The sequence below is a fragment of the Nicotiana tabacum genome, chromosome 4, assembly GCF_000715075.1.
Source record: "Nicotiana tabacum cultivar K326 chromosome 4, ASM71507v2, whole genome shotgun sequence".
NCBI lineage: Eukaryota > Viridiplantae > Streptophyta > Magnoliopsida > Solanales > Solanaceae > Nicotiana > Nicotiana tabacum.
The window spans coordinates 139,445,124-139,517,212 of NC_134083.1; the positions used below are offsets into that span (position 1 = coordinate 139,445,124).

General features: G+C 40.6%; 2 protein-coding genes across 3 annotated transcripts; one reads left to right on the plus strand and one right to left on the minus strand.

Moving 5' to 3' along the window:
* Positions 1–18,161: 18,161 nt before the first annotated feature.
* LOC107822227 (uncharacterized) lies at positions 18,162–22,554 on the plus strand. Of its 2 annotated transcripts, none has more exons than XM_075252531.1 (4): positions 18,162–18,296; positions 19,103–19,141; positions 21,417–21,893; positions 22,061–22,554. In XM_075252531.1, the coding sequence occupies exons 2-4, from the start codon at positions 19,134–19,136 to the stop codon at positions 22,413–22,415; spliced, it is 840 nt and encodes a 279-aa protein (XP_075108632.1). In that variant the 5' UTR covers positions 18,162–18,296; positions 19,103–19,133; the 3' UTR covers positions 22,416–22,554. The 2 variants fall into 2 exon arrangements, with proteins under 2 accessions (XP_075108632.1, XP_016504235.2); XM_016648749.2 differs by having other exon boundaries at positions 18,164–18,296; positions 19,075–19,141.
* A 954-nt stretch (positions 22,555–23,508) lies between these two features.
* Positions 23,509–24,688, minus strand: LOC107822228 (SKP1-like protein 11). The gene has a single exon (XM_016648750.2). The coding sequence runs from the start codon at positions 24,166–24,168 to the stop codon at positions 23,671–23,673; it is 498 nt and encodes a 165-aa protein (XP_016504236.1). The 5' UTR covers positions 24,169–24,688; the 3' UTR covers positions 23,509–23,670.
* Positions 24,689–72,089: the final 47,401 nt, after the last annotated feature.

Genomic DNA, 72,089 nt, shown 5'->3' on the forward strand with positions numbered 1-72,089 from the left:
TGTTCAAGTCTTTGTAATCTACGCACATTCTTAATTTATTTCCCTTTTTAGGCACTACCACTACGTTAGCTAACCAATCTGGGTACTTAACTTCCCGAATTGAACCTATTTTAAGGAGTTTGAATACCTCGTCTTTGATGAATGCATGCTTGACTTCGAACTGAGGCCTCCTTTTCTGTTTAACCGGGTAGAACTTCGGATCCAAGCTCAGCTTGTGAGTAGTTATTTCGGGCAGGATCCCTGTTATATCAAGATGGGACCAAGCGAAACAATCTATGTTAGCAATAAGGAATTCAATGAGTTTTTTCCTGATCTCGGGAGGTAACCCCGTGCCCAGGTATACCTTCCGATCGGGTAAGTGTTTGATCAATATGACTTGCTCCAGCTCCTCGACCATTGACTTGGTGGCATCGGAATCATCAGGGGTGATGAACGACCTGGGAATTCCATAATCATCATCTTCACCTGCTTTTTGCTTCTCCGGTTCGATCGAGGCCGATGTCTGTGATTGCTATTTAGTTTCTTCCTTCCCAATAGACTTCAGGTTCTTAGATGTCGAAAGGACGTATATCGGGATCACCTCATCGACCACGAACATTTCTTTTGCGGCCGGCTATTCTCCATAAACTGTTTTGATCCCTCCCCGTGTGGGGAACTTCAATGCCTGGTGTAGTGTTAAGGGTATTGCCCTAATGTTGTGAATCCATGGCCTTCCGAATAGAGCGTTGTACCTCATATCCCCTTCGTTGACGTAGATCTTCATTTCCTGAATGGTTCCGGCGGTGTTCACCAGCAGGGTTATCTCCTATTTAGTAGTTTCACATGCCATGTTGAATCCGTTTAAGACCCGGACCGAGGGGACTATTTGTTCTTGTAGACCCAACTACTCTACGACCCTCGATCTGATGATATTGGCCGAGCTACCTGGATCAATCAACACACGCTTAACTTGAGATTTATTTATGAGTACAGAAATTACCAGGGCATTGTTATACGGTTGCACGATGCTTTCAGCGTCTTCATCGTTAAAAGAGATGGTCCCTTCTAGCATGTAATCTCGGGTTCGCTTTTCCCTTGTAATGGACATATTAGTGCACTTCAGCATTGGCCCCTGTGGGATGTCGACTCCACCGATAATCATGTTGATGACATGTTAAGGTTCCTCTTGCTCGGTATGCTTGTTGGAGTCCCTAATCCTGAAGTGATTTTTGGCTCGATCATTCAGAAACTCCAGAGGTGTCCGTTATTGAATAACCAGGCCACTTCTTCTCTTAGCTGTCGGCAGTCTTCGGTCGTGTGGTCGTGGGTGCCATAATACTTACAATCAAGTTGGGGTCTCTTTGGGCAGGATCAAACTGTAATGGCCGAGGCCACTTGGTATATTTGATGCGTCCGATGGCTGATACGATACCGGCAACGTCGACGCTGAAGTTATACTCCGATAACCTCGGTGCCTCCCTAGCCCCGGTTGGCCTATCGAAAACGTTTTTGCTCATGAGTCCCCTGTTATTATGACCTTGATTGCTTTTTGTTTTTCATTCCTCGCTGGGTTGCGTTCTGATCCACTGCCCCTTCTATCTTCACTATATGGTTGGTACCGATCTCTGCTTGGTCTTAGTTCACGATCGGCGTCTTTTTTAGACCTGTCATTAGTTCTGATGGGATACACGGACCCAGAGGGGGCCCCGGGCTAATCATCCTCCACTCTGATTTTTTATTGGTACATGTTATGGACATCAGCCCAAGTTATCGCCGGGGTACTCTATCAAATTCTGTTTCAGTTGTTGTGAAGCCAAAGAGCTTTGGGGATTGAGTCCTTGAGTGAATGCTTGAACATCCAAATCATCCACAACCGGGGGAAAATCCATCCTTTCCATTTGAAACCTCGACACGAACTCCCTGAGCATTTCGTTATCTCTTTGCTTGACTTTAAAGAGGTCTGATTTTCTGGTCTAGACTTTGATGGCCCCGACATGAGCTTTTACGAAGGCATCCGTAAGCATGGCAAATGAATCAATGGAATTAGGGGCAGGTTATGATATCATATCATTGCTCCTTTAGACATGGTTTCCCCGAACTTTTTCAGTAGAACCGACTCGATTTCGTCATCTTCCAAGTCATTTCCCTTGATGGCACACGTGTAGGAGGTTACGTGATCATTCAGACATGTGGTCCCATTATACTTTGGAATTTTGGGCATACGGAACTTCTTTGGGATCGGTTTTGGAGTTGCGCTCGGAGGGAAAGGTTTTTGGACGAACTTCTTGGAATCCAAGCTTTTCAATATCGGGGGTGCTCCTGGGATTTAATCAACCCTGGAGTTATAGGTCTCCACTTTTTGTTATTGGCTTCGATTTTCTTTCTCCCGATTTTACCCGTTTTGTCAGTTCCTCAAGCATTTTTATTATCTTGGGGCTGGTTCCGAGTTTAACTTCACCCGGCCTTTCTATGGCCGGTTCATTTCTGCGAGTGTTTTCCCGGGATGGTTTGGGCTCGGCTCTGCTGGGGGCGCGTATTTGGTTCTGCAACTAGGCTATCGCTGCTTGTTGAGCCTATAACAATTCGAAGATCACCCCGTAAATTAATCCCATCACCTTCGCCGTCGTGTGTACTCCGGGCCATCGATCAGGCTCCCCCGCGAATGTTGTTTTCGGGGTCAGTAGGTAAGTTTGCGTCGATAACTATATGTGAGCTAGCATCGATCGGGTCCACGACTGAAACTCCGTTGGGGTCAATAGGGGGCACCTCGTTGTTGGATACTACATTATTGTTCTCGCCCTAGTGGCCAGGCTCAACACCAACGTTCAAAGGAGCAGATTGAGAGTTCGATATTTTTAATTTGACTTGAAATTAAAATTTCAAAGAACAAGTATAAAATAGAGCGCGTTTATGAAATTTTGTATCAAATTACCACTATTATCCCTAGCCCACGGTGGGCGCCAAACTGTTTACCCTAAAAAATGGATAACAATTGAATTTATATGTGATTTAAAGGATATGTGGATTAATTCAATACGAGTGATTAATGACGTTAGATTAAGCAAATAAAAAGCGTAATAGATGACCAAACCAATGATAAGGGTGATTCCGAGCTCGGTTGATGGCTCGATGAAGAACCTGGCCTCTATTCCAAGCTTATACTTATAAAGAACTTAGGAACAAGAATAGGAACTTTGAACAACAAAGAGAATTGAAATAAATTGCCTTGATATGCGTGTTACAATGTGTCTAATGAACAATTAGTTTTCCCTTTATATAGTAGGTGAGTTTCACCCGAAGTACAATTCTAGAAAATGATAAAAATCTTTCTTTATGTTAATCACTGATTTACTGCTGATACGGGCCGAGATTTACTTTGTGACATCCGGTTGGGCACGGATGTCACGGCTCTTTGTTAGTCGTGTTCGGTTGTTTGGTAATACTCTCCGAAGTTGAGGGATTCGAACCGAACCCCGGGAGATGTGGCCCCGATGCTTTCGAGGGCGAATGTTTTGCTCGATTCCCGATGCGAGAGGTTTTTCGCCCAGACTCCGATTCCTTATGATCATGTTCTAGTCCCGTTTGTCTTACCAGGAAACCAAGATGTTCAACGGGCCCGATTTTACTCATATACAAAACTATAATATATTAATATTAGAAAGAGTCTAAAGCAGTCCCAGTTACTATTTTCAAACTACCGATAAGTCTAATTTTCAAGCTACATGAAAATTTTGTAATATTGCAATTTACAAATTTGGAATCCAATTAGCAGGAGTACATTAATGTACTTAAGGTTGATTAACCTCTTGAATGTATTTGCTTACATTTCTGCACGCTTGTTACAGGAGTAAATTTATTTCATACTTCTTTTAGTTTAGTTTGATGCTCAAATGCTACTATGCATAGTTACATTCTTGAAAATATGGTCACGGTGACTTAAAAGTTTACACTTTAGTTCAAAGTCTCTCTTTAATCATACCATAACAAAAGCTAAAATATATAAACACATGCGACAAGCCGGCAATACCTCAACTTGACTAATTTTGCTTAACATAATGAGAAGTTTATCGACATTAAAAGAACTATATATCATTAGTTACACGTTGATGCAACTTAAACTTAAGAGTTTTTTTTGTAACTAACCATATCTATATTTTTATATAGAACAGGAGAAGCAAATTAATATAATAATGTTAAGTGTCACAACAAAAATTTAACAAGTGTCAAAATTTTAGGACAAACTTAGTTAGATTAGTTAATAATTAGTTACTCTTTTTGAATTTCAATTTAAAATAGAATAAATATCTATATATATATATTTTTAGGATACTATTATAAAAAAGGAAAAATATATAAATATAAAACTTTAATGTAGAGATATATAAAATAATAAGACTAATTTATTTTTTGAGATGAGAAAGTTTTTGAATAATAATTCATATGGTCATGCTATATGGATAAGATAAAACTAAAGACAAAAACATAATTCATTGGTCATGCTATAATTATAAAGGAAGAATACTTTAAAAAAAAATTAAAACGACAGCGTAAAAATGTATATACTAATTAAATTTCTCATATAAGAAATTTTTGTTAATAAATAGAACTCATAATTTCATAATAAAAAATATAAAAATATAAAGATATTGTTAGGATATTATCATAAGATAAGTATACTATATATATAACATAAATTAATAATTATTAAAAATATTGATAGTTTTTTAAAAAATAAATAATAAAAGGCTTATCTCTTTATACTCTATGATGTGTATCCTTTGATTTTGTATAGATTGTGTTATTGTTTACCCGAAAAACAGATAGAGTTAAATTTATACGTAGTTCTAAGGATGCGTGGTATAACTTGGCACAAATCGAAAAAGTATGTAGAAAAATATCGAATATTGACTGTAAAAAAGGAATGAAATACAAACCAAACTGAGTAGAAAACGATTTATGAAAAAGCAAGATGAATCAATGTACAAGACTCGCAAAAAGATAATTTCTCCCGTATCTATATGTGAATATTAATAATCTTTTCAATAAGGGAATATGTAGATGCCTTCATGTTCAACTGCCCTTACAGAAGTGATAGCCACTCTTTTATAGTGGAGGGATCTTACTTAGGATATAATAAAAAAATAAATAGTGGGGATCCCATGATAGATTAGTTAATTTAGCTTTTTCTTAATTCCCGCCGAGATTCTCTCCCCAAGTGCGGCTACAACGACTCTTGTCTCTTAGCTCGATCTTAGTCGGACTTGATATTGGTCGATCTCCAGATTTCAAGCTCGATACTGATTCGAGCTCGATATTGACTTAGGCTCGGATCTCGAGTTCGATAATGCCACTTCATATCATAGTTCGATTTGAACTCGAGCTCGATAATGACTTTGAGCTCGGTATTGATCGGTCCCTGAATCTTGAGCTTGGTAACCTGGCTTCAGATCTTATCTCGGTATTATGAAAATGACCCTCGATCCATCATGTTCCAATCTTGACTAATTACATGAAGGGAAAAACTGATTTTGACCGTATACAGATAGTCCCCTCGTTTCTCGGGAAGAATGTGGCGAGAAACGACATGATTTTCCAATGATACGACTAGATATACACTGACGTTTGCATCGAGCTCGACCATGACGTATGTGATAACTGTCCCGTCGGTTCAGTTACCAAGGCATTAAATGTGTGTCAGACGATGGTCGGCCACTGCTGATATTGAACCGTCATTGCCAACTCTATAAATAGCTCCTCTCTTTACCATTTTTTACTTTTAGATCTCCAATCTCTAAATATTCTAAGTTCTTTTTACGCATCTTCTGAGTTCTTCATCTGCAAATCTATGATCTTCACTGCAAATTTCTTCTCAAAATACCAAAATACTACTGATCTTTGTTCACAGAAATTTTAGATGGCTAAAATGTCAAAAAATGTTCCTCAAAAAGAGAACGCCTCTTCATCGCGGCCTGCCGGCGACAAAACACCGGTGGAGCCACGACCTGAGGAGTATGTTCCCGGGGGATGTATTCTCACTTCTGATTTTAAGACCGATAAAGTCTCGTCGGTTCCCGGTCGATGTGAGCCAGTATCGAGGTATATATGCTCGATAACTGAGGGATACCTCAAGCAGGTAAGGAAAGATTGCAACTGGGAAATCAAAGAAGTGGTGATTCCTGCTCCCGAAGAAGATATCACCACCTATGCGGAAGGGTTTTTAAGTGTGTACACTTACCCTTTCACGTTGGGCCCCATCGACCCCGTTGTCGATGACTTCTGCCGCCAGTATCAAATAACCCTAGGACAAATCCACCCTTCCTTTTGGCGAATCTTTATTCTGCTATGATTTTTTGTGAACAAAGTCGAGGGGATGCCTATTACACTCGACCACATCATTAGGTTATACAGGCCCCGTCTCTACCGAGGTGGATTAATAAAACTTCAACGCCGAGCTACCAAAGTACTGTTCTCGAGCATAGATGAGGATGAGGACCGAGGTTGGATGAGCCAGTTCATTCGAGTGAAGACTTCCGACCTTATCCCGGCTGAGAAGATGCCATTTCCCGAGAAATGGAATATGAAGCGTAAGTACAATTCTACTGTTAGTTTCTATTATTTTGCTCCTTCATTTCTTTCTCACCGATATCCTTTTCCGTGATGTAGCTGTTGCTTAGATGCCCGGTGCAATTTCTAACCTTAAGAGCTGGGTACAGGACCTGGCCTCGACCTCTACATATGCCGAGCGCTCGTATCAAAGGGTCGATGGGAGGCCAAAACACATGGTAAGCTTCTTTCCCACGTCTTTGTTAACTTTGTAAAGCGTTTCTTATTTTCTTTTTATACAGGCCTTGGCAAAGATGCTATTATGAGGCCCTTATCCTGTGAGGAGGAGACTTCGATCCCGGCACCAAAACCGGCAAAGAACAAAAAGAGAAAAAAGATCTCGACCTCCGAGGATCCGGAACCTAAGAAGAAGGCGGCTCGAAATCTGAGGAAGAATATCATCCTCCTGACTAAAGACTCTGTTCGATGTCTTAGGGATGAAGATGAAGAAGAGGAAGAAGATGACTCCGGGCTAGTAGCCCGAGTGAAAATGAGCACCGAGTCCCCAAAGGCTACTGAATCGGTGAAGGCTGGAGATATTCCATCTCATGATGAGGGAGTCTCGGGAAGAGAATTGGTCAAAGTCCCCGAGTCATCGAGGATCGAGGCTACCCCCTATCATAATGAGCCAATAGTGGGTACGACTGTAGGGGCTGATCTCGAGGCCCCCCGAGATGGAGAGAACGCCCCAAGTGATTCACTTGGGGCAATAGAAATTGGAGGTTCCCTGTTGCTCTCCTCGTTTTCCGAGGATATGATTCGAGAGGCTCGGGCCTTGAAGACCCTTTCTATCGAAGGAGGCCACAGAAGGGAGGATCTTGTAAGGCCCATAGAATTTTGCAAAAAGAAAATAATGTTTCGTGGCGCCGAATTGGTTTTACATGTTGAGGATTATAGAAATTCTTCGCGGAGATCTTGCGAGCCGCGGCTCGTACTTTTTGGGTTGAACAATGCACCAGAAGATAAAGGAAAATTTTTAGCGAAAAAGTGCATTTCTGCGGTCCATTATGTGACCGTAGAATCAATCTGCGAAAATCATAATGTCCGTAGAGTGAGGCAGTTAATTGGGTCAGTTGGAAGCAATTATGCGGTCGACAATGCGATTGCATAATTGTTATGCGGTGCACTATGCGACCGCAGAACAGTTATGCGGACCGCATAGTGACCGCAGACTCAGGCAGATTTTTGGTCATTTTGGACACTAATTATGCGACCGATATGCGGTCTGCATAACCATTATGCGGTCACATATGCGACCACAGAACCTGTTTCGGAGCTTCATTTTTGGGTTTTTAAAACCCGACCCTACTTCATTAAATACACATTTTGGGCCATTTTTTAGATATAATCTGACATTTTAGAGTGAGAGAGAGTGCCCTAGAGTGAGAAGGTGTTCTTCAATAATTGTTCTTCAATTCTTGCTCAAGTTTTGGAAGATTAAAAAGGCAAGCTCACTAGGTCTTCATCCTAGAGGTAAGATTTTACACCCTAAACCCTAATTTCGAAATCTTCTGAAAATGGGTAACTAGCAATATAAATTTTGGGCATGAGAGTTGTTTATTTTACATGCGTGTGTTATAAAAGGGTGTAGGAAGATTGTTGAGCTAAAAATGGTAAAGATTGGGTTATGGGATGATGGAATCCTTCATAAAAAAGACATTGAAACCTTATGAACACCTAGTGTTTGATAAAATGCTCAAGTGAGCTAGAACCATGATCATCTTCCTAATTTTGATTCAATTTGTTATATTTCTAAAATAGATTGAAGTTGCTAAGAATTTCGAAAAGTTTTAGAGTTTAAGGAAGCTCAATTGAGGTATGTTGGCTAAACTCTTCTCTTAGAATTGAATCCCACGATATTCATGTAAATTATGTAAGTCCCGAGTGATTCATTATGAAATTGGCTATTTCGAGTAAGATTGGGTTGAAAGATATATGTTCAACAAGCATCCCAAATGCTTTATTCATGTTATGTTACCAATTGAGGATGTGTTAAAATATGGACTGTGCATTAATAGTGTTTCGACTTTAAGTCAAGTTCAAATGAAGGCTATTATGCCAAATTTTGTGAAATATCTCTATGTGCATTAGACTCTAAATTACTCACATGTGTACTACACACTTTGATTTGAATTGTGTTTGTTGTTGATGATGGGGATGATATTTGAAATTAATAAGGTGAGCATAAAATACTGAATATGGCCAACGTGCCAAGAATGATCTTATAATTATGGCCACTAGTGCCAATGAAATGAAAAGATATGAAAGTATTATGAAATGCGATGATTGATATAAAAAGGTTGATGTCTCAAATAAGACAGCCTAGCCGATCGGGTCGTGATCGGACACCATGCCGCACACATGGTGGTGATTGTGCTGAAAATTATAATTGAAATTGTGATTGTGGTCGATGTCCCTAATGGATAGCCTAGCCAATCGGATCGTGATCGGACTCCGTGTTAAAGACGGTGGTATTGATATTGAGAGTGATTCTGGTTGATGTCTCTAATGAGATAGCCTAGCCGATCGGGTCGTGATCAGACTCCGTACTGAGAATTCGGTGGTACTCATATTGTAGACAATGGTATATCGATACTAAACATCTCCCAATGTGAGATATGAAAATTAATTTGAACACTGTTTTGATCCTAAATTAAGGTTTGATGTTAATTAAGGCTTTCATTGGTATTATGATAATCTTATTTGTATTATTTGTCATTCTATTGAGAGGGTGTTTAGTTATACATACTAGTACTATTCGACAGTACTAACGTCCCTTTTGCCGGGGGCGCTTCCACAACATGAGATATTGGTCAGTGATAGCAGTGCACCTTCTTCCCAACTAACTTGGTGAGCCCCACTTCATTTCGGGGTCATGAATCTTTTGTACTTTGTGTATTCTATTTGAGGTATAGCCGGGGCCTTGTTGCCGGCATTATCATTGTACTTTTCTTTATCTATAAAGGCTCCGTAGACATAGTTTGGGTTGTGTATTGGTGTTGGGAAAGACAAACTATGCTATGTTGTGGTTGTATTACTTGTCCTTTTTAGACTTTAAAAATGGTGAAACTTAGGATAAGAAATTGGTAATTGCAGACATGACCACTTTATTGTTTAATTAAGGAAAACATATATTCTCTTTATTCATGAATGAGTTTGGGTAGAAGGAATCTAACAGGCTTGCTCGGTCGGGTTCACTAGGTTGAGCGCCGGTCGCGCTCCTCGGTTTTGGGGCGTGACAGATCTCTTATGTGATTATTTTACTGGGGTCGAAGATGCTACCGGCCTGAACGACTTGGAGGTCCCGAGGAAGGACTCGGGTGAGGCATCGAGCCTCTTCAACGAAGCGCAACAAGCTCTAAATCGGGTAAGCCTTAACTCTCCATGTTGGTATTACACTTGTGTTTGTTTTTCTCTTTGTCTAACTCCTTTTCTTCTTTCTGCGTAGGCCTCAGCGCTTCATCGGGAAGTATTTTTTCGGTCTCGAGCTGAGATGAGTCGATATGAGGCCGATCTTCGAGGGCTCACGGAGGAGAGAAATGCCCTTAAACTTCTCTGTGGGCGAAGAGAAGAGGAAATCAAGGACCTTCGAGCCGAGTTGGCCAAGGCTCACTAGGATCAGTCTGACCTAATCGAGCAGGTAATGACAATCTTAAAAACTCATGGGCTCGATTCAGGAACGATGGCTAATATTTCGATCTCACAGCTGCAGCAGATGATCGAGATGATCGGGCAACTCCGTGAGGAGATCGACATGGTAAAGGCGGAGACCTTGGGGTGGAAAGAAGGTATGGATCGCTTTGCTGCAGAAAATGAGACTGCCTTGTCCCAATTGTCATCGGCCGAAAGTCTGCTTCGAGGCATGAAAGAGAAGAGCTCTGTTCAGGAAAAGAAAATAGCGGCGGTCGAAGCTCGGTTGGCTTCCAAACTTGAAAAGGCCAAATCTGAAGCTGAAAAGGCTAAAGCCGAGGTAGACACGATCGTGACCGTCTACCGAGCCGATGCTGAAGTCACTCAAGTACAAGTGAGAGAGGCAGCCAAGACTGCTCAAACTCGAGCGTATTGGATTGCTGAACTTGCCAAGTGCCAATCTCGGAGGGAAAACCTCGAGGAGATCCACACTCGAGGTTTCGATCTAGCCGATGAGATAATAAAGCCTAAAGAGTGTGAAACCGAAGTTGCAGCGCTAGCCTCCAATGATGACGATGATGATGATGAGAGCAAAAGCGGGTCCAAGAGCGGGGAGGACCTCGATGGAGAAGAAACTGCCCCCGGAGAAAATCAGGAACCTTATGTTTTTTTATTTTTGATCTTTTGTGTAGGGTCCTAATCGGACCATGTAAATATCTTCATAAAGATCTCTTTCTTTCCCGTCTTGCTTTATTTCATTCTGTGCCTTATGAAAATTTTGTTTCATTCATGCCTTATGAAAATTTTGTTCATAAGTTCAAGGCTTTAGGTAATTTGATTGAAGTTGGACTAGTCGAGTGAGTACTTGCTCGAACTCGGAGTAGGGTGACCTTTAGAGTTTGATTGAGAATGGTTGCTCGAACTCGAGTTAGGGTAGCCCTTAAGATTTATAGTCGAGTGGGGATTTGCTCGAACTCGAAATAAGAATAGCCCTTAGGCTTAGTGGCCGAGTGAGGACTTGCTCGAACTCGAAATAATATAGCCCTTGGGCCTTATGGTCGAGTGAGTGTTGCTCAAACTTGAAGTAATGTAGCCCTTAGGCCTTATGGTCAAGTGAGTGTTGCTCGAACTTGAAGTAATGTAGCCCTTAGGCCTTATGGTCGAGTGAGTGTTGCTCGAACTCGAAGTAATGTAGCCCTTAGGCTTTATGAGTTAGTGTTTACTCGAACTCGAAATAAGGTAGCCCTTGGGCTTGATAGATAGTCCCCGAGTGAGAATGGTTGCTCGAACTCGAGTTAGGGTAGCCCTTAGGCTTTATAGTTCAGTGAGGATTTGCTCGAACTCGAAGTAATGTAGCCCTTAGGCTTATGTGGTCGAGTGAGTGTTGCTCGAACTCGAAGTAATGTAGCCCTTAGGCTTTATGAGTGAGTGTTTACTCGAACTCGAAATAAGGTAGCCCTTGGACTTGATAGATAGTCCCCGAGTGAGAATGTTTGCTCAAACTCGAGTTAGGGTAGCCCTTAGTCTTTATAGTCGAGTGAGTATTTGCTCGAACTCGAAGTAATGTAGCCCTTAGGCTTATGTGGTCGAGTGAGTGTTGTTCGAACTCGAAGTAATGTAGCCCTTAGGCTTATGTGGTCGAGTGAGTGTTGCTTGAACTCGAAGTAATGTAGCCCTTAGGCTTTATGAGTGAGTGTTTACTCGAACTCGAAATAAGGTAGCCCTTGGGCTCGTTAGATAGTCCCCGAGTGAGAATGGTTGCTCGAACTCGAGTTAGGGCTAGCCCTTAGGCTTTATAGTCGAGTGAGGATTTGCTCAAACTCGAAGTAATGTAGCCCTTAGGCTTATGTGGTCGAGTGAGTATTACTCGAACTCGAAGTAATGTAGCCTTTAGGCTTTATGAGTGAGTGGTTACTCGAACTCGAAATAAGGTAGCCCTTGGGCTCGATAGATAGTCCCCGAGTGAGAATGGTTGCTCGAACTCGGGTTACGATAGCCCTTAGGCTTTATAGTCGAGTGAGAATTTGCTCGAACTCGAAGTAATGTAGCCCTTAGGCTTTATGAGTGAGTGTTTACTCGAACTCAAAATAAGGTAGCCCTTGGGCTCGATAGATAGCCCCGAGTGAGAATGGTTGCTCGAACTCGAGTTAGGATAGCCCTTAGGCTTTATAGTCGATTGAGAATTTGCTCGAACTCGAAGTAATGTAGCCCTTAGGCTTATGTGGAGCTTGATCTCGTTGATTTTTCGGTTGGCAGTCCCCGATTTATGGGGTAATATTTCAAACTACGGTCATGGTCGGCCCTTGAGCCTGTTTGCATAATAGATTATGAAATAGAAAAATCTTTTCGAGATATGAGGTATCGGTAAAGAAGAAATTTCTCTTTACAAGTCATTATACATGTGTTAATGTTTTGTGTCAGGGCTCGAGCAAACTACACGGGCATGGTTTGTTTTGACCATTTGGCCCTTGCAATTTTTCCTATCGAAACCTTGTTGCCATGATGTAACTTTCTTGCATAGAACTTAATATATTCGAGAGTAATGCCCCCCAGTATTCGAGGTTGATTGTAAAGAGGCCTCAGATACTATTGAGTTGTTCTGAGTTAGCATGATCAATGGTTGCCTCATTAAAAATCTTGCCGAAAAACCCATTTGGGATAAAAACGGTCTAAGGGAAAAAGAGTGCAACATGTGCTTTCAGACCTAAAGGCTTCGAGTTGAATAATCCATCCATGTTTCTGGTTGAACACCTGCAAGGGTTAATTTCGAAATATAAATGAACATGGGAGGGTCGTACCTTAACAGTAATATCATTTTAGGTGCGAAACATTCAAATTGCTCGGTAGTTATTTGCCGTTTATCACGCCGAGCTTGTAGGACCCCTTTTCGACGATTTCGAGGACTTGATATGGTCCTTCCCAGTTCGGACCCAATTTTCCTTCATTCAGATTTCGGGTGTTGAGGGTGACTTTCCTTAGTACCAAGTCCCCAATTTTAAAATATCGAAGATTGGTTCTTCGATTATAGTATCTTTCGATCCGTTGTTTTTGGGCGGCCAATCGGACGAGAGCGGCCTCTCGTTTTTCGTTCAATAATTCAAGGCTCGTGTTCATGGTCTCATTATCCAACTCCTTTGTTGCATATCGAAACCTGATGTTAGGTTCTCCGACCTCAACCGGGATCAAAGCTTCGATGCCATAAACCAACGAGAATGGCGTTGCTCCAGTACTGGATTTCAATGTTTTGCGATATGCCCATAGGACCTCAGGCAGTATTTCTCTCCATTTTCCTTTGGCGTTGGTCAATCTCTTCTTAAGATTTTGGATGATGGTTTGTTGGTCGATTCGGCTTGTCCGTTTCTGCTGGGATGGTACGGTGTTGATAGGATCCTTTTGATTTTATGATCCTCGAGAAATTTAGTTACTTTGCTGGCGATGAATTATTTTTCATTATCACATGCAATCTTGGCTGGAACCCCAAATCGACATATGATGTGGTCCCAAATGAAGTCTATCACTTCTTTTTCTCTGACTTTTTCAAAAGCCTGTGCTTCAACCCATTTAGAAAAATAATCAGTCATAAACAAAATAAACTGAGCTTTACCTGGGGTCGATGGGAGGGGGGCGACGATGTCCATCCCCCATTTCATGAAAGGCCATAGATATAGGACCGAATGGAGTGGCTCCCCGGGTTGATGAATCACGGGCGTATGTATTTGGAATTTGTTGCATTTTCGAACGAACTCCTTCGCATATTTACTTATATCTGTCCAATAATACCCTGCTCTGATCGCTTTATGGACCAGGGAATCGGCACCAGAATGGTTTCCACAAGTGCCCTCGTGAATTTCCCATAGTATGTAATCGGTATCTCCTGGTCCCAAACATATTGCCAATGGTCCATCAAAAGTCCTTCTAAATAGCGTTCCGTCTTCGGATAGGGTGAATCGTGCTGCCTTTGTGCGCAAAACTCTCGATTCCTTTGGATCTGATAAAAGTTTCCCGTTCTTGAAGTACTCTATATATTTGTTTCTCTAATCCCAGGTTAGACTTGTGGAATTTATCTCGGCGTGACCTTCTTCGATCACCGATTTTATGAGTTGTACAATAGTCCCCGAGTTGAGCTCGTCATCTTTGACCGATGAACCTAAGTTCGCAAGAGCGTCGGTCTCGCTGTTTTGTTCTCGGGGTACGTGCTGCAAAATCCATTCCTTAAATTGATGTACATTCACCTGTAATTTATCCAAGTACCTCTGCATTCGATCTTCTCGGACTTTGAAGGTCCCGTTAACCTGGTTGACCACGAGGGGGGAATCACACTTTTGCGGCCAGTTGCTCTCCGTAGATCGTTTTGACTCCCTCCGATGTTGGGAATTTCAGAACCTGGTAGAGGGTCGAGGCTACGGCTCTCATATTGTGGATCCACGGCCTTCCAAAAAAAGCGTTATACCTCATATCGCCTTCAATCACGTGGAACTTTATTTCTTAGATGGTCCCGGCCACGTTTATTGGCAGGATTATCTCGCCCTTAGTAGTTTCACATGCCATATTGAATCTATTTAGAACCAGGGTTGTGGGCACGACCTGGCCCTGTAGACCGAGCTGCTCTACGACCTTTGATCTAATAATGTTGGTCAAACTACCTGGATCAATTAACACATGCTTAACTTGAGTTTTATTCATAAGTACAGATATTACCAGTGCATCGTTATGGGGTTGCATGATTCCTTCTGCGTCTTCATCACTAAAGGACAAGGTTCCTTTAGGTGTGTAATCCTGAGACCGAGATCGCTTTTCTCTTTCAATCGACATCTTAGTGCGCTTAAGCACCAGCCCATGGGGGATATCGATCCCACCGATGATCATGTAGATGATGTGTTGTGGCTCTTCTTGTTCGTTTTGTCTTATGAAATCCCTATTTTTGAAATTATTTTTGGCCCGGTCACATAAAAATTCTCGAAGGTGCCCTTTATTGAATAACCGGGCTACCTCCTCTCTCAATTGCCCGCAATCTTCCGTTCTGTGGCCATGAGTGCCATGATATTCACACATTTGATTGGGATTCCTATAGGCTGGATCGGTCTGTAGAGGTCGAGGCCATTTAGTATCTTTGATGCGTCCGATAGCCGACACAATGGCTAGTGCATCGATGTTGAAGTTATATTCTGATAACCGCGGTGCTTCCTTAGGTCCAGTATGCCTGTCGAACCCATTCTTGTTCATCAGCCCCCGATACCCTTGGCCTCAATCACTTCTTTTATTGCTTTGTACGAGGTTATGTCTTGGTTCGTTGCCCCTATAATCTCTACTATACGACCGGTATCAGTCCCTGATCGGCCTTTGTTCTCTGTTGACGTCCCCTTTAATAACGGACCCAGAACCCAACTGGTCGTCTTCGACTCTAATCTTTGATTGATACCGATTGTGAACATCGGCCCAGGTAACAGCTGGGTACTCGATTAGGTTCTACTTCAGTCGTCGTGAAGCTATCGAGCTTCGTTCGTTCAGACCTTGAGTGAAAGCTTGAACAACCCAATCGTCTGTGACTGGTGGTAGGTCCATTCGTTCCATTTGGAAACGAGATACGAATTCTCTTAGCATCTCGTTATCTTTTTGCCTTACCTTGAAAAGGTCCGACTTCCTGGTTTCAACCTTTATGGCTCTAGTGTGCGCTTTTACGAAAGAATCTGCAAGTATAGCAAAAGAATCGATAGAGTTAGATGGTAAATTATGATACCATATCATTGCTCCCTTTGACAGGGTTTTACCAAATTTTTTCAATAATACAGATTCGATCTCGTCTTCCTCTAGATCGTTCCCTTTAATGGCACATGTGTAAGAGGTGACGTGCTCGTTGGGGTAGGTCGTTCCATTATATTTAGGAATTTCGGGCATGCGAAACTTCTTGGGGATCGGTTTCGGAGCTGCGCTCGGGGGGATAGGCTTTTGTAAGAATTTTTTGGAATCCAAGCCTTTCAATATCGGTGGTGCCCCCGGGATCTGATCAACCCTGGAGTTATACGCTTCTACTTTTTTGTCATTTGCTTCAATCCTCCTTTCTCCTGACTCTATTCGTTTTGTCGGTTCCTCGAGCATCTTAATAATTTCGGGATTAGTCCCCGATTCTTACTCATTTGACCTTACTACAGCTTGCCCCGTTTTGTGGGTGACTTCTTGGGGTGGACTGGGCTCGAGCCTGGTCGGTGCCTCGGTTTGGCTCTGCAATTGGGATATTCCTACTTGTTGAGCTTGCAACATTTCGAAAATCATACGCAAGCTGATTCCGTTTTCCTCAGTGTTTTGGGTATTTCGAGCTACAGTTCGAGTTCCACCTTGAATGCTATTTTTCGAGTCGGAACATTGGTTTGTCTCGATGGCCACATGTGAATTAACTTCTATTGGCTCTTCGACCCGAGCTCCAACGAGATCGATGAGTGGCCTTCCACCCCCCGAGGGTTAAGTTATCGTTCTCATCTTGAAAGCCAGCTTCGTTGTCGATAGGTAGGGGCATTAATTTGAGAATTCATCGTTTTCAACATGAAATTAAAGATACTTCCAAGGACAAGTGCAAAATAGTGTGTTTCACAGAGATTCGTACCAAATAATCACTATTATCCTTAACCCCACGGTGGGCACCAAACTGTTTACCCGAAAAATGGATAGAGTTGAATTTATACGTAGTTCTAAGGACACGTGGTATAACTTGGCACAAATCGAAAAAGTATATAGAAAAATATCGAATATTGACTGTAAAAAAGGAATGAAATACAAGCCAAATTGAATAGAAAACGATTTATGAAAAAGCAAGATGAATCAATGTACAAGACTCACAAAAGGATAATTTCTCCTGTATCTATATGTGAATATTAATTATCTTTTCAATAAGGGAATATGTAGATACCTTCATGTTCAACTGCCCTTACAGAAGTGATAGCCACTCTTTTATAGTGAAGGGATCTTACTTAGGATATAATAAAAAATACATAGTGGGGATCCCATGATAGATTAGTTAATTTAGCTTTTCCTTAATTCCCGCCGAGATTCTCTCCCCAAGTGCGGCTACAACGACTTTTGTCTCTTAGCTCGATCTTGGTCGGACTTGATATTGGTCGATCTCCAGATTTTGAGCTCGATACTGACTCGAGCTCGATATTGACTCGGGCTCGGATCTCGAGTTCCATAACGCCACTTCATATCATAGTTCGATTTGGACTCGAGCCTGATAATGACTTTGAGCTCGGTATTGATCGGTCACTGAATCTTGAGCTTGGTAACCTGGCTTCAGATCTTATCTCGGTATTATAAAAATGACCCTCGGTCCATCATGTTCCAATCTCGACTAATTACATGAAGGGCAAAACCGGTTTTGACCGTATACAGTTATATTTCTGCACACTATATTAAATAATAAAATAACAACTAAGATTTATAAAAATAATATATGATATATTAGATCATAATTTTATAAGATTAATATTTTGTCAAATTATTGCGCGGGTTCTAACACTAGTGTAGAGTAATGATTTAAGTAGTATAACTCATAATTATGTGCGCCAAGATTACTTTAAGAAATTCTTATATATTACTATAATTTGAAAAGAAAATAATTGGCATTGCTTTGGAAAACTGTTTACATTGATATTTTAATGGGGTTAATTGTGCTTTCATTTGTTGAGTTAAAAAATAATTATTGGATAACTTTAATGTTCTAAAAGAAACAAAAATGACTTTAATAGAATATCCCTATAAGTTGTGACTATTTAAGGAATTTATTCTAATATTTTCTTTCTTTTCTGTATGTTGGAAAAGATTGACATCTGGCATGTATTTAAAATTATTTTATTCAAAAAAGAAGTTTGTCTTTATCTGTCGTCCGTTAACTTTAAACCCTGTTGTTATCACATGCGTCAAATATAACACTGACCCTTTACACAAAAAAGGACAAAAAGGAAAAAGAAAAACAAGAACTTATCCGAATGATGTGAAAGTAGAGCAACAAGTAGAACCAAAGCTTCACAAAAATCAGCTTATAATCTCAACATGGCTTCCCCAAGTTGATACTTGCTTCTTTTCTTGTTTGTCCGGTAAGTCCAATAAATAAATTTTACTCCTGTTTAATTACATAATTAATAGACAAGATGACTGTGTTTTTCTCTTAATCTTGGTGGGTATTCATCAATTAATTTGTTGAACTTGGATTTTTTGAGGTTTCTTTTATAAATGGAGCTTTATCTTTGTGTTTATGCGGTTTGACTAGCTATAGGACTTAATTTCAGTTTACTTGTAATTATATACTTACAAGATTTAAAACCCCCCATATACCATTGAATTCATCATCTTAAAGGAGAAATTCCCTTCGCAAAACTCCCTCAGAAAATTGTTTTGAGGTTTGCATGAACTTCTGTTCAAATTATGTACATTAGGTGAAGAGTTTAATATATATGTGTAATTGACTTATATATGTGCAATTGACTAATAAAATATGAGTCAGTTCAAGTATATTTTTTAGCTTAATTCATTCTCAGCAAGTTTACTTCAAAAAACTAATTCTTTGCACCTAAGACTATATTGAAGAGGAGCTTTGGAGCAACGGTAAAGTTGCCTACGTGTGACCTACAGGTCATGGGTTCGAGCTGTGGAAGTAGCCACTAATGCTTATGTTAGGTTAGACCGTCTACGTCACACCCCTTGGGTGCGGCCCTTACCCGGACCTTGTGTCAATGCGGGATGCATTGTGCACCGGGCTGCCCTTTTATTGTGTTACTCATAGGCATGTTTCTTTTTCTGCATATTTGAAGGAAAGTGTACCAAATTTTTACCAAAATAAGAATTCTGTTTGTAAGCTGATACTTGAATCTGCAGGTTGTGCCGCATGCCATATTGTCTACAGGTTCAATTTGGCTTTTCAGTGGGCAAGATCTATGTTCAAGTAAGATATTTAGAGAAAATAGAATAAACAGCTGTGTTCCTTTTTCTCTTTCTTTTCCTTGGAATCATGTTTGACAAAATGATATATGTCTCTCAGACAATCGATTCGATTCCTATTGGTTAAATGGACCGCTAGTTGTTTTCGAAGAATAGTATGTTGTTACGACATTATGGATAACGAGAAGCTGCAACTCAAGTCCACGTTTATCGAAAGAAACATAGAATGATACATTGTGGAGTCAAGATATGCTGTTGCTTTAGTGTAGTGAACAAAATATAGCTTCACAAAAATCAGACGTAATGATTGCATTGGTGTCGCCTGCTAACATTCTTGAGTAGTCCATATCAGCACTTTGGTGCATCTTGATTGTCTCTATTATGCTCATTTTTCTCCGTGGTCGAAGAACTTATGTTTGACAGTTTGACTTCGGCTTTAGACAGTAGTAGATAAGAGGGTCACATGGGGGATAATCGGTTGATTTAGTTCTGATATGAATTGACTAGAAGTCAGAATCACTAGCGAATCCGTTTGGTTTTCATTTTGGTCTCTAATACGCATGCTAAAGCATTTCTACCTGTAAAGTTTCTATGAAGATAACTTATGAATTATGATATAGTGAATGCGACTATTCTCTTTCAACAAGAGATTAACTGGTCAATCACTAATCAAATTGTGATCAATTAGGACTTTATTTTTAGGAGGGATCTTTAGATATAAAGGATCCAGTTATATGAAGTTATTGGAGACTTTTGCTTTATGTCCCCTTAGTTAGGTGTCACAGTCCTTTTCCTATGAATATTTCGATGAGTTGTTGCACTAGGCGTGATGTTTTTTCTTCTAGAAAAGCAGTGAAAAGTGGAAACTAAGGCCCCAGTGGAATTGCAATGTTCTTCTAGTGGAATGCTACTCGGGAGGACTTCTTAACTGGTGATAACTAAGCACTGTGAGCTCGAAGTTACGATCAACGAGCTGATCATTGTTTCTTAGATTGTCCACTGACTAAACAGTTCTGAGCTATGTTTAGTTTCTCATGGCTAATGCCGCCAAACTTGTCATGCTTTTCCAATTACTAGCATTGCAGTTAATTTGGAAGGATGTTTGCCAGCAAATATACTCATAGCATTTCCTTTTTGGGGAAATACACAGAAAAAGATTTCCTTTTCGAGAGGGAAACTACTTGGGCCGTATCAGGCCTTCTAATCTTTTATATTCAGCTGAGTTCAAACCTAAGTTCCCGGTTAATCATGGTATATCTGGGGATTTTGAGGAAAGGTTTTTGTTTGTTTGGGAGGGGGAGGGGGGGATTAGGGGGGTTAAGATCTGATCCGCTATGGTTGGTCCGGTCTGCCTTCTCCTCTTTAAAATACTTTGTCTAAAGTGCATTTGAAAGCTACTGAATGTTTAACATATTTCCAGTGAATAAGAGCTCTTCGAGTGAGGTAAAAAAGAAGTAACTTAGAAAGGAGTCTGACAGTTTTTACGCATCAAGAAAGTAGTAACACTGCAACATCACTTATCTAAAATGCTGGATCTTTGCATAGTTTGATTTTGGTTTTACTGTTTTAATGCATTCAGTTAACCTTATCTTCATAATTGTGATACACAACTGTGTCTATCTATAGTATGTGATGCTGGTGTATACGACATGAATTCTCTTCTCTCTCCATCACCTTTGTGGTGCTTCACTAGTATGCTATATTAGTGCCCGTTACATTCTGGAGGAACTAACAAACAGTTCGTTTTTTCACAAGGTAGTACTTCTAATGATACTTGTTATTAGGGGCTGGGAGGTTCATCAGTTGTTTCTGTGGATCTGCCAAAAGACGCTGAGTTACCAGGACCTTTTTGTGAAATAAGAGTAATTTTTGTTCATTGTCTGCATGCTTCTGATTATGAGGATTTGGTCGGTCAACATTACTTTTAATGTACTTCAATCAATCGTTAGAGAGCATAATGACTTATTTAAAACTCCAGTTGACATGTTTTTGTTGTTTTAGACTGGAGTTGAATAGTTGCCTGAGATGATCTGTATTTGAATTAATTAGCCACGTTTATTGGATCTTCAACCCAAGCGCATGAATTACTTACTGTCACTGAAGAAAAGTGTGGTTCAAAATCATGGCATCATATTGATCAAGAAAAAGAACCTTAGTCTGCATTTTGGAAATAAACCGTGCCAAATTTTTACACCTAAGTAACTAATATAATAATTTGCTAAAAAAAGAATATAATAATTTGTTTATGACTCAATTGCTCCTTGTTTTTGTACCACCAGTGATGATGAACCGTTGGCCTTCAAGAACATGCACGAATTTTCTGCGACGGATGGCTTTGTAGAGATAACTGAATCCTTGGCAGACATGATAAAGTTCATCGCAAATGAGCCCTCCATGGGTCTTTTCTACATTCAACATCATACTCAGAGTGCAGCTCCCAACCTTATCAATCTCAAGAACAATATTCAGGAAAAATCTCGTGATGTGACTTTGCACGCGGAAGATTCAGAGGATTCTATCACCATGATCAGGTCGATGAAAGATTGTGGTGCCCCAATTGCTAATGAGATGATTAAAGATCTGAGACATTCTCTAGCTGTTGTGTCGAAGAATAAGCAATTGAGAAAAGGGTTAATAAGGCAGTCCAGGTCAACTTTTCAGTTAGGGCGAACTAGTTCTTGGAGTCCTGCCACTTGGGGTCGAAGTACAGTTCCAGAATTGGATGGTGAGAGTGGTTATCTCTCAAATATTTTCAGGTCAGAGGCGGATCTAGAGTTTAAGGTTCTTATCACCAAGTCCATTACACTTTTAAACTAATGGGTTGAAAATTTAATATTTGTTGAAATTTTAATAATTTTTCACATATATATCTATACTATGTGTCAGAACCCAGTGAAATGAGCTTCATTGACTTCTCTTTCAGGTCAACGAAAGAAAAAGCTAATAGCTTCAAGTGGTCTCAATTAGAGTCCAAAGAATCTGATGTAACCTATACTGATGATGCACTATCAGCTGTAGCGGCCGGATCTTTGTTCTCAGTTTCAGAGGCGAATGATGAAGAGTTGCCATTATCAAGTCCAACTAATAATGAGCTACAAGTGATGCAGGTGAATATAAGCATGTCCAATGATCAACTGCTCTCTTCATCAGAAAAGTATGAAGAAGTTATGGCTGATAAAGAAGCACAATTGGAGGAGTGGTTGGGAGGGATTGGCAATAGTAATACTGGTCCCGGAGAAAATAAGCTTGGTCGTATCATTAGGGAGAGCTCTCACTAGGGAGAGCTTTGCTCGTATCATTATTCATTATCTTTGTACTAAAAGAATAAATGTTATAGAGAGATTTTAATAGTAAGGAAACAGAAATGAAAGACTCGAGCTTGATGGTCTCGAGATTTGATCCTGCTTATCAAGTAAATTTAAATGTGCATAAATATTACTCCCTATGCTAAATTTATGTAATGCAGTTAGGAATTCGAGAGTTAAACAAGTTTTTTTTTGACCACGATTTTCGCATATACTTATTAAATATTTTGAATTGTTAAGTATCATAACTTATAGTACTTTTTATGTCGTTTTCAAACATGTAAATTTTGTTTCAAAATATTTAGGGATTCTATGGCTGAATTCACGGTTACAATTAAGAAGTTTGATTTTCGAAATTTGAGTTACATCACATAAATTGGAACGAATTGAATGAGCAAGAGTTCCTTTTGTATTGAGGATTGTTATCTCTTGAAATTTCATCTTAGGTACAAATGAGAAATCCAACCTAGATTGCATGTTCTCTACTAAAATCAAAATGGCATCGCATCCAATTGGAGTTGCTAAACTATCTTTTTCTTAGTACTCATATTGTTGTTCAACTAAATAGAATTCGTGGCCTATAATACCCACTAAAAGAGAAGTTTTTCCTACTAGAATTATAAGTGAATAATCTTAGAAACCAGTTTGTTTCAAATTAATCTTAGTGTGTCATTTTTTATTTAATTGATATTCTTGGGGTTTCACTGCAAACTATGGAAAGAAAAATGAGAGAAAGTTTCCTTTTATGGCTTTCATTTGCTTGGATAAGAAAGTACAAGGGCGTGAATTATCGGTGTTAGGGATTGTTTTCTTCACTCAAATCCTAACCATTATTTATTTTCCACTATAAATATTCAGAAAACATATCTTTTCTACACCATAATGGGAATTTATCAATATTAATTAATAGATTTTACAAAAATATAGTAGAGTTCAAATAAATAATTACCTAATGGATGAATTAGCACCTTTTATGGGTAGAGTACTAGTCAACAATGATATTCCTGACACATCGAATAAAAAAAAGTAGAATAATGCATGAAAAATATTTAAAAGAAACAACATATGTTGAATACATAGACGACCCTTAAATTTATCAAAAACTTTTATTTAGACATTCTGACTCATGCCATAACTTATTAGCCGCAAGATCTCTGCTCAAAAGGGAAGAGGCGCAAACATAACTAGAAGCTCACGAAACGAAAAACAGTAAAGACACAAATGTAAACTAGTCAAGGGAGTGATCAAGATCCCCTTCAAAGGCCCATGGAGTCTCATTCCGAATCTCTGCCTCTTCCTCAAGGGTGAAGTCACTAGTGATATTGAAAATCTTCCGAACAACTTCAGGCGTTTTTTTCTTAATCCTGTTAGCCACCGCCTCAGCGCACAACTCAAGCAAACTGTTGATGTCAAGGAAATTTGCAGCTTCTAAGATTTTAAAGATGGTTTTGAAGCCAATGTTCACAAATTCCTTGTCGAAGTTCTCGATTTCTTCTTCATTTGAAGAAGTCGAGGAGTGCATCTTCAAGTAATCGATGATCTTGATCAGGGTTTCTGTGTCGACGTTGCTCAGCGGGACGACACTAGAGGAGCATCCATCTTCGACCATGTTCTTGATTGTTACAGACTGAATGGCAATGGATTCTTCTAACTCAAACTCATCACCATTTGACGACTTCAGAGTCAAAAACTTTTTCTCTGTGGTCGATGATGCTGCCTCTGCCATTGTTTAAATTTTGGGTTCACAGTTAAGTGCTTGTTCTACCATTCAATTATAAATGAATCAGATGGGTAGGTTCTAATAAATGATTTTAAATACCAAATCAGATTATTATATATCGAATCTAGTTATTATCTCTTGATTTTGAAGGTTATTTAATTCAACTTTAAAGAATCAAATTATTTCCTAAGTTTCATTTTATGGACAATCTAGCTTTAAATAAGATTTGTTTTTTTAAAAATACTTATCAGTAGCTTCAAATCTAGTTTTATATCATATGAATATGACTTTATAGTAGATTATTTATTTTTTTATATATTTTAATCCGAACTTTGTGATGGGTTCTAATGAGTGAAATTATATGATTTTTGACTAAAGAGGACCGTTGACTTGGATATTATCTCTTGATATTTTAATTTTAGCTATTCAACAAAGAAATTACTTCCTAAATACTAGTTCTTATGATAGTGCTTACCTGGATACCGCGTTTAAATATTGTTAGAAGACTGAATTTGCTTGTTACCCTTTATATTTATAAGCAATTTTTTAATAAGGAAAATTGACTTGTGTTGTATATTAATTATCAATGTGGAAGAAAATATTATAGCAATTATAAAGTTTGTTTCATACTGTAAACATTATAGTTTTTTCGCTTGAAGGTGTTTGATTGGACACGAAGATTAAAAAAGAAAAACAATTATTGGGATGTATGAAAGGTATCTGCCAAACACACAAGCACACAATGGCCGAGTGTGGAAGGAAAAGTCTTGTCTTCTTCAATTGATTAACAAGAATATATATACAAGTCAAGTAATAAACCTTAGTCCTAACAAATATGAAAAACTAGTCCTAAGAAATATGGAAAAGAAAAACTCTCCTAGTCCTAAACATACAATATATTTACTATCCATATATGCCCATACACACACGCTTTAATACCCCCCCTCCCCCTCCCCCCCAAGTTGGCACATTCGGATTATAAATTCTCAACTTGCACAAGAGAGTAACATATTGAGATTTTCCTAATGCCTTCGTAAAGATATCTGTTAATTGCTCATGTGAAGGAACAAAGCTAGTACAGATATTCCCATTGTCAATCTCATCACGAATAAAATGACAATCTACTTCAATGTGTTTGGTTCTTTTATGAAAGACTGGATTCTTTGCTATGTGCAATGCTGCTTGACTCGCATAATAAAGATGAACAAAGGAAGTGTAAGTCACTCCCAAACTAGATAAAATTTCCTTCAACCATTTCATCTCACAGATTGTCATTGAAATAGAATGATATTCAGCTTCTGCAGATGATCGAGAGATGACATATTGCTTCTTAGTCTTCCAAGATATGGGTGAGTCACCCAACAAGATAAACCAACCTGTGAGTGAGTGTCGAGTCAAGGGACAACCAGCCCAATCGGAGTCACATCACCCATTGAGACATAGATCATATTTACTTTTTAACAAAATACGGTGTCTTAGATTCCTTTTCAAGTAGCGAACAACCTGTAAAGTTGCATCCCAATGCTCCTCTTTTGGTTGCTGCATGAACTGAGATAAAATATGAACAATGTAGGATAGTTCCGATCGAGTGAAACATAGATAAATAAGTCGCTCTATCAAACGACGATAACGCTCAAGGTCATCAACAACCCGTCCACCGACAATACCGGCTGATGATTCTGTTCCAAGGACATTTCCACAGGTTTAGAACCTAATAACCTAACCTCTGAGATAATATCCCAGGCATATTTTCGTTGGCTCAAGAAGATGCCTTCAGAAATTTTGGATACTTCCACTCCCAAAAAATATTTCAATCTACCCAAATCCTTCATTTGAAAGCATTTGGCATGATAGGTTTTGAACTCGCGGATAGCCTCGGGCTCATTGTTAGAGATAATCAGATCATCAACATACACAAGGAGATTTACTCGAACTTCACCCTTTTTCAAAGTAAAAACAGAGTTATCAGAGTATGAATTCTTGAACCTGTAGTCCTCCAAGGCATCCGACAACTTACCAAACTAACACCTCGACGTTTTCTTTAAGCCTTTAACCCATAAAATGACTTTTGAAGTCTGCACACTTTTCATAGACTTGCAACTCGAAACCCATGAGGCAATTTCATGTACAATTCTTCCTAAAAATCCCCATGCAGGAAGGCATTATGTACATTCATTTGATGTAACTCCCAATTCTTTGCAATTGGTACAACCAAAAATGTGGGGCAGTCAGTATCTTTGCCACTGGGAAAAACATTTCATTATAGTCGATCCCCTCTACTTGATGATTCCCGGGAATAACTAGTCGGGCCTTATGTTGCTCAGTTGTTCCATTAGAGTTGTACTCTATCTTGTAAACTCACCTGCAACCGATAGCCTTTTTGTTGGAAGGCAGATTCTCTATTACCCATGTTCCATTATTCTCTAGTGCCCGTATTTCTAATCTCATTGCTTCTTTCCACTTGCCCTCTTTCTCGGCCTCAGACAAATGATCTGGTTCATGTGGTGTAGTGATTGCTACAAGAAAAGCACTTGTTGTTCAAAGAATTTATCGCAATTCACATGTTGTGTTAAAGGATAAGGCGTACCTGAGTGATGCTGTGAAGTGGATGGAGGATAAGATAGGCTCAATTTCTAGACAACATTAGTAACATAATAACAAACAGATCAGTGTGTATTTTTGGTGGTCTCAGCATCCAAACTGCTTCTTCTCTATTATTTCATCTTCCTTAGTTTCTCTCCTACCTCCTGGTGAATATTTTCCTCTATCCCGGCCTCGCGGTGATCCTCCACATCAAGATCGTCTTCACGAGCTTGGACTGAGTCACTGCCCCCTCGCTTCAGACTCCTCATTCTGTCCTAGTACCTCAACATGCATTTCTTTATTTTTATCTCTCCTAGTGTTATGTGTTGATGAAGCGAAAGGGAATTCAGTTTCATAGAAATCAACATCTCGTGAAACAATATATTCTTTCTTCTCTAAATCATACACTTTCCAAACCTTCTTTCCATAGGGATATCCCACGAAGACACACCTATAACTTCTACTTGAAAACGATCATCCTTTATCCCTAAGCTTCAAGCATAACATAGCTAGCCAAATACTCAAAGATGTCTATACTCAGACACTCGACTATATAATAATTCATAAGGTGTCTTTTCATGCAAGATTGAAGACATAGTTAGATTAATCAAGTGACAATCCATCAAAATACATCCCCCCCAAAAATAAATCAATCACCAAGTTACCTTAAAAGCTCAAGGCTCGGGCTACAGTCAAGATATGACGATGCTTTCTTTTCACTCTCCCATTCTGTTGAGGTGTTCCTGTACACAAATGCAACGATCCGGCCATGCATTTCGATTATTTAGCCCTGATACCCTATTTATTTCCTCCTCTACATTATATTGCAGTTATGTGACTTGTCGGGGTGTTTAATTTTGATTTCGGGTGAGTTTCAGAGTGAAACGGGATACTTAGTCCCTAAGTTAGAGCCTTAAGTTGATAGAGTTGAATGTGGTTTGACTATTGTGTAGACGACTCCGGAATGGAGTTTTGACGGTTCCAATAGCTCCGTATAGTAATTTTGGACTTAGGAGCGTGTCCGGATGTTGATTTGGAGGTCCGTAGGTTATTTCGGCGTAGATTGGTGAAAGTTAGAAAATCGAAGGTTTGGAAGATTGAAAAGTTTGACCGGGAGGTGACTTTATTGATATCGAGGTTGGATTTTGATTCCGGAGATTGGAATGGGTCTGTCATGTCATTTATGACTTGTGTGCAAAATCTGAAGTCAATCGGAGTTGTTTTGGTATGAATTGAAATTAGTTTTGAAATTCGAAATTTCATAAGTTTATTAGGCTTGAGTCGATGTGTGATTCATGATTCTAGTATTGTTTGATGTGATTTGACGCTTCAAGCGAGTTCGTATGATATTTTAGGACTTGTTGGTATATTTGGTTGAGGTACCGAGGGCCTCGGGTGTAATTCAGATCATGTTTGAACTTATACGATTTACTGAAGTTGTTGATGTTTGTGCTTCTGGTTTCCACTTCCACGATCGCGAGGAGAGGGACGTAATCATGGAGAGTAAGATCTGGTAGGTGGGAATTTGTTCTATGCAATAGTGTAGTTAAGGCTGCGATCGCGGGGCCTTGAGAGAGTTGTATTACTTGATCACATGGTTGCAGAAAGAAGGAAGAGCAGGCATGGGATTTCCATGCGTTGTTCATCGCGATTGCGTGAAGCTGAGGCTGTCCGCGATCGCATAGGTATGGGATATTTGGTCACCGTGTTAGCGGCCAGGTCTGTGCGTTCGCGTAGAAGGTTTTTGGATTGATGAAGATTTTGTTCATCATGATCACGAAGGAAATTCTGTGATGACGATGTGTAATCCCTGGGCAGCAGAATAAAATTTCAAAAAACGTGAGTTTTATCTCATTTTTCATGTTTTGCACCTAGAGAGCTCGGTGTGAGGTGATGTTTCGAGAGTTTTTCAAAGAAATCGTTGGGGTAAGTGATTCTAACCCAGTTTGGACTATATTTCATGAATCTATTGTTATTTCCATCATCTAATTTGTGATTTGAGTTGAAAATTTGGGGAAAAATTGTGAAAACTTCATAGACTAAATTTTGGGGTTTCGAAAGGCGATTTGAAGTCGGATTTGAGTAATTCTTGTATGGTTCGACTCGTTATCGAATGGCTATTTTGATTTTATAATTTTTGTCGGGTTTCAAGATGCGGGGGCCGGGTTGACTTTTATAATTGACTTTTTATTTCTTTGCATAGATCGTAACTTTATTGTTCGAAATAGTTTCCTATAAATTATTTTTATCGTATGAAGTTGTTTTGGCTAGATTCGAGCCGTTCGGAGTTGGATAATCGAGAGAAAGGCCTACTAGTAGATTGAGTTAGCGTGTTTTGAGGTAAGTGTCTTGAATAACTTTGTGTGGGGGCATTACCCCTTAGGATTTATGTTGTTTTGTGATAATTGTAATGTGTGGAAGCCGTATACGCAAGGTGACGAGTGTGTACATGGACTGAATATGGAAATTTACCGGTCTTAGCTATGTAGATTCCTTTCATGCCTTAGTTGAGTTATCTTAATATGTTATATTCATCATCATTTGTCTATCCTCACATGCTCTACTTGTCTTATCTCTAACTTGTTAATTGCCCTACATGTTTAGTTGCAATTGCTGTTGTTCCCTCTATTCCTTATTCATCATTTAATCGTGAATTCTTTACTTGAAGTTATTATTCTTGGAATATCTTGTTGATAAAATCGGTATTGAGTTATAAAGGTCGCGATTCACATTGAGGCAAAGTGTTAAGTTGTGAAATACTATTCTGTTGAGTTATTCACTTCCGGTTGTTATTGTTGAGACTCTTGAGTACATTGTGGTTGAGCCATGGCCTTTTTATTTTGAAAACACTATTATTGTTGATTTCTTTGACAAGTTGTGATATTGGGCACTTGAGGTGCGATTTGTGATACGTTGTGATATTGATACGTATGCGGTGGTATAAGATTTTGGGGTTGAAATGCATGCGGTGAGATAAGGTGGGCTTGATATGCATGGCTAGTAGAGGAACTACTAGAATCCACGTGGTGTGATAAGGTGGGCTAAAACGCGGGATGCTATTTCGGAAAAAAATAATTTTCAAAACTAAATGCAAGGCTCCCACGGTGATATAAGAAAATATTGTGAATTATTTTTATGATTTGAGACTACGAGGCGGTACCTCGGTAGTGACTCTTGTTGGTATTTCTCTATTGCTGCACTTGTCTTTAGTTGTTTTGTTTCCTTAGTATATCAATCCTTGTTTTCCCCATGTTGCATTATTTTCTTTAGTTCTGTGTAGCTAACCTTGATATGTTATTTGCTATTTCAATTTCATCGCTATCATTACTACATTGCCATATACTTGTACAATTTTTCTTATTTATTCTAGTAGGGCCTTGACCTGACCTCGTCACTACTCTACCGAGGTTAGGCTAGGCACTTACTGGTTACCATTGTGGTGTACTCATGCTATACTTCTGCACATCTTTTTGTGCAGATCTAGGTACCTCCTACCAGCCCAAGTACTAGCGAGAGCTCAGCTTCGGAGACTTCAAGGTATACCTGCCGGTGTCCACAGGCCTCAGAGTCCCCCTCTACCTAGACTATTCTATTTTCCTTATCCTTTTATAGATATTGATGTATAGGATTATTCAGTACTACTATTTAGAGCTTGTGACTTGTATTTACCGGGCTTTGGGATATTGTATATACTGAGTTGTAGAGTTTCTTTATGTCAAATTGTTGAGTATTTGAGAGTTATTTGTCATTTCAGTTATATTCCGCATGTTTTGTTAGGCTTACCTAGTCTTAGAGTTTAGGTGACATCATGACATCCTACAAAGGGAAATTGGGGTCGTGATAAGTTGTTATCTGAGCTCTAGGTTTATAGGTGTTATGAGTCACAAGCAGGTTTAGTAGAGTCTCGTGGATCAGTACAGAGACATGTGTACTTATCTTCGGGAGGCTATGGAACTGTTAGGAATAACTTCACTTCTTTGATTCCTTATCATGCGAATTTGTTGACTTCAAAAAAATCTAAATCTCTGTCTTTCTATTCTCTCACAGATGGTGAGGATACGCATAACTGGATATGATGATCGGACACCCACGCCCCCTGCTAGAGCTGCGAGAGATAAGGGTCGGGGTAGAGGTCGAGGACGGGCACATGGTGCAGCCAGAGCACCTGCCCGAGCTACTATGGAGGAGCCACCCGTAGATCCAGTTGGGGGGCAGGCACCTGAGACACCTGTTACTACCCCTGCACTTCAGGAGACTCTTACCCAGTTTTTGAGCATGTTTGGCACTCTGGCTCAGGCGGGGTTGATTCTACTTGCTCCTGCCACATCTCAGGCCAGGGGAGGAGCACAAACTCCCGCGACCCGCACCCCAGAGCAGCGGGTCCAAATTGACCAGGTCCCAAAGGTCATACTAGTGCAGCTGGTTGTTCCTGTTCAACCCGAGGTTAGAGAAACAATATTTGAGAAGGAGCAGGTCAGGCTCGAGAGGTACAAGAAGTACCACACTCCTACTTTCAGCCGTTTGGCTTCAGAGGACGCACATGGTTTTCTTGAGGAATGCCACCATATCCTCTGTACTATGGGTATTGTGGAGTCGAGTGGGGTTGCTTTCACTACGTTCTAGCTTAAGGGAGCGACTTATCAGTGCTGGCGAGCGTATAAGTTGTGTAGCCCGGCCGAGGCAGATTCACTCACCTGGGCTCAATTCTCAGAGAAGGTAATGAGGGAGTTTGTTCCCTAAAGTCTTGGGGATGCATGGCATGCAGAGTTTGAGTAGTTGTGCCAGGGTGCTACGACCGTATCAGAGTATGCAGTCCGGTTCAGTGAGTTGTCCATACACACACCTGCATTAGTTTCCACTGTCAGAGAGCGAGTTCATCGATTTATTGAGGGGCTCAACCCTGGTATAAGATTCAGCATGGCTCGAGAGTTGGATACTGACATTCCATACCAGCAGGCTGTGGAGATCTCTCGAATATTGTAGGGTATATGGGCCCGGGAGAGAGAGGAGAGGGAGGACAAGAGGCCACGAGATTCTGGCACATATAGTGGTGCCCGTGCCCAGTTGCTGCCCGTCATGGTAGAGGCTATATGATCCGTCTTATTCATTCAGCACTTCCAGCTTCTAGCGGTATTCCGACCACTCTCAAGTCTCAAGTGGCCCATTTTGCACCACCACTGTCTAGTGCACCTCCTACACGGAGTGCTTTTAGCGGTCAGTCCAGTCGACTAGGCCCGAGCCAGTTCCAGTAGCGATATCCTCCGAGATCTTATTTTAAGTATGGTAACAGTCATCATATGGCGAGGGCCTGCCCCAGACTCAGGAGGGGTGCACCTCCATAGACTACTCAGGCCCCACATATTCCACAGGGCCCTTAGGCTTCTCAGGCCATGGGTACCGCACCAGTTGCCACTCTAACTGCACAGCCAGCTAGAGGTGGAGGTCGGGCCGGTAGAGGTTGCCCTAGAGGGAGAGGACAGGCCAGATGTTATGCTCTTCGTACTAGGACGGAGGTGGTTGCATCCGACTAAGTCATCACAGGTATTGTTCTAGTTTGTCATAGAGATGCAGCAGTCTTATTTGATCTAGGCTCCACTTATTCCTATGTATCATCTTACTTTGCTCCATATTGGGTATATCCCGTGATTCCTTGAGTTCTCCCGTTTACGTGTCCACGCCAGTGGGAGATTCTATTATTGTTGAGCGTGTATAATAGTCGTGTTTAGTTGTTCTTGGTGGTTTTGAGGCTAGAACTGAGCTATTGTTGCTCAGTATAGTAGATTTTAATGTTATCTTAGGTATGGACTGGTTGTCACCCTATCATACTATTCTTGATTGTCACGCCAAGACGGTGATGCTGGCTATGCCAGGTTTGCCGCGGTTGGAGTGGAGGGGTACTTTGGATAATGTTCCTAGCAGGGTGGTGTCCTTCCTTAAGGCACAACGGATGGTTGTAAAGGGATGTGATGCGTATCTAGAATATGTAAGAGATGTTAGTAATGATACTCCTACCGTTGAGTCAGTTCCGATGGTGGGGGATTATCCAGATGTATTTCTAGCGGATCTTTCGGGCATCTTGCCTGATAGGAATATTGATTTTGGTATTGATTTATTGCCGATCACTCAGCCCATATCTATTCCACCATATTGTATGGCGCCAACGGAGTTGAAGGAGTTAAAGGAGTAGTTGCAAGAGTTGCTTGATAAGGGTTTCATTCGGCCTAGTGTATCACCTTGGGGTGCTCCGGTCTTGTTTGTAAAGAAGAAAGATGGTTCTATGCGCATGTGTATTGATTATCGATAGTTGGACAAGGTTACAGTGAAGAACATGTATCCATTACAACACATTGATGACCTATTTGATCAGCTACAAGGTGAAAGGTGTTTTCAAAGATTGATTTGCGGTCAGGCTATCATCAGTGAAGATTCGGGAGCCGGATATTCCGAAGACTACCTTTAGGACTCGTTATGGTCATTACTAGTTCCTTGTGATGTCATTTGGGTTGACCAACGCCCCAGCTACATTCATGCACTTGATGAACAATGTATTCCAACCCTATTTTGACTCATTCATCATTATGTTTATTGACGACATCTTGGCGTACTCCCGGAGCCGGGAAGATCATGAGCAGCACCTGAGAACCGTGCTTTAGACCTTGAAAGAAAAGAAATTGTATGCAAAATTTTCAAAATGTGAATTCTGGCTTGATTTATTGGCGGTTTTGGGTCATGTCGTGTCGAGTGAGGGGATTAAGGTAGATTTGAAGAAGATTGAGGCAGTGCAGAGTTGGCCCGACCGTCTTCAGCTACTGAGATCTGGAGTTTTCATAGTTTGGCATGGTATTACCGTCGAATTCGTAGAGGGTTTCTCATCTATTGCTGCACCTATGACCAGATTGACCCAGAAGGGGGCTCCGTTTAGGTGGACCGAGGAGTGTGAGGAAATCTTTCAAAAGCCCAAGATAACTTTGACTATAGTCCCAGTGTTGGTGTTTCCCACGGGTTCGGGGTCTTACATTGTGTACTGTAATGCGTCATGTGTTGGCCTTGGCGCGGTGTTAATGTAGGATGGTAGAGGTGATTGCCTATGCATCTAGACAACTGAAGGTGCATGAGAAGAACTATCCTATCCACGACCTTGAGTTAGTAGCTATTGTTCATGCCTTGAAGATTTGGTGACACTATTTGTATGGTGTCCCTTGTGAGGTTTATACCGACCACCGGAGTCTATAGCATCTGTTCAAACAGAAGGATCTTAACTTGCGGTAGCGGAGATGGTTAGAGTTGCTTACAGACTATGATATCACCATTCTATATCATCCCGGGAAGGCTAATGTAGTGGCCGATGCCTTGAGTCATAAGGCGTAGAGCGTGGGCAATTTAGCATATCTACCGGCAGCAGAGAGGCCATTAGCCTTGGATGTTCAGGCTTTGGCCAACCAGTTTGTTGATAGGATGTTTCGGAGCCGAGTCGAGTTTTGGCTTGTACGGTTTCTCGGTCTTCTCTTTATGATCGTATCAGAGAGCGTTAGTATGATAATCCCTATTTGCTTGTCCTCAAGGACACGGTTCAGCATGGCGATTCCAAGGAGGTCACTATCAGGGATGATGGTGTGTTACGGATGCATAGCAGGCTATGTGTGCCCAATGTTGATGGTTTGCGTGAGTTGATTCTTCAGGAGGCCCATAGTTCACGGTACTCTATTCATCCGGGAGCCGCCAAGATGTATCAGGACTTGAGGCAACACTATTGGTGGAGGTGAATAAAGAAGGACATAGTGGAGTATGTAGCTTAGTGCCTAAATTGTCAGCAGGTAAAGTATGAGCATCGGCGGCCAAGTGGATTGCTTCAGAGGCTAGAAATTCCAGAGTGGAAATGAGAGCGGGTTACAATGGATTTCGTTGTTGGGCTCCCGCAGACTCAGAGGAAGTTCGATGCAGTATGGGTGATTGTGGATAAGTTGACCAAGTTGGCTCATTTCATTCCAGTAGTGACTACTTATTCTTCAGAGCAGCTGGCTCAGGTCTATATTCACGAGATCATCAAGCTTCATGGCGTGCCGGTATCCATCATCTCTGACCACGGTATGCAGTTTACATCATAGTTCTAGAGGGCCGTACAACGCAAGTTAGGCACAAAGGTTGAGTTGAATACATCATTTCACCCTCAGACGGACGGACAATCCGAGTGCACTATTCAGATATTGAAGGATATGCTCCGTGCATGTGTGATAGAGTTTGGGGGTTCTTGGGTTAAGTTCTTGCCACTTGTGGAGTTTGCCTACAACAACAGTTACCAGTCGAGCATTCAGATGGCTCCATATGAGGCCTTGTATGGGAGGCGATGTCGGTCTCTGGTAGGTTAGTTCGAATGGAGTGAGGCTAGGCTATTGGGTACAAACTTGGTTTAGGATGCTTTGGAGAAGGTTAAATTGATTCAAGATCGGCTTCGCACAACACAATCTAGACAGAAGAGTTATGCAGATCGGAAGGTTCGCGGCGTTGCATTCATGGTTGGGGAGCGGGTCTTGCTCTAGGTTTCACCCATGAAGGGTGTTATGAGGTTCGGGAAGAAGGGCAAGCTGAGCCCTAGGTATATCAGACCTTTTGAGATTCTAGAGAGGATTGGAGAGGTGGCCTACAAGCTTGCACTACCACCTAGTCTAGTTGCAGTTCATCCAGTATTCCATGTTTCTATGCTCCAGAAGTATCACGGTGATCCGTCTCATGTGTTGGATTTTAGCTCAGTCCAGTTGGACAAGGATTTGTCTTATGTTGAGGAGCCGGTGGCCATTTTGGACAGACAGGTTCGAAAGTTGAGGTCGAAGAACATTGCTTCAGTGGAGGGGTCAACCAGTCGAGGAGGCGACTTGGGAGATCGAGCATGATATGCGGAGCCGTTATCCTCATCTATTCACCACTTCAGGTATGTCTCTATACTTGTTCGAGGACTAATGTTTGTTTGAGGGGGAGGATGTAACGACCCGTCCGGTCGTTTTGAGTATTTTAGCCTCGATCCCCTAACAAATACGGCCCTACATTCGCAAAACTCCATCTTCCCCCACAGCAACCTGTTTGGCATCACCGTGTCGCACTGTATCCTTAAGGACAAGTAAATGAGGATCATCATACTGCCTCTCTCTGATGCGCTGATATAAAGAAGACCGAGCAGCTGTGCAAGCTAGAACCCGACTGGGTTCTGAAACATCTAACCTCATGAACTAATTAGCCAAAGTCTGAACATCTGCAGCTAATGGCCTCTCACAAACCGAAATATACGCAAGACTGCCCATACTCACAGCCTTTCCACTCAAAGCATCGGCCACCACATTGGCCTTTCCTACATTGCGGTTATGTGACTTGCCGGGGTGTTTGGTGTTACACCCTATATTTTCGTATGTAAAAATGCGTCGTAAGCAAACTAATGTAGGACAAAAAAATGAGATAATATTTAAAAGTATATAAAGTAAGTTAATCATGTTACCTCTGAGGTTACAAATATTGAAGATCATGAACAACAAGTACAAAGAGGGTTGGACAGTTCAGAAGCTAAAGCAATTAAATAAAACAATGTTTCATCGAAAGTCGACAAGTTGGGAATGTTATAACATGTACCTTTGGGGTGAGACTAGGGTGATTAACATGATAAAGAGATTATGTTATGATTTATATTAGTCGTATTACATCCGTGTGTTATGTTTTTAAGTCAAGCGAGTTGTGGAACAAAAGTCGATGAAAGTCATCACAAGTTACATTCATAAGTTTTACTGAAACTTTGGGTCAAATGTAACTGCAATTTTCTCCCAATATACTTAGAGTTATGGTGTGTTCCACACATCAAATTAAAGATCTATGAGTCTATTTTCCAACGCATTAAACCATTTGTCAATACGACATCGGAGTAGAGAGATATGTGCATTTTTGCGATACTGCGCAAGCTGCTAGGTGACAAGTAGGTGTGTCACCTACTTGCTTAAATGAAAGCCCAAAAATGGGCCATTTCGGGTCGTCCAAAGAGGCCTTTTAAGGGCCTATTTTCTTCATATATTAGACTTAAAATAGAGCATAATAACCAGACATAAGCTCTGCAAAGAATCCTCCCAAAAATTTCCCACAAACCCTAATTGATTTTCTCTCCCTTTCAAGTTCCAATTGGAGGTAAAACTTAGAGTTTGAAGAACCAAGATAGGAGCTGAGTTATCCAACAAATAAGGTGAGTTTACTGCTCTCTTTCATCCATTTTTTCTGCTGTAAATTCATGGTAAGTCGTTCTATACTTGTAAGAACTCACGGGACGGTGATCGGAAGCCGTGAGTTCGAGTTATTCACTTGTAGCGGACTGTTTTGTGGACTGTTTTGTGTTGCTGTTGGGCTGCGTGTTTTATTACTATTTTGTGGAGTTTTGGAGGAGGAAGGGGGTTTATAAACACCATATAAATGTAGGGTGGTTGGCTGGTCGTTCGTCATAACATTTTCGGGTCGTTTGACACTACTACGGTGGTCGTTTTGTGTACGAAGAGATTGGGGTGTGTTGGGCTGTTTTGTAGTATTTGATGGTGTATATAGGGCTGGAAAATGATGTATATATGTTGTTATTGTTCTGTCCTTGTATTGTTGGTGTTATCTTGAAGTTGGAGGAAGGGCATATTATAGGGGAGATGCTGCCCGTTTTAATACAAAATAGGTTTGTCGTTCGTTGTGCGATAGTTGTACCTTTCGTAACTTAACGATAGTATTATTATCATTCTTGTAGATTAAGGTGCGAAGAGGTGAGTTCAACTTGGTGATTGAAAAGATTGCGATAAGGTATGTTAAGGCTAAGACTTCCTTCATTTTGGCATGATCTCGTAGCTACATGTGTTAGTAATGAGACAAAAAGAGAAGTTCATATTCATGAATTTATTCACACTATTCTAGTCTCATAAGTTACAATATTATTCCTTATCGAGATTCTATATTCAATATAGTATTGTCTTCTTCCATTCAAGAGAGCAGCAAGCCTATATATACAGTATTACAGTATTTTCATTACCATCGAGCTATAATTGATGGGCAGGCCCCTATTGGGCAACCTCTGATCAGATGGAAAGTTATATACCGAGCCTACTGTGGTCGAGCGCCTATGAGCGAGCCCAGCATGGTCGAGATACATAGCCTAGTATGGCCGAGCGCCTATAAGCGAGCCTACTATGGCAGAGCAGTTATATATACCGAGCCTTATAAGGCCGTACAATTATTTTACTTACTATATTGAAGGAGTTGAGTCAGTATCAGCAGGTAAGTATATCTCCAGATCATCTTTGACTCCCAGTTAATTTCAGTTATCATATTATCAGTTCAGTTTCAGATTTCAGTTATTTTATTGCCTTACATACTCGGTACATTATTTCGTACTGACGTCCCTTTTTTGGGGGCGCTGCATTTCATGCGTGCAGGTTCAGACAGACAGACGGGTAGACCTCCTCAGTAGGTGTTTTTCGAGTTCCGCCTGATCGGTAAGCTCCACGTCTTTCGGAGTTGCCAGGACTAGAGTTTTGTGTACATCTTATGTATATCTGTATATATGTTATGGGTAGGTCGGGGCCCTGTTCCGATCACAGTACATCTATCAGTAGAGGCTTGTAGGCATATCCTGTTGGTTAGTGCATTATGTTGGGTTTGTATAAATTGGTGGTTTGTCAGCTGTAGTAGCTATGACGGCCTTGTCGGCCTAGCTTTATATTGATATTTAGTTAGTGCTAGTTTCCATTCAGTTTTATATTTTGCTTCGCAAATTGTCTTGCAAGGTGGCCCCATGGCCAAAGTATGACATTATGTGTTCAGAGTCCCTTAGTTGCAATTTGGTACGCCAGGTTAGGTGAGGCACGGGGTGCTTGTCTCGCTCCTAGGTTCGGGGCGTGACAAACTTGGTATCAGAGCAGTTCTGTCTTAGGGAGTCTACAAGCCGTGTCTAGTAGGGTCTTGTTTATAGATGTGTTGTGCACCACATTATATAAGCAAGGAACTACAGGGCATTTAGGAGTTGGTTACACTTCTTTGAAATCTAAATCGTGCTATAGAACTGAGTTATAGGAAATTTGAATTAAACTTATGTGTTGGTGTTTGCATGCACAGATGACGGTGACTAGGAAGACTACGGCTAGCCAGAGGAGAGATACAGTAGTAGGTGAGGGGACCAACAGGGTACCCCCAGTAGATGGGGCCCAGTCTGAGGCTCAAGGGGAGACCCCTACTCAGCCATTACCGGCTCCTCCACCAACTACGGAGATTCCTAGGGAAACCGCACATCCAGTTCCCCCTCCACTTCCATCAGATCAGGACTTAAGGAGTGCGGTGCATTTGTTGACACAGTTGGTAGCTACCCAGCAACATGCTAGGGCATCAGCTAGTGCAGGAACTTCTGAGGGGTCTGGGAGTTCAAGGGTCCGAGAGTTTATTGCTTTGAGTCCCCCAGAGTTCACGGGGACAGATCAGAGGGAGGACCCGCAGGATTTCATAGATCAGCTTCACAGGATCTTTCGTGTTATGCATGCCACGGAGAAAGAGGCAGTTGAGCTAGCAGCTTTTCGACTCCGAGATATAGCCATCCTTTGGTATGAGGGATGGGAGAGGTCCAGGGGACGTGATACACCTCCAGCTATTTGGGAGAATTTTTCAGATGCTTTCCTTGACCAGTACTTACCGCGGGAGATCCGACAGGCTCGAGTCGATCAGTTTCTAGCCCTCAAGCAGGGTAATATGAGTGTTCGAGAGTATAGTCTCCGTTTTGACTCATTGGCCAGATATGCACCATCCATAGTTTCTACTATGCGGGACAGGATTCACAGGTTTATAGCAGGGTTAGCCCCAGAGTTAACCGAGGCATGTGCCACCGCTGCATTGCAGGATAGTATGGATATCTCCCGGATTCAGGCATTCGCCCAGAATATAGAAAGGGGTAGGCGTCGACAGCAGGGTACAGAGAGGGCTGAGCAAGGGCAACGTAAGAGGATGAGATTTCCCAGGTCTCAGGAGCAATCTCAGGGTAGTTATAGGACCCAGTACTTCGGACGGCCACCTAGGCCTCCGCCACCTCGGTTACAGGGTTACAGGTATGACCGCTATACTCAGTCAGGACCAGGTGAGAGCTCACGGGCATTGGGTTTGCAGCGACAGCGAGGATCTGCGCAGACATGGTCATTTCCTCTGCGGTGTGACATCTGTGGTAGAGGACACTTGGGTCAATGCCGAGCAGGTTCTGATGCTTGTTATACATGTGGGCGTCCGGGGCATATGATGCGAGATTGCCCAAATAGAGATTCTGGGGGAATGGCACAACCAGCGAGTTCAGCAACAGGATCGTCTATGTCCGTGCATCCTTCAAGGCGTAAGTCTCAGTCTTCGGCTGGTAGAGGTCAAGGCAGAGGTAGAGGTTCCAGTTCAAGTGGTAATCAGAACCGTATCTATGCTTTAGCGGGTCGACAGGACCAGGAGTCTTCACCAGACGTTGTGACAGGTACATTAACCATTTGCTCTCACGATGCTTATGCTTTGATAGACCCAGGATCTACTTTATCGTATATTACCCCATTTGTCGCGAGGAAGTTTAGTATAGTGCCTGAAATACTAAGTGATCCTTTTGCGGTATCTACACCGGTCGGAGAATCGATTATTGCTAGACGGGTTTACCGAGGTTGTACGGTGACAATTTGTAGTCGTCAGACCTCAGCTGACCTAGTTGAGCTAGAGATGATGGACTTTGATGCTATCATGGGCATGGACTGGTTGGCAGCTTGCTATGCCACAGTTGATTGCCGAGCAAAGGTAGCCAAATTTCATTTTCCGGGTGAGCCAGTCCTTGAATGGGTAGGTAATACACCAACACCCAGAGGTAGGTTTATTTCCTATCTGAAGGCGAGGAAAATGATCGCAAAAGGGTGCATTTATCATATTGTGCGAGTTAGAGATGCAGATGCTGAGATACCTACACTTCAGTCTATTCCCATAGTCAAAGAGTATGCAGATGTGTTTCCAGATGAGCTTCCAGGTATTCCTCCAGAGCGAGAGATTGATTTTAGCATCGATTTGCTTCCAGGAACTCAACCAATATCCGTCCCTCCGTATAGAATGGCACCTGCCGAATTGAAGGAGTTGAAGGAGCAGTTAAAAGATTTGCTGGAGAAAGGTTACATTAGGCCTAGTACCTCACCTTGGGGTGCACCGGTACTATTTGTACGGAAGAAAGACGGCTCGTTGAGGATGTGTATCGATTATAGGCAGTTGAACAAGGTAACTATTAAGAATAAGTATCCACTTCCAAGGATCGATGACTTGTTTGATCAGTTGCAGGGAGCTAGATGCTTTTCCAAGATTGATTTGAGGTCGGGGTACCACCAGGTCAGAGTTCGGGAAAAAGATATTCCGAAGACAGCCTTCAGGACCCGATATGGCCACTTCGAGTTCCTTGTCATGTCTTTCGGGTTGACTAATGCACCCGCTGTATTTATGGACTTGATGAATAGCCTATTCCGGCCATTTTTAGATCTGTTCGTGATAGTATTTATTGATGATATTCTGGTTTATTCCCATTCAGAGGATGAGCATGCGGACCACCTGCGAGCGGTACTCCAAACCCTCCGTGATCGTAAGTTGTATGCTAAGTTTTCTAAATGTGAGTTCTGGTTGAAGTCTGTAGCATTCTTGGGGCATATTGTATCAGATGAAGGGATAAAGGTGGACACTCAGAAGATTGAGGCCGTGAAATCTTGGCCTAGACCTACCACTCCGACAGAGGTTCGTAGCTTTCTAGGCTTAGCATGATACTATCGGAGGTTCGTAGAGGGTTTTTCTTCCCTTTCGGCACCATTGACGAAGTTGACACAGAAAGAAACTAAGTTTCAATGGACAGAGGCTTGTGAGCGGAGTTTCCAAGAGCTTAAGAACAAGTTGACCTCAGCTCCAGTTCTAACACTTCCAGAGGGTCTAGAGGGTTATGCCGTGTATTGTGATGCATCAGGTGTCGGGTTAGGATGTGTCCTGATGCAACATGGGAAGGTAATTGCATATGCTTCAAGGCAGTTGAGGAAGCACGAGAGGAATTATCCGACCCACGACCTCGAGTTAGCTGCGGTTGTCCATGCACTTAAGATATGGCGGCATTATTTATATGGTGTTCATGTTGATATATTTACTGATCATAAAAGCCTACAATATATTTTCAAGCAAAAAGAGTTGAATTTGCGACAGAGGCGATGGCTTGAGTTATTGAAAGATTACGATGTTAACATTCTCTACCATCCAGGGAAAGCTAATGTTGTAGCAGATGCCTTAAGTCGCCGATCTATGGGTAGCTTAGCACATGTAGAGCCCGAGAAAAGACAATTAGCTAGAGATATTCATCAATTGGCTTCGTTGGGGGTTCGGTTAGTAGATTCTGAGGATGGTGGAGTTGTAATCCAAAACACTGCAAAATCATCCCTCATAGCTGAAGTCAAGGAAAGGCAGTACGAGGACCCAGAGTTGGTCGAGTTGAGAGAGCGAGTTCCGCAGCAGAAGAAGCCATTGTTAGAGCTCAAGGGAGATGGGGTTCTCAGATACAAGGGTCGTTTGTGTGTTCCAGATGTAGCAGGGCTACGAGACAGGATTATGTCAGAGGCACATTATTCATGGTATTCCATCCACCCTGGATCGACGAAGATGTATCATGACATTAAGGATATGTACTGGTGGAATGATATGAAGAAGAACATTGCTGAGTTTGTCGCCCAATGTACTAGTTGCCAGCAAGTGAAGGTAGAACACCAGAAGCCCGGAGGGCTAATGCAGACTATAGAGATCCCGACATGGAAATGGGAGGCGATAAACATGGACTTTATCATGGGTTTACCTCGTTCTAATCGTAAGTTCGATTCCATATGGGTGATAGTCGATAGGCTCACGAAATCAGCTCACTTCCTACCGGTCAGATCTACATATACAACAGAAGATTATGCAAAGTTATATATTAAGGAGATAGTGCGGCTACACGGAGTACCAGTTTCTATTATATCTGACCGTGGGGCTCAGTTTACAGCACATTTTTGGAGGTCATTTCAGAGAGGTCTAGGGACTCAGGTGAATCTCAGCACAGCTTTTCATCCACAGACTGATGGACAAGCCGAGCGCACAATTCAGACGCTCGAGGATATGTTACGAGTATGTGTGTTGGATTTTAAAAGAAGTTGGGATGAACATCTACCTCTTATCGAGTTTGCATATAATAACAGTTACCACTCCAGTATCCAGATGGCTCCGTACGAGGCTTTGTATGGGCGTAAGTGCAGATCTCCTATAGGGTGGTTTGATGTTGGAGAATCTGGGTTACATGGGCCAGACCTGGTTCAGCAGGCCATAGAGAAAGTAAAGGTTATCCGGGAGCGACTGTTGACAGCTCAGAGTCGTCAGAAGTCATATTTTGACGTGCGGCGACGAGACTTAGAGTTCAGGATTAATGACTGGGTATTCTTAAAGGTATCACCTATGAAGGGCGTGATGAGGTTTGGCAAGAAAGGAAAGCTTAGCCCACGGTATATTGGGCCTTATAGGATCATTCGGAGAGTGGGCCAACTAGCTTATGAGTTAGAGTTGCCCTCAGAATTGGAGTCTGTCCATCTGGTTTTTCACGTATCTATGCTACGGAAGTGCATTGGCGATCCTACCCGAGTGGTGCCCACGGATGATGTACAGATTACAGAGGACTTGTCATACGAGGAAATTCCAGTTGCCATCCTAGACCGACAAATCCACAATCTACGAAATAAGGAGGTAGCTTCCGTAAAGGTTTTATGGAGGAGCAAGAATGTAGAAGAGATGACGTGGGAATCGGAGGAAGAAATGAAGTCTAAATACCCCCACCTATTTCAAAATGAAGATATGATTCGAGATGGGACGCTACAACATAGCTCTATGTAGGCTAGCAGGTCATTAGGTAAGCTTTTATTTTTCACTTTCAATATTTATGATTTACGGTCGGTGAGGCAAATTGCTGCTATTTATAAAGATTGGCCATGTGTGGCATGCGTAGTATGTTTCTGGCTACGTGCAGGTTAGTTTTAACCTAGTGTACGAAGGATACTCTGGAAAAAGTTTCCAAAGTCTCCAAGAGTAAACATTCGAGGACGAATGTTCCCAAGGGGGAGTGATGTTACACCCTATATTTTCGTATGTAAAAATGCGTCGTAAGCAAACTAATGTAGGACAAAAAAATGAGATAATATTTAAAAGTATATAAAGTAAGTTAATCATGTTACCTCTGAGGTTACAAATATTGAAGATCATGAACAACAAGTACAAAGAGGGTTGGACAGTTCAGAAGCTAAAGCAATTAAATAAAACAATGTTTCATCGAAAGTCGACAAGTTGGGAATGTTATAACATGTACCTTTGGGGTGAGACTAGGGTGATTAACATGATAAAGAGATTATGTTATGATTTATATTAGTCGTATTACATCCGTGTGTTATGTTTTTAAGTCAAGCGAGTTGTGGAACAAAAGTCGATGAAAGTCATCACAAGTTACATTCATAAGTTTTACTGAAACTTTAGGTCAAATGTAACTGCAATTTTCTCCCAATATACTTAGAGTTATGGTGTGTTCCACACATCAAATTAAAGATCTATGAGTCTATTTTCCAACTCATTAAACCATTTGTCAATACGACATCGGAGTAGAGAGATATGTGCATTTTTGCGATACTGCGCAAGCTGCTAGGTGACAAGTAGGTGTGTCACCTACTTGCTTAAATGAAAGCCCAAAAATGGGCCATTTCGGGTCGTCCAAAGAGGCCTTTTAAGGGCCTATTTTCTTCATATATTAGACTTAAAATAGAGCATAATAACCAGACATAAGCTCTGCAAAGAATCCTCCCAAAAATTTCCCACAAACCCTAATTGATTTTCTCTCCCTTTCAAGTTCCAATTGGAGGTAAAACTTAGAGTTTGAAGAACCAAGATAGGAGCTGAGTTATCCAACAAATAAGGTGAGTTTACTGCTCTCTTTCATCCATTTTTTCTGCTGTAAATTCATGGTAAGTCGTTCTATACTTGTAAGAACTCACGGGACGGTGATCGGAAGCCGTGAGTTCGAGTTATTCACTTGTAGCGGACTGTTTTGTGGACTGTTTTGTGTTGCTGTTGGGCTGCGTGTTTTATTACTATTTTGTGGAGTTTTGGAGGAGGAAGGGGGTTTATAAACACCATATAAATGTAGGGTGGTTGGCTGGTCGTTCGTCATAACATTTTCGGGTCGTTTGACACTACTACGGTGGTCGTTTTGTGTACGAAGAGATTGGGGTGTGTTGGGCTGTTTTGTAGTATTTGATGGTGTATATAGGGCTGGAAAATGATGTATATATGTTGTTATTGTTCTGTCCTTGTATTGTTGGTGTTATCTTGAAGTTGGAGGAAGGGCATATTATAGGGGAGATGCTGCCCGTTTTAATACAAAATAGGTTTGTCGTTCGTTGTGCGATAGTTGTACCTTTCGTAACTTAACGATAGTATTATTATCATTCTTGTAGATTAAGGTGCGAAGAGGTGAGTTCAACTTGGTGATTGAAAAGATTGTGATAAGGTATGTTAAGGCTAAGACTTCCTTCATTTTGGCATGATCTCGTAGCTACATGTGTTAGTAATGAGACAAAAAGAGAAGTTCATATTCATGAATTTATTCACACTATTCTAGTCTCATAAGTTACAATATTATTCCTTATCGAGATTCTATATTCAATATAGTATTGTCTTCTTCCATTCAAGAGAGCAGCAAGCCTATATATACAGTATTACAGTATTTTCATTACCATCGAGCTATAATTGATGGGCAGGCCCCTATTGGGCAACCTCTGATCAGATGGAAAGTTATATACCGAGCCTACTGTGGCCGAGCGCCTATGAGCGAGCCCAGCATGGTCGAGATACATAGCCTAGTATGGCCGAGCGCCTATAAGCAAGCCTACTATGGCAGAGCAGTTATATATACCGAGCCTTATAAGGCCGTACAATTATTTTACTTACTATATTGAAGGAGTTGAGTCAGTATCAGCAGGTAAGTATATCTCCAGATCATCTTTGACTCCCAGTTAATTTTAGTTATCATATTATCAGTTCAGTTTCAGATTTCAGTTATTTTATTGCCTTACATACTCGGTACATTATTTCGTACTGACGTCCCTTTTTTGGGGGCGCTGCATTTCATGCGTGCAGGTTCAGACAGACAGACGGGTAGACCTCCTCAGTAGGTGTTTTCCGAGTTCCGCCTGATCGGTAAGCTCCACGTCTTTCGGAGTTGCCAGGACTAGAGTTTTGTGTACATCTTATGTATATCTGTATATATGTTATGGGTAGGTCGGGGCCCTGTTCCGATCACAGTACATCTATCAGTAGAGGCTTGTAGGCATATCCTGTTGGTTAGTGCATTATGTTGGGTTTGTATAAATTGGTGGTTTGTCAGCTGTAGTAGCTATGACGGCCTTGTCGGCCTAGCTTTATATTGATATTTAGTTAGTGCTAGTTTCCATTCAGTTTTATATTTTGCTTCGCAAATTGTCTTGCAAGGTGGCCCCATGGCCAAAGTATGACATTATGTGTTCAGAGTCCCTTAGTCGCAATTTGGTACGCCAGGTTAGGTGAGGCACGGGGTGCTTGTCTCGCTCCTAGGTTCGGGGCGTGACATTTGGTTTTGGTTACGGGTGAGTTTCGGAGTGAAATGGAGCCTTAAGTTGATAGAGTTGACCGTAGTTTGACTTTTGTGTAGATGACTCCGAAATGGAGTTTTGACGGTTCCAATAGCTCTGTATAGTAATTTTGGACTTGAGAGCATGTCTGGATGTTGATTTGAAGATCCGTAGGTCGTTTCGGCATGAATTGGCGAAAGTTAGAAAATTGAAGGTTTGGAAGATTGGAAAGTTTGACCGAGAGTTGACTTTATTGATATCGAGGTCAAATTTTGATTCCGGAGGTTGGAATAGGTCAGTCATTTTATTTATGACTTGTGTGCAAAATTTGAAGTCAATTGGAGTTGTTTTGGTATGATTCGACATTAGTTTTGAAATTCGAAAGTTCATAAGTTTATTAGGCTTGAATCGATGCGCGATTCGTGGTTCTATTGTTGTTTGATGTTATTTGACACTTTGAACGAGTTCGTATGATGTTTTAGGACTTGTTAGTATATTTGGTTGAGGCCCAAGGGGTCTCGGGTGTAATTCAGATCATGTTCGGCATATTTTCAGAACCTTGAACACTGCTGAATCTGCTGCTACTGGTTTCCTTGTAAGCGATTGCGAGTGGGGGTTCGCAATCGTGAAGAGTTGTTTGGAACTGGTGGATTTTTGTTCTATACAATCGCGTAGTAAAGGTTGCGATTGCAAAGCCTTGGGGAAGTTGTATAATGCGATTGCGTGGCAAGGGGCGCGTTCGCGAAGAAGGAATAGGATGCCTGGGTTCCATGCATTGTTCACTATGATCGCGTGAGGCTGTCCGCGATCGCTTAGGTATAGGATATTTTGTCACCGCATTCGCAGCCAGGTCTGTGCGTTCGCGTAGAAGGTTTTTGGACTGATGAAGATTTTGTTCTTCGCGATCGCGAAGGAAATTCTGCGATGGCGATGTGTAATCCCTGGGCAGTAGAATAAAATTTCAAAAACATGGGTTTCATCTTATTTTTGATATTTTGTACCTAGAGAACTCGGCGTGAGGCGATATTTCGAGATGTTTTTCAAGGAAATCATTGGGGTAAGTGATTCTAACCCGGTTTGAACTATATTTCATGAATCTATTGTTATTTTCATCATCTAATTTGTTATTTGAGTTGGAAATTTGGGGAAAAATTGTGAAAACTTCATAGACTAAATTTTGGGGTTTTGAAAGGCGATTTGAAGTCGGATTTGAGTAATTCTTGTATGGTTCGACTCTTTATCAAATGTGTGTTCGGATTTTGTAATTTTGGCCGGGTTCCGAGATGCGGGCCCAGGTTGACTTTTTATTTCTTTGCAAAGATCGTATCTTTATTGTTTGAAATAGTTTCCTATAGTTTATATTTATGATATGAAGTTGTTTTGGCTAGATTCGAGTCATTCATAGTTGGATAATCGAGGGAAAGACCTACTAGTGGATTAAGTTTGCGTGTTTTGAGGTAAATGTCTTGCCTAACTTTGTGTGTGGGAATTACCCCTTAGGATTTGTGTTGTTTTATGATAATTGTGATGTATGGAAGACGTGTACGCAAGGTGACGAGTGTGTACACAGACTGAATGTGGAAAGTTATCGGTTTTAGCTATGTAGATTCCTTTCATGTCTTAATTGAGTTATCTTAACATGTTATATTCATCATCATTAGTCTATCTTCACATGCTCTACTTGTCTTATCTCTTACTTGTTAATTGCCCTACATGTTTAGTTGAAGTTGCAGTTGTTCCCTCTATTCCTTATTCATCCTTTAATCGTGAATTCTTTCCTTGAAGTTGTTATTCTTGGAATATCTTGTTGATGAAATCGATATTGAGTTATAAAGGCCGTAATTCACATTGAGGCAAATTGTTAAGTTGTGAAATACTATTCTATTGAGTTATTCATTTTCGCTTGTTATTATTGAGACTCTTGTGTACATTATGGTTGAGCCATGGGCTCTTTATTGTGAAAACACTGTTATTGTTGATTTCTTTGGCAAGTTGTGATATTGGGAACTTGAGGTGCGATTTGTGATATGTTGTGATTTTGATACGCATGCGGTGGTATAAGGTTTTGGGGTTGAAATACATGCGGTGAGGTAAGGTGGGCTTGATACGCGTGGCTAGTAGGGGAACTACTAGAAGCCACGCGGTGTGATAAGGTAGGCCAAAATGCGGGATGCTATTTCGGAAAAAATGATTTTCAACATCGTTTGTTCCGAATATTTTTGGATGTTATAGCGAAGTGCTATGATAGAGAATATATATTATAACATAACATAAAAATTAGTTCCGAAAAAGCTTGGCCTTTATAGTGAAGTGTTGTTATATAAGGATGCTGTTATAAAGAGGCCTGGCTATATAAGGAAAGATTGTGAATTATTCTTATGATTTGAGACTACGAGGCGGTACCTCGGTAGTGACTCTTGTTGGTATTTCTCTATTGCTGCACTTGTCTTTGGTTGTTTTGTTTTCTTAGCATATCATTTCCTTATTTTCCCCGTGTTGCATTATTTGCTTTAGTTCCGTGTAGCTAACCTTGATATGTTATTTGTTAATTCAATTTCATTGCTATCATTACTACACTGCCATACACTTGTATAATTTTTCTTATTTATTCCAGTAGGGCCTTGACCTGATCTCATTACTATTCTATTGAGGTTAGTCTTGGCACTTACTGGATACCGTTGTGGTGTACTCATGCTACGCTTCTGCACATCATTTTGTGCAGATCCAGGTACTAGCAAGAGCTCAGCTTCGGAGACTTCAAGGTATACCTACCGGCATCCGCAGGCCTCAGAGTCCTCCTCTGCCTAGACTATTCTATTGTTTTATCCTTTTATAGACATTGATGTATAGGATTATTCAGTACTACTATTTAGAGCTTGTGACTTATATTCGCCGGGTTTTGGGATGTATATACTGAGTTACAGAGTTTCTTTATGTCATTTTGTTGAGTATTTGAGAGTTATTTGTCATTTCATTTATATTTTGCATGTTTTGTTAGGCTTACCTAGTCTTAGAGACTAGGTGCCATCAAGAAATCTTACGGAGGAAAATTGGGGTCATGACAACAAAGTTTGAAAGACAATCCCACATTTAAGAAAATAATTTCTCGTACATGTAAACTATGTTCTATTATTGCTCCTAAAGGTTTTAACTCGCTTACTGAATTGTCTATCTGTAATAGCAAAGAAATTCTTCACAGTTTCAACCCCTTCTTTCTTACAATCAATAAAATAATTCACACAGTATGCGAGTAATCATCTACAATAGTAAAAAAATATGATGCACCACAAGATGAAGTTGTTCGATAATGTCCCCACAAGTCACAATGAATCAACTCACAAATGCTAGAAACTCTATTATTACTCAAAGGGAATTTGTCTTTTGTTTGTTTAGCCCGGTGACATACATTACAATATTTATTCAAAACATCATTATTTTTTTCAAAATCTGTGATAGGAATTAATTTGGTCATTTGTAGAGAGGGATGACCCAAACACCTGTGCCAAAGATCCAGCAAGCCCACACCGCCAACCTTTAGAGCACATACCCTCTATTTGTTTCACAAATAGTAGAGTCCATCTTTTCGCTCACCTGCTCCAATCAATATCCTCATGGTGCGGTCCTGTATAATACATAAAAGTTTAGTAAGAAAGACCAAACAATCTGAGTAATTGATTAATTGAGATACAAAAATCAACTTGCATGTTTAGTCGGGCACATAAAGAATATTTTTTAGGATCAAAGTTCCTTCAAGTTTCGTTTAACCCTCGCTGGTCTCTACATCATTACTCCCATCGTGCAAACTAACAGGACATTGCCCAATTTTTTGCACATTATGCAATATATTTAAACATCCTATCATATGATTCGTCGCTCCTGTATCGATGATCCAAGATACATAATTTTGCTTATCTGTCATATTCTCATTCAAACTTATCTGTTGCTTATTCAATATAGAAATAACCATTTGCCACTGCTCATTGCTCAACCCCGGAAGCCTAACCTTTTCTGCGCCCATTACAGTTGTGGAGACGCCATCTCATGTGGCATGTACAACATTCGGATGATACATAGCACCGTGTCCGTGACCTCCATTCCTTCCACCCCTTTGATGTTTTTATTGTCCTATACCACATCTACCTGATTTACCATTACCAAGAAGTCTGTCTTCCCACCATTCTGGATACCCAACAAGCTGGAAGCAACTTTTTAAATCATGTCTAGTTCGCTTACAGTAGGTGCACGTATTTTTGTCCTTCACTTCAATCTGACCTCTATAAGGGGATTTCCCTTGTATGGCAAAGGCCATAATATCTCCACATTCATCTGTCCCTTGAGCCATCATCTTCTCACGCTCTTCTTGTACCAACTTCGAGTAAACTCGATTCAAAGTTGGCAACGGATCTTGAGCGAGTATGTTTGACCTCACCGTTCCATAAAATATTTCATCTAATCCCATAAGAAAAAGGTGCACCTTCTCCCCTTCCCTTTTGTTTTCCAAGATTTCACCAAGATGGCATGTGCATTTACCATATGCTCAAGTCGGTATTTGATCAAAATTAGCAAGTTCTTCCCAAGTTTTTGTTAATTTTTCATAGTAATTAACTATGGTCATTCCCTTTTGTTTGCACTCCGCAAGTTCGGCCTTCAACTCCTGTATTCTTGGACCATTGGAGACCAAAAAACATTCTTTAATACTAGTTCATAAATCTTCGGTGACTTCTATGTATGGTATAGATGAACGCAAAGTAGGCTCAATAGTATTCAAAATCCAAAAAATCAACAACGAGTTGATGGTCCACTAATCTTCAAGATCTGGAGACTTCTCATCCAATATCCTGATTGTTCCGTCATTAAATCCGAACTTCTTCCTTGCTGTCAAGGCAGTCCTCATGGACCTTGCCCATTCATCATAGTCTTATCCCTTTAGAGCCACATGTGTTATCAAAATCTCATGATTGTCATTAGATGTTAAATTGTACGGAGATATGGTCTTTCATTTGTTTGTTTTGTCACCACCAACGGTCCCGCCAGTAGCGGCGATGTTTTTACCATTAATCCCTGTCATTGGTATGTCACTCAGAGTTTCTTATGGTTTAGCTTGGCCTTGGCTCTGATACCATGCCAAACATGCAAGCACACAATGGCCAAATGTGGAAGAGAAAGGCTTGCCTTCTTCAATTTATTAACAAGAATATATATATAAGTCAAGTAGTAAACCTTAGTCCTAACAAATATGTAAATATAGTCCTAACAAATATGGAAAAGGAAAACTCTACTAGTCATAAACATACAATATATTTACTATCCATATATACCCACACACACATACACTTTGATAGTATCATTATAACTTGTGGCGTGAAACATGTCATAATATTTTTATGATTATAGGAGTATGTCATTAAGGATATACTAAAAAGTTTAAAATTAAAGTATTTTAAATGTGAAATTCGGTCATTTATTTTTATTAAAATGAACTAATATAAAAAGAGCGTCTTAACAAATGGAACAAAAAGAATATATATTACAATTTTAAAACTAGAATGATCAAATAAAATTGAATCTTAAAAGTTATAAATTTAAGAATGATACTCATGTGAAATCCTTGACCATAGCTGTCAATGAAGTTTTAGTTAGGTAAAAGTAAAAGTTTACTAAGTCTTTTTTATATATTTGGTTACATAAAATGAAGAAAAAATGTATTACTTATTGTGATGAGGTTATTTTAATTTTTATCCTTTATTTCCATGTTCTGAGACCTCGATTAGCTCTGTTTAGTATTTCTCAATTTACGTGCACATTCCGTGTCTTAATCTGGAAAATCTTTATGTGAAAATTTAAGAAAATATGAATTTTAGCCTTAAAAATGATTTGAGTTGACTATGGCCAATATTTTATGTAAACGGACTCGGATCGATATTTTGACGATCCCGATGGGCCCGTATCATGATTTTGGACTTGGGCGTATGCCCAGAATTGAATTCAGAAGTCCCTAACTTATTTTGATGTGAATTCCTGTAAACTAGTAATTAGAGGGTTTAAAGAATTTCGAAGTTGACCGTAGGTTGACTTTATAGCTACCAGGTTTGGATTTATATTCCGGAATTTGTTATAGGTTTATTTTACTATTTTAGACTAATCTGCAAAATTTGGTGCAAGACGGAGTTGATATGATATGATTCAGACGCTCGTTGTGAATTTGAAAGTTCTTGAGTTTTTTTGAAACTTTCAAGCATTTTGATGTCCGATTCGTAGTTCTAGGTATTATTTTGATATTTTGATAGCATGAGCGAGTTCATATAATATTATTACACTTGTGTGCATGTTTGGTTTAGAGCCCGAGGGACTCGGGTGAGTTTCGGATATGCTACAAATCAATTTTGGGCTTAGAAGATCTGTTGGTTCAACTATTGCTGATGTATGGTGTTTTGTGCTTCGCTATCATGAATGGAAACTTGGGGTTGGGGTGGTTTTCTTCTATGCGGATGCAGAGGAGAGGTCACAAACGCGAAGCATCAAAAGGATTACCCTTCGCGAACGCGACCCTTCACTCGCGAACGCGATTGGTTAGGTGAGATTCTGGGGGAGGCAGGGGTTGTTCTACACAAACGCGACCCCAGGATCACGAACGTGAAGGCCAGGGGGGATAGGCCATCGCGAATGCGTACAACCTCTCACGAACGTGAAGGCCAGTAGGCCGTAATGCTTCGCGATCGTGTCAGGTGTCTCGCGAACGTTATGAACACCTAACACCCAGTCTTTAAAACTCCTAAAAATCGGGAATCATCTCATTTTTCACCATTTTCAAGTTTGAGCTTTGCCTAGAGGCGATTTTGAAGAGGTTTTTCATCCCAACTTCATAGGTTAGTAGATTTTAATTTGTTTTCTTACATTTTCATAAACACCCATTGATTTGAACCTTTAATCTATGCTTTTTCATGGTAGAAAATTAGGGATTTAGGTATAAATTGGAAATTTTGAGAAATTGAGATTTAGACCTGAAATTGAAGTCGGATTTCAAAACGAATCACATAACCGGGCTAGGGGATGAATGTGCAATCGGGTTTTGGTCGGAATCTCAAATTTTGACCAAGCGGGCTCAGGGTTGACTTTTTCCAGAAACATTAAAGAATGAATCTTTTTCACTCGTGGGTAGTTTCTAAAGCTTATTTTGAATTATTTGAACTATATTTGGTTAGATTTGATTGGTTTGCAGGCTAATTCTAAAGGAAAAGTTATCGTTGAGCATTGATTTGGTTGCAGAGTGAGGTAAATGTCGTGGTTAACCTTGATTTGAGGAATTAGGACTTGTTGGTCTATTTGTTACGCGTTTTATATGTGGGGACAACGTATATGTGAGGTGACAAGTACTTATGCGTTATCATTGGGATAAAGTATGCGTGGAACTTATTTTTGTTTGTATTTTATTATTTTGTTAATTATGATATTTGGTTAGATTATTACTTTTTTGATTATTCGTTTAGTATTTATTGCTTATTTCAAAGTTGTTGAATATTTTCGAAAGTTGAAGTTTGATATCATGGCACCATATTTGAATTTAAATCATTCTCCGCATTGTTTATTATTCGAATTCATATTATTATTATTATTACATGGTGATGAAGAGAGTAAAAGCATGAAGGGTGATACCGTACCATTTCATTCATATCATTATTATTACATGGTGAGGATGAGAGCAAAAACATGAAGGGTGATGCCGCTCCATTTTATTTCATTCATATTATTATTATTACATGGTGAGGACGATAGTAAAAGCACGAAGGGTGCTTTCATGCTATTATATTCATATTATTGTATGGTGAGGATGAGAGTAAAATCATGAAGGGTGATGCCGTGCCATTTTCATATCATTGATTTGACTGACTTTCCGGTTATTGTGATTTACTTGGTTATTTTGTGATTTCATACTTGTCGTATTTTTCATATCTTCCCCTTTTCGCATGTCCCCTCCCAGTTGGTACGTTATCATTCTCTATTATTATTACTGCTGTATATACACTTATACATGTTTATTTACGTAGGTGACTTGCCATAGCCTCGTCACTACCTCGTTGAGGTTAGGCTCGATAATTACAGAGTACATTAGGTCGGTTGTACACATATTATACTTCTTTTGCAGATACTGGTATTGGTCCTAGCGGTGTTCAGTAGCCTTTTGCTGTGATTTAGTCGCAGTTGGAGACTTGAGGTATAGTTGCACGACGTTTGTAGCCCTGAAGTCCCCTTCCCTTCTATATTTATTGTTTTATTGAATTTCAAAACAGTTGTACTTTGTTCAGACGTTATTTGTAGCACTCTAGATGCTCATGTATTCATGACTCCAGGTTCTGGTATATGTTTAGATTTCATTGTTCGGTTTCATATTACTCTACTTTAGAATTTTATCAGTATCATTGTTAATATTTTATTTTCAACAATTAAAATCGGTTAATTATCTATTTTACATCGGCTTGCCTAGCAAGTGGATGTTAGGCGCCATCATGACCCCGGGGTTGGGCTTTCAGGTTGTGATAAGTTGGTATCAGAGCACTACATATCTTAGGTGTCACGAGTCATGAGCAAGCTTAGTAGAGTTTGGAGGATCGGTACATAGACGTCTGTACTTATTTTCTAGAGGTTATGGAGTTTTAAGAAAAAAAATTCACTTCTTTCTTTCCCTTTCGTGCGATTTTGTTCTATTATTGATGTTTGAATCATTCCATTCTTGTTCTCTAGTAGATGGTGAGAACATGCACTACATGTACATCTGGGCAGGAGCTGGAGCGGCTTGTTACAGCCACTACCAGGGTAGAGGCCAAGGTTGAGTCAGAGGCCGAGGCAGAGGCATAGCTCATCTTAGAGCCCGAGCAGCAGCACCCATAGTGGAGCCTCAGATTGATTATTAGGAGGAAATCCTAGCTCAGACCATACCAGTGAAACCAGCTCAAGTACCGGAGGGATTTATAGCCACTCCAGTGCTTCAGGACGCTCTAGTCCGCTTGGTGGGCCTTATGGAGAGTGTGGCCCATACCGGTGCATTTCCCATGCCACCAATCGTCTCTCAGGCTGGGGAAGGAGAACAGACTCCCGCTACTCACACTCTGGAGCAGATGGCTCCCTTATATCAAACTATAGCAGCCCAGCCAGTTGGGGTTGTTCAGCCGGTTGTTGCGGCACAGATCGGGGAGAGGCCCGCGATGTCTACTGAGGGATTTATGAGATTGGACAAGTTCACAAAGCTCTTCCCTATTCACTTTAGTGGTGCATCCTCTGAGGATCCACATGATTACTTGGACCGTTGCCATAAGGGGTTGCACAACATGGATATTGTTGAGACCAATAGGGTCGACTTTGCAGTGTTCCAGATAACCGGTTCTGCCAAGAGATGGTGGAGAGATTATGTGTTGACCATGCCAGCTGGTTCACCTTCACTTAACCAGGATCAGTTTTCATAGCTATTTCTAGAGAAGTTTATTCCGTTCACTCTGAGATAAGAGTATCGCAAGCAGTTCAAGCGCCTTTAGCAGGGTAGCATGATTGTTACATAGTATGAGACCCGATTTATGGACCTTACTTGCCATGCATTTATCTTACTCCCTACTGAGAGGGTGAGAGTTAGGAGATTTATTAATGGACTCATTTTCAGTATTAGGCTACAGATGGCCAAAAAGACCGGAGATAATATTTCTTTCTAGAGGTCCGTATAGATTACTAGATGGATCGAGATGGTTCATGGTCTGGAGAGGGGGCCGGTGTCTGATAAGAGGCCACACCATTTCTGTGGTTTTAGTGGTGCCTCATATGGAGGCAGGGTTACCTTTGGTAGAGGCCAATCTCCTAGGCCACGAGATTCTGGCACATATAGTGGTGCCCGGGCCCAGTTGCTGCCCGTCATAGTAGAGGCTATATGATCCGTCTTGTTCATTCAGCACTTCCAGCTTCTAGCGGTATTCCGACCACTCTCAAGTCTCAAGTTGCCTATTTTGCACCACCACTGTCTAGTGCACCTCCTACACGGAGTGCTTTCAGTGGTCAGTCCAGTCGACCAGGCCCGAGCCAGTTCCAGTAGTGATATCCTCCGAGATCTTATTTTAAGTGTGGTAACACTCATCATATGGCGAGGGCCTGCCCCAGATTCAGGAGGGGTGCACCTCCATAGACTACTCAGGCCCCACATATTCCACATGGCCCTTAGGTTTCTCAGGCCATGGGTACCGCACCAGTTGTCACTCTACTTGTACAGCCAGCTAGAGGTGGAGGTCGGGCCGGTAGAGGTTGCCCTAGAGGGAGAGGACAGGCCAGATGTTATGCTCTTCGTACTAGGACGGAGGTGGTTGCATCCGACTAAGTCATCACAGGTATTGTTCTAGTTTGTTATAGAGATGCATCAGTCTTATTTGATCTAGGCTCCACTTATTCCTATGTATCATCTTACTTTGCTCCATATTTGGGTATATGCCGTGATTCCTTGAGTTCTCCCGTTTACGTGTCCATGCCAGTGGGAGATTCTATTATTGTTGAGCTTGCATAATAGTCATGTTTAGTTGTTCTTGGTGGTTTTGAGACTAAAACTGAGCTATTGTTGCTCAGTATAGTAGATTTTGATGTTATCTTGGGTATGGACTGGTTGTTACCCTATCATGCTATTCTTGATTGTCACGCCAAGACAGTGATGCTAGCTATGCCAGGTTTGCCGCGGTTGGAGGGGGGGGGGTACTTTGGATTATGTTCCTAGCAGGGTGGTGTCCTTCCTTAAGGCATAACGGATGGTTGGAAAGGGATGTGATGCGTATCTAGAATATGTAAGAGATGTTAGTAATGATACTCCTACCGTTGAGTCAGTTTCGATGGTACGGGATTATCCAGATGTATTTCTAGCGGATTTTCCGGGCATCTTGCCCGATAGGGATATCGATTTTGGTATTGATTTATTGCCGATCACTCAGCCCATATCTATTCCACCATATTGTATGGCGCCAACGGAGTTGAAGGAGTTAAAGGAGCAGTTGCAAGAGTTGCTTGATAAGGGTTTCATTCAGCCTAGTGTATCACCTTGGGGTGTTCCGGTCTTGTTTGTAAAGAAGAAAGATGGTTCTATGCGCATGTGTATTGATTATCGATAGTTGAACAAGGTTACAGTGAAGAACATGTATCCATTACAACACATTGATGACCTATTTGATCAGCTACAAGGTGAAGGGTGTTTTCAAAGATTGATTTGCGGTCAGGCTATCATCAGTTGAAGATTCGGGAGTCGGATATTCCGAAGACTACCTTTAGGACTCGTTATGGTCATTACTAGTTCCTTGTGATGTCATTTGGGTTGACCAACGCCCCAGCTACATTCATGCACTTGATGAACAATGTATTCCAACCCTATCTCGACTCATTCATCATTATGTTTATTGACAACATCTTGGCATACTCCTGGAGCCGGGAAGATCATGAGCAGCACCTGAGGACCATGCTTCAGACCTTGAAAGAAAAGAAATTGTATGCAAAATTTTTAAAGTGTGAATTCTGGCTTGATTTAGTGGCGGTTTTGGGTCATGTCGTGTCGACTGAGGGGATTAAGGTAGATTTGAAGAAGATTGAGGCTGTGCAGAGTTAGCCCAGACCGTCTTCAGCTACTGAGATCTGGAGTTTTCGTAGTTTGGCATGGTATTACCGTCGAATTCGTAGAGGGTTTCTCATCTATTGCTGCACCTATGACCAGATTGACCCAGAAGGGGGCTTCGTTCAGGTGGACTGAGGAGTGTGAGAAAATCTTTCAAAAGCCCAAGATAACTTTGACTATAGCCCCAGTGTTGGTGTTTCCCACGGGTTCGGGGTCTTACATTGTGTACTGTAATGCGTCGTGTGTTGGCCTTGGCGCGGTGTTGATGTAGGATGGTAGGGGTGATTGCCTATGCGTCTAGACAACTGAAGGTGCATGAGAAGAACTATCCTGTCCACGACCTTGAGTTAGCAGCTATTGTTCATGCCTTGAAGATTTGGTGACACTATTTGTACGGTGTCCCTTGTGAGGTCTATACCGACCACCGGAGTCTATAGCATCTGTTCAAACAGAAGGATCTTAACTTGCGGTAGCGGAGATGGTTAGAGTTGCTTAAAGACTATGATATCACCATTCTATATCATCCCGGGAAGGCTAATGTAGTGGCCTATGCCTTGAGTCATAAGGCGGAGAGCTTGGGCAATTTAGCATATCTACCGGCAGCTGAGAGGCCATTAGCCTTGGATGTTCAGGCTTTGGCAAACCAGTTTGTTTCAGAGTCGAGTCGAGTTTTGGCTTGTACGGTTTCTCGGTCTTCTCTTTATGATCGTATCAGAGAGCGTCAGTATGATAATCCCTATTTGCTTGTCCTCAAGGACACGGTTCAGCACGGCGATGCCAAGGAGGTCACTATCAGGGATGATGGTGTGTTAAGGATGCATGGCAGGCTATGTGTGCCCAATGTTGTTGGTTTGTGTGAGTTGATTCTTCAGGAGGCCCATAGTTTGTGGTACTCTATTCATCCGGGTGCCGCCAAGATATATTAGGACTTGAGGCAACACTATTGGTGGAGGAGAATAAAGAAGGACATAGTGGAGTACGTAGCTTAGTGCCTAAATTGTCAGCAGGTAAATTAACCAGGATCAGTTTTCACAGCTATTTCTAGAAAAGTTTATTCCTTTCACTCTGAGATAAGAGTATCGCAAGCAGTTCAAGCGCCTTTAGCAGGGTAGCATGATTGTTACCAGTATGAAACCCGATTTATGGACCTAACTTGCCATGCATTTATCTTACTCCTTACTGAGAGGGTGAGAGTTAGGAGATTTATTAATGGACTCATTTTCAGTATTAGGCTATAGATGGCCAAAGAGACCGGAGATGATATTTCTTTCTAGAGGTCCGTAAAAATTGCTAGATGGATCGAGATGGTTCATGGTCCGGAGAGGGGGCCGGTGTCTGATAAGAGGCCACGCCATTTCTGTGGTTTCAGTGGTGCCTCATATGGAGGCAGGGTTACCTTTGGTAGAGGCCAATCTCCTAGGCCATTTCAGTCAGGGCTTCAAGCATCCCATGGTGTTTCGGGTAGTCGTGGTCCTTATGTATCTCATCCTGAGCAGCTAGCCTATAGTGCACCATCAGCTCCTATTAGTGCACCTCTGATCCAGAGTTATCAGAGTGGTTATCCAGGTCGACAAGGCCAATTCTAGGGTCAACAATCACATCAGTTGAGGGCTTGTTATACTTGTGGAGATCCTAGGCACCATTCTAGATTTTGCCCCAAGTCATAGGGCGGCATGCCACAACAGAGTTCTCGTGCCATAGTTTTGGAACCGGTTTCTTCACTGCCCGGTCAGCCAGCTAGAGGTGGAGGTTCGGCCATTAAAGGTGGAGGTTAGGCCGTTAGAGGTGGAGGCCAGCCAGCTAGAGGCCGCCGGAGAGGCGGAAGTTAGAGTGGTAGGGTCTAGCCCCATTTTTATGCATTCCCAGCTAGACCTGAGGCTGAGTCATCTAACGCTGTTATTACAGGTATTGTTCCAGTTTTCCATAGAGATGCTTCAGTTATATTTGATTCGGGCTCTACTTATTCCTACGTGTCATCCTATTTTGCTTCATATCTGGTTGTACCTCGTGATTCTTTGAGTGCTCATGTGTGTGTGTCCAAGCTAGTGAGAGATTCTATTATTGTCATGCCAAGACGGTGACCTTAGCTATGCCGGGGTTGCCTCGATTAGAGTAGAGAGGAACTCTTGGCCATTCTACCAGCTGGATTATTTCTTATGTGAAGGCTCAACATATTATCGAGAAGGAATGTCTAGCTTATTTGGCTTATATTCGCGATTCTAGTGCGGAGGTTCCTTCCATGGATTCAGACCAGTTGTGCGTGAGGTTCCAGAGGGGTTTCCTACAGATCTGCTAGGGATGCCACGTGATAGAGGTATTAACTTCTGTATTGACTTGGCTACAGGCACAACCCATTTCTATTCCACCATACTGTATGGCCCCGCCTGAGTTGAAGGGACTTTCTAGCAGTTGCATTATTTGCTTGATAAGGGATTCATTAGACATGGTGTCTCACCCTAGGGTGCACCAGTGTTGTTCGTCAAGAAGAAGGATAGTTCGATGAGGATGCGTATAGACTATCAGCAGTTGAACAAAGTCACCATCAAGAACAAGTATTCGTTGCCTGGGATTGATGACCTATTGGATAATATTCAGGGTGACACAGTGTTTTCGAAGATTGATTTGAGATCTGGCTACCATCAGTTGAAGATTAGGGCATTGGATGTCCCAAAGGACTTGGTATGGGCATTATAAGTTCCTAGTGATGTCATTTGGGTTGACAAATGCCCTAGAAACATTTATGGATTTGATGAATAAGGTATTTAAGCCCTATCTAGATTCTTTTGTGATCGTATTCATTGATGATATTTTGATCTACTCCCACAGTCAATAGGAGCATGAGCAACATCTTCGGGTTGTACTTTAGACTCTGAGAGATAGTCAGTTATATGACAAGTTTTCAATGTGTGAGCTTTAGTTGAATTTGATTGCCTTTTCGGGACATGTTGTATCGTCCAAGGGCATTAAAATGGATCCTAAGAAGATTGAGGCAGTTCAGAACTGGCTAGACCTACTTCAGCTACAGATATTCGGAGCTTCCTGGGTTTGGCAGGTTAGTATTGCTGGTTTGTGGAGGGGTTTTCATCCATAGCAGCCCCATTGACTAGATTGACCCAGAAGGGTGCCCTATTCAGGTGGTCCGATAAGTGTGAGTTGAGCTTTCAAAAACTCAAGACCGCTTGACTACATCCCCAGTGTTGGTGTTGCCCACATATTCAGGATCCTACACGGTGTATTGTGATGCATCGCGTATTGGGCTCAGTGCAGTGTTGATGTAGGATGACGGGTTGATTGCATACACATTGCAATAATTGAAGGTTCATGAGATGAATTACCCTGTTCATGACTTAGATTTGGCAGCCTTTGTTCATGCATTGAAAATTTGGAGGCATTACCTCTACAGTATGCCATGTGATATATTCACGGATCATCAGATTCTACTGTATTTGTTCAAGAAAATGGATCTGAACTTGAGGCAGCAGAGATGGTTGGAGCTCTTGAAAGACTATGATATTACCATTTTGTATCATCCCAGGAAGGCCAATGTGGCAGACGATGCCTTGAGTAGAAAGGTTGTGAGTATGGGTAGCCATGCATATATTCCACTTTATGAGAGACCGCTAACATCAGATGTTCAGGCCTTGGCCAATCAGTTTGTGAGGTTAGATATTTCGGAACCTAGTCAGGTTCTAGCTTACATGATTGCTCGATATTCTTTGTATGAGCGCATCAGAGAGCGTTAATATGATGACCCCCATCTGCTTTCCCTTAAGGACACGGTGCAGCACGGTGATGCCAAGCAGGTTACTATTGGAGATGATGGGGTGTTGCTGATGCAGGGTCAAATTTGTGTGCACAATATGGATGGGCTTCGTGAGTTGATTCTTTAGGAGGCCCATAGTTTGTGGTATTCCATTCATCCAGGTGCCGCCAAGATATATGAGGATTTGATGCAGCATTATTGGTGGAGAATAATGAAGAAGAATATAGTTGTATATGTGGCTCGGTGTTTGAATTGCCAGCAGGTAAAATATAAGCATCAGAGGCCTGGCGGGTTGCTTCAGAGACTCGAGATTCCCGAGTGGAAGTGGGAGCATATTACCAAGGATTTGATTGTTGGGCTCCCACGGACTTCAAAGAAATTTGATGCAGTATGGGTCATTGTGGACAGGTTGATCAAGTCGGCATATTTCATTCCAGTAGTAGTTACCTATTCTTTAGAGCGGTTGACTGAGATATATATTCGCGAGATTGTTTGAGCTGGGAGAGTCTCGGTTGTTGGGTACCGATTTGGTTCAAGATGCCTTGGAAAAGGTCAAGATGATTCAGGATCGACTTCGTACAACTCATTCTAGGAAGAAGAGTTATGCCGATCGTAGAGTTCGTGATGTTGCATTCATGGTTAGAGAGAGGGTTTTGCTCTGGGTTTCACCCATGAAGGGTGTGATGAGGTTTGGAAAGAAGGGCAAGTTGAGCCCTAGGTATGTCAGACCCTTTGAGATTCTTGAGAGAGTTGGTAAGATAGCCTACAACCACCTAGTTTATTAGCAGTTCATCCGATGTTCCATGTCTCCATGCTCTGGAAGTATCGCGGTGATCCGTCCCATGTATTAGATTTTAGCACAGTCCAATTGGACAAAGATTTGACTTACGAGGAGTAGACGGTGTCCATTCAAGCACGTCAAGTCCGGAAGTTGAGGTCTAAGAGTTATCCTTCTATTAGGGTGCAATGGAGAGGTCAGCCGATCGAGGCAACTATGTGGGAGTCTGAGTCTAATATGCGGAGTAGATACCCACACCTTTTCACCTGTCCAGGTAGGACGGACGTTTATTTTAGAGGTAGAGAATGTGATGACCCGATAGGTCATTTTGAGTTTTAGCCTTTATATCCGTGTTCCGTGACCTCGATTAGCTCCGTTTAGTGTTTCTTGATTTGCGTGCACAGTCCGTGTCATATTTCAGAAAGTTTTTATGTGAAAAATTAAAGAAAATATGAATTTTAGCCTTAAAAGTAATTTGAGTTGACTACGGTTAATATTTTATTTAAACGGACCTAGATCGGTATTTTGACCATCCCGATGGGTCCGTATCATGATTTTGTACTTAGGCGTATACCTGGAATTGAATTCAAAAGTCCCTAACTTATTTTGACGTGAATTGTTGAAAACATGTAATTAGAAGATTTAAAGAATTTTGATGTTTGACTATAGGTTGACTTTATAGCTACCGGGTTCGGATTTCGGTTCTAGAACTTGGTATAGGTTTATTTTACTATTTAAGACTTGTCGGCAAAATTTGGTGTAAAACCGAGTTGATTTGATATGATTCGGACCCTCGATTGTGAATTTGAAAGTTCTTGAGTTTCTTTGAAAATTTCATGCATTTTGATGTCTGATTCGTAGTTCTAGGTGTTATTTTTATTTTTTGATCGTGTGAGCGAGTTCGTATGATGTTATTACACTTGTGCGCATGTTTAGTTTGGAGCCCGATGGGCTCGGGTGGGTTTCAGATCAATTTTGGACTTAGAGGATCTGCTGGTTCAGCTGTTATTGATCTTTGATGTTTTGTGCTTCGCAATCGCGAAGGGGAACTTGGGGCTAGGGTGGTTTTCTTCCACGCGGACACAGAGAAGTAGTCGCGAATGCGAAGCATCAGAGGGATTACCCTTCACGAATGCAACCCTTCACTCGCGAATGCGATGGGTTGGGTGAGATTCTGGGGAAGGCAGGGGTTGTTCTACGCGAACGCAATCCCAGGCTCATGAACATGAAGGCCAGGGGGACATTCCATCGCGAATGCGTACAACCTCTCACGAACACGAAGGACAGTAGGACGTAAATCTTCGCGATCACATTAGGTGTCTCGCAAATGCGATGAAAACTTGACGGCGAGTCTTTAAAACTTCTAAAAATCGGGAATAATCCCATTTTTCACCATTTTCAAGTTTGAGCTCGACCTAATGGCAATTTTGAAGAGTTTTTTCATTCCAACTTCATAGGTTAGGAGATTAAAACGTGTTTTCTTACATTTTCATAAATACCCATTGATTTTAACCTTTAATTTATGTTTTTTCATGGTTGAAAATTAGGGCTTTAGGTAGAAATTGAAGATTTTGAGAAATTGAGATTTAGACCTCAAATTAAGGTCGGATTTCAAAGCGAATCACATAACCGGGCTAGGGGGTGAATGGATAATCGGTTTTTAGTTCGAATCTCGAGTTTTGACCAAGCGAGTTTGGGGTTGACTTTTGTTGACTTTTTCCAAAAACATTAAAGATTGAATCTTTTTTACTCGTGGGTAGTTTGTAAAGCTTATTTTGAATTATTTGAACTATATTATGTTAGATTTAATTGGTTTGGAGGCTAATTCTAGAGGAAAAGTCACGATTGAGCATTGATTTTATTGCGGAATGAGGTAAGTGTCGTGGTTAACCGTGACTTGAGGGATTATGGCTTATTGGTCTATTTGCTACGTGTTTTATGTGTGGGGACAACGTATATGTGAGGTGAAAAGTACTTATGCATTGTCATTAGGTTAAAGTATGCGGGTGAAACTTGTTTCTTTGTATTTTATTATTTTGTTAATTATGATATCCATGCTTAGGTTAGATTATTACTTCTTTGATTATTCGTTTCATATTTATTGCTTATTTCAAAGTTGTTGAATATTTTCGGAAGTTGAAGTTTGATATCATGGCACCATATTTGAATTTAAATCATTCTCCGTATTGTTTATTATTCAAATTCATATTATTATTATTACATGGTGAGGATGAGAGTAAAAGTATAAAGGGTGATGTTGTACCATTTTATTCCTATTATTATTATTACACGGTAAGGAAGAGATTAAATGCACGAAGGGTGATGCCGTGCCATTTCATTCATATTATTATTACATGGTGAGGACGCGAGTAAAAACACGAAGGGTGATGCCATGCCATTATATTTATACTAGTATACATGCTCGCGCTTCGCGCGGTATATGAAAAAAGTAAAATATAGTTTCATGTAATATCATAATTTTTATTTAAAAAATTAATCTGTACTAAGTAAACTTTTTCATGTGTTTCTACCACCATATGTGAAATTTATCAGTTGAATATGTAAAATTGAGTAAAAGAAATAAAAAATTTAAAAAAAATTAAGGAGAGAAAAATATAATGTAAAGAACAGGTCAACAGGGATGTACACTTGAGATGCCTCCCTCCCGTTTGTTAATCTTCTTAGTATGAATTGTTGACACTTATGTTTCATAAGATTGATATGTAATTTTCATTTCTCTAAAAAAAATAGTAAAAAGGAAAGGAAATATTAATGGGTAAAGGAGAAAAAGAAAAAGATCAATCAAATAAATTTTGTTCTCTAAGGCATTTTCATTTTCTATTCTTTCCATTCTTTTGTATATCTCCGGCCTATTTTCTCACTGTTCTAAACCCCGCAGGCGCCAATCCAAAATTTCCAACTCTGTCACAATTATGTTAAGAGTGCATTTGTGTGTGTGGTTTTGTTTGCTCAATTTGATTGTTATGTATAACTCTAAACTAAAAACATATCAAATCTCAATAATTTAGTGTTTCTCTCAGCAAATATTGGGATTTAGGGCAAAACAATAAATTATTCACGAAATGAACAAATAACTGTATCTGAAGGAATAAAGACATAAATGAGTAACTGTATTAAAATGCATGAAAAGGTGAAAAGATAAGAATGGAAAGGTCATATATGCTGCTCTAATAAACAGAAGCTCAAAGAATATGGCCAGTTAACAGTCATTTATTAGCGTACATTTTTCTTAGTCGCGACAAAAAGAGGTAATAGCAAGGAGTAAACTTGATGCTTAAAATATTATACTACTATTTTAGAAGCTCATAGATTGTTACTACACTTATATTAGCAAACAAATATATAAATAAAAAAAGGATACAATCCTCTATTAGCCAATGAGTATAACTTCTCATGCCTTCCCCTCCTTGAACCGAACATATAAAGAGTTGTAAAAGTTAGACGTGACATATAGATAATACTTATCTCAAATATATATACATTCTTAAATGTGTAAACACTTATCATAGGATGTAACCGTAAATGGTCGCTTTGCTCATTATATTATGAAATTTAAAGATAGCTCCTCGTTGGCAAGCTATTCTGGATGAATTATCGACATATTGCATCGCTTGAGATTCATTATTATAAAAAAGATTGTCAGAACATGAGATGAATCACCATTGTAGAACATTAAGAAAATAAAATAGATGACAACGTAACAACGTACACAATTATTCATAAACGAAAATCAGTAGAGAATAAAAAGATAAATTCTTCAATATAATTCTACTCTGACATATGATCATATAATATATAAATATCCCTCACACTTGGAATACATAAAAAGTTCCAGAAGATCTAGCTAGTTACCATTAATCATATCATATGGATATATGCTCCAGAAGAAGAATTTAGTTAGATGAAGAAAAGGGGAAAATACTTGAAAGGTGATCTTGTAACAGAACCCATTGACCAATTAATTTCACTTGAGGAATCTAAAGAGGCAATTCCTGGTACGGTGAAGTAAAAGGAGGCAGAAAAAGATGGGTAAATGATGGTGGGAAGTGAAGTTTAGAAGATGAAAGTTCATGTGAAATATGTTACAAAAGACATTCAAAGTGTAATTATTTAAATCCCGGAAAAGTTGTGACCGATTAGAAACGGTGGAAAAAGAAAGCGAGGCATTTGAAAAGTTGTAACCAAAAGAATACATCTGTTCGATCAGTTCTTTTGAAACGCCAGAAAAGATATAGTGGCTTAATAAAAGAATAAGGAAAATAAGGAGAAAAGTCAAAAATCTAAGAAAAAAGGTAAATGGTAATTCTAGCTTAATAGATGTGCCATGTCAGCATCTCTTGGCCCTCCTATATAGATTATTGCATGGTGAGGACGAGAGTAAAAATACGAAGGGTGATGCCGTACCATTTGCATATCATTGATTTGACTGACTTTCTGGTTTTTGTGATTTACTTGGTTATTTCGTAATTTCATTCTTGTCGTATTTGTTATATCTACCCCTTTTTGCATTTTCTTTCCCAGTTGGTACGTTATCATTCTCTGTTATTATTGCTGCTCATATACACTTGTACATATTTTTTTTACGTAGGTGTCTTGTCATAGCCTTGTCACTACCTTGTCGAGGTTAGGCTCGACACTTAAGGAGTAAATTAGGTTGGTTGTATTCATACTACACTTCTGCACTTCTTATGCAGATACTAGTATTGGTCCTAGCAGCGCTTAGTAGCTTTCTGCTTAGATTCAGTCGCAGTTGGAGACTTGAGGTATAGCTGTACGGCGTCAGAAGCCTTGAAGTCCCTTTCGCTTCTATCTTTACCATTTTATTGAGTTTTGAAACAATTGTACTTTGTTCAGACCTTATTGGTAGCACTCTAGATGCTCATGTATTCGTGACTTCAGGTTCTGAGACATGTTGAGATTTTGTTGTTCGGTGTTATATTACTCTACTTCAGACTTTTATCATTATCATTGTTAATATTTTGTTTTCACCTGTTAAAATCGGTTAATTATCTGTTTCACGTCGGCTTACCTAGCAAATAGATGTTAGGTGCCATCATGACCCCGAGGTTGGGATTTCGGGTCGTGACACTTACAATATTGTATTATGTATTTAATTAGAACTTCGCAAAAATATACAGCTTAATGTCATGTCCTTAGTCTTTAACTAAGTGCCTATGCGGTAGTTGAAAATTTATTCACGTGCTTGCACAACTTTCTCACAATTTTGCTATGAAATCCGGCTAAAATACTACATTTAAAATTGTTAAGGGAATGCTAGATAAGAAGACAAGAGAGTTTATCCAGACTTTCAATAGATTCCATGAAAGTCGACTCCCCCTTCTTGACAAGTTGTATTGTTAAAAGTTATGCTTGGACCTATCCCAGCGGCATAGCCACTATAGGCACCATACAAGTTTCTTATCGCTCCATGACCAAGAGATGTTGGAGGTAGGGGTCGATCAAAGTATGCCAATATCAAAAGAACTCTTGCCCCACATTAATGTCAAAGATATCTATAGGTGTGATGGTAAAGTTTGTCATAGCTTTCCAATTTCCTAATTTGACAGCAACACCATTAGCTAAACCACGAGAATTTTTTGTCTTAACATTCACGGTCTTGATGCGGGAGTGTGTTGGAGAGAGCTTCAACTCTAGTCTCTTTGTTGTAGCCTTGATCATGAAATTATGAGTTACTCCAGTGTCCACATTGCAAGAGCCAACTTGGTTTTGATGGTGAGATCCATGTACTGATTGTTATTCTAGGTAGGTTGGATAGCTTGCTTCGTGATAGCACCGTATAAGTCGATCATACTGAACTGTGCGGTTCTCGAAATCTCTTCTTGTGACTTCTCCTTCCGTTCACGCACCATGGCACTGAGGCTCTTGAGGTCGGGACAATTCCTGAAGCCATGTGGCCCTCCGCATATATATCATCCCTTCTTCTCGGCATGCGCCTTCTTTTTGGTTTAGCCCCGACGACCACTCAACTATTAAGCATCTTGAGTCTTTGAGTGTTGTTGCTGCATCTCCTTAACTTCTCCACTATCTCCCCCACCTTTAGCATTTTAACCCCTTGACTCCTTGCCTTTATCGTTTTGTGATGCATTAAATCTATCAAAGATTTGGCCTCCACTATGGCTTGGTTTATATATGCGACTTGTCCGCATTGTAACTCCTGCTTAGCCCAATTCTGTAACCCGCCCATGAAGTGAAACAACAAGATTGCTAGTGAGGTTGGGAATTTGAAGCATAAGGGTGGTGAACTCCTTGACATAGTCACATATGCTCCATGTTTTCTTCAACTCCCTAAGATTGTGCCTTGCCTCGTACACGACATTATTCAGGAAGAATTATCGCTTGAACTCAGTCTTGAACTGATTCCATGTGCTAATGGTGCATAGACCTTTCTCAGTATCAGCTACCTTCCTTCTCCACCAAAGTATGTCACTCTTTGAGAGGTAGAACACAAAAATATTTATCTTTGCCTTATCGTCCCTCACTCCGTCGTGCTTGAAGTAGTTCTCTAAGTGCCAAAGGAAGTTCTCCACTTCTGGTGCGTTACGAATACCATTGAACATTGGTGGATTGGGAGCCTCGATCTTGGCCTCCCTTGTTACAATAAATGTACTGGTTGCTTCGATCATGCCAGCATCAACCTTCTCCTCGACTGGCTCTATCTTAGCCTTCATAGCATCCATAATGCTCAGCGCCTCCATGAATCTGCACTCCAAGGTTGCGATGATTAGCCTTAGTTCTATCTCGGCCTTACGCCCCTCCAAGTCCTTTCGGATGCTCTCAGTCTCTATAAGATTATGCCTCTCAAGAACACTAAGGGTGTATTTCCCTTTCTTCAAATGTTGACCAAAGATATCCATGGATTTTATCCCCACATTCACCTTCATAACCCACTTTTTACCGAGCAAGACATCGTAAGACAGGACCTCCACTTTGTCCTCACTTTCCTCAATGCCAGATGGTTCTTGGGATATAGCCCATCGTTTGACACAACCTCAAACGATAGCTCCTGGATTTTGTTGGCGGCATTCCTCTTTTTATTACGACCCTTTTACCAGCGACATCGTGGGTAACATTGGCTTGGATATTAGCAACATCAATTTCTCCATCGTTTTCCATTTCCTTAGTTGCAACCTTTGCTCTGCTACCATATTGTCACGCCCTTAGTCTTGTACTAAGTATACGTGTGACACTTGACAATTCGCTCACGTACTTGTGCAACTTTATCACGATCTTGCTAGGTCAAGTCAACCTAAAATAATACACTGAAGATCGCTAAGATAATGCTAGATAAGAATGATAAGAGAATATGTCCAAAAGAAGCTTTTGTGTTGTAGAGAATTTGATTGTTTTGCTTGACGAGTCACAAATAAATAATTCTCTTTATATACTAGTCTCCTAGGGGCTAGTGATTAAATAATACTTCCTCCATTTAAATTTATGTTAATCTGTTTGATGTGGCATGAAGTTTAAGAAAAAAGAGAAGACTTTTAAACTTATAGTGTAAAATGAGGCACATATATATTGTGTGGCGATAAATCATTGCATAAAAGTAAATTATTTTCAAATATGAAAAGGACCCATTCTTTTTGGCACAGACTAAAAAGGAAATAGGTTCACATAAATTGAAACGAAGGTAGTAATTATTATACAAGTCCTTCATTATTAACATGTAAGTCCCCTCTCTAGAATTCTCTACTTAGATAGAATCATCCAAGGACTTTCCAAGCAAATTTATAGGGTTCTAGGGTCTTCAAAGAAAAATCTCCATATTTCTCCAGACTTTTTCACAAGTGCTAGCCTCCTTCATAAGTAATCTTTCCACATAGCAATAATATGTGTCAAACATTACCTAAATGATATGATGATATGGCAGGTCACAATATTACAACGATGTTTTGCTTCCTGCAAGCCCAAATTCACTTTTCACTTACATAACTCAAAGTTTATTTGCAATAATTGCTGCATCTTTTTCGTTGTCACTGCCGTTACTGCAACAATACATGCTCGCCCAGGCTTTTCCCTATCCCCTTTCTCTCATGTCACAAGCGAAACCCCTCTTTTCTCTCCCTCCTTCCTCCTTTTGAACTAATACCATTTTTGGCGATACAATTTTTTGCACTGCTGAAAAATTCCCATTTGAATATCTTATTCAGTGGCATCACTTTTTAAATTTCAAACCTAAAAATAACACTTGTAAAATAACAAAAATAATTTGAATAAAGAAAGGTCTACGAAGAAGTTATGGATGATAAGGAAAAAAATTGAAGCAATGGTTGGGAAGGGTAAATTTCTCAAATGGTCATATAACTATGACTATTTTTTTTTTTTATCAAAATCATATAATTTATTTTTTCTAAACAAAAATCACACAACTTTTCACCTACTCACACAAAAGACAGAATTATCAGAAACCTAACTTTCTAAGGCAATATTTTTTTACATCATATTTTTTATTTTTTATTTTCAATATAATTTATATTGAACCAATGAATAGAGGAGCGACCCCACTCAACTCAACTTTGTGTCGATCCGATAGGTCATTTTGAGTACTAGCCTTTACTTTCATTTTTGAGACCTTTATTAGCTTTATTTAATATTTCTTGATTTGCGTGCATGATCCGTATTATTTTCTGAAAAAGTTTTACGTAAACATTTGAAGACAGTGATTTTAGGCTTAAAATGAGACTTGAGTTGACCAGGATCAACATTCTTGGTAAACGATCCCGTATTAGTATTTTGACGATTCCGGTAGATTTGTATATTATTTTTGGACTGGTACGCAACTTTGGTTGGGGTACGTGGTGATCCGAGCGCATTTTAGCGCGTTATGTGAAAAATTGTAAAAATAAGTTTTTAAGTTGAAAATTAAGAGTTTTGATAATCGATTTATGTTATTTGATGTTATTTTGATGATTTGAGGTAGTGAGAAAGTTTGTAGGATATTATTACACTTTTGTACATGCTTGGTTTGGATCCAGAGGGGCTTAGGTGAGTTTCGAATGCATTGCAGAATGATTTGGAACTGCTGGTGTCCAACAGTTGCTGGTGTCCAACAGTTGCTGGTGTCCAACAGTTGCTAGTGTCTAATTGCAGGTCTTGCAATTGCGAGGACCTGTTAGCAATTGCGAGTTCCATTTTTGCGAAGTTGGATTTGCAAATGCGATTATGGACTGGGGGTGTACTCTTCGCGAATGCAAAGAATAGGTCACAAATGCAATCCTGAGTTTCCGCTTTTGCGAGAAGTCTGTCGCTTTTGCGATTCAGGTCCTGGGCTAGAAGTGTCACGACCCAAATCTCAACATGTCGTGATGGCGCCTATCATAGTACCAGGCCAGCCGACAATCACAATTTAACTACTCATTCAAATTTTAAAAAAATATGATGTAATATGTTTAACAGTGAAAATCTCTTAAATAACCGATAAGGACAACTGCGACTCAACTACAAAATCTCTCG

Excerpts from the sequence above, each read along its gene's own strand:
- LOC107822227 (XM_075252531.1), top strand. Across the intron at positions 21,894-22,060 it reads TATCTCTCAAATATTTTCAG|GTCAACGAAAGAAAAAGCTA; the intron begins GTCAGAGGCGGA and ends CTTCTCTTTCAG.
- LOC107822228 (XM_016648750.2), bottom strand. The coding sequence starts at position 24,168 with ATGGCAGAGGCAGCATCATCGACCACAGAGAAAAAGTTTTTGACTCTG.